Genomic DNA, 72,089 nt, shown 5'->3' with positions numbered 1-72,089 from the left:
TGTATGATCATGGCTGCTTCTGAGCCCAGAACGCTAGACTGGGTAGGCACCCCCCATCTCCTGGATGATATTATATAGTACTGTACTGTGCACCTCTGATGTCACCTATATGTACATGTAGATACATGTAATTTAACAGATATTTATGATGAATGTTTGTAGATACATATGTATTTTACATCAGAAAGGAATATTGTTAATAAGACTACCGTTATTAATGTTTGCATTAATGTTTGTCAATCACTAAGAATGATTAAAACAATGTGCAGGAAAGTGTTGACTGATGTTACACACACACAAACAAACAAACTATAATGTAACACTTTATCATTGTCGGTTTTTGTTGCAGTAGCGTTGTTTTTATCCTGTTACACTGAAAATAGCTTGATCTGCATGTAAAATGGTCATACTGTATTTACAAGTCATTATTTTGTTTTTAATCCCTGTTTAGACAAGGTACTGTCTGTGTTGATACCACATGAATTGGGTTGGGTTGTCAGGCACAAATAATTCACAATTATCTTGAAAAATACCACTGCCTGGCTGAATATAACTGAGGGAGGAACTGCTATTCAGAACATTTCTAAAGCAATCTAGATTAAAGCTACAAAGCATCATTTTTCTCCAAATGTAGAGCTCCACTAGTGTTCTACGTGTTGAAGCTGTTCTCAGCAGCTGTAATATATATACAAAACAAAATACTGACAGTTGTATTTCTGCACATGCTTCATTATATCCTGAAAATATTTGAATATCAAAGTATGTCTTGAAATTGCTGTGCTGTGCCAGTCTGGGTATACATCTTAGTTAAGATGATTAATATCACTGCTGATAATAATGCTTTCATTATGTATACTTATGGATTGAAAAATCCGGTGTCTACACCTATGCTCTGAATCCCCTCCCCCCTCGAGTTTTGTTTTAGGCATTAATTACATCCTCTTTATCACTTTATTAACATTCTGTTGATTCTACATTGTTCAATTCACTGTAACACGCTTGATAACTTGTTAGATGGTGGCCTTCAGTAGAACATGCATTTGACAGAAAGCAATGTGTGGATTTCTTTTGTAAGGCTTGACTCTTGACTGTAAATGAATGTGGTGCATTTGCTTGACATTGCAAATGAATATTTACTTTGCTTAAAGCATGTTATTTATATTCAGGTATTTTAAATATTGATTATGCTTATGAAAAACTGACAATGGTTATAATAAACTGACATTTAATTATTTGAATTGTAATATTGTGTTTAAAGAATAAAATGCTAGTACTATTATTTTTTGGTTGAGAAAATACACCTTCCTTCTGGCATACATATTTATGGTATAATTAACACATTTGTTGAAGAATATACATTAATATTCTATACCGCCTAATGTATTTCATACCTTTAAACGAACACAAAAATGCAATAAAGAGAAGAAAGAAAGAGCAACCTTCATATTTGAACAGTAACATATTGGTAATGACAAGCTTGAGCATTGAGCTGCTAAAAGCTTCTATTGCACTTGAACATAAATTATACAGAATGTCTCCTAATGCATCTAGCTACACAGCACCGAAACGAGCATGTTAAATGTCCATTGATAGAGCCTGAAAATCTAAGGTTGATCTTTTACATCATATTTCCCCCTGCTAGATGTTACCCAATTTTCTATTTTGTGATGTTTATAACCCATGTATAATAAACACAAAATGAAGACTGACCCGTCTCTTTGCATTTGTATTCTAGAGTAAACCATGTGTAGCGTGGTTCATTCTGCGTTGTGTACTTTTAATTAGGACGCTGCCACAACTGACGGTCTGCTAGTTGAATTATTTTTATTTGCCCTGCACACGAAGAGACAACACACATTATGTTAACCCTTGGCACAGTCCTAGCTCTCAGGCACCTTGCTAGCCGAAGGTCAGGCAAAAGAGAACAATAAGGGTGTACGGGAATACAGATAACCCACGATGGGCCAAACCAAAATATACAAAACCTTTACAATCACATGTATGTACAATATTGATATGAAAAAGTGTTTGTACACCAAAGAAAAGCATTAGCTATGCAGCTGTAATTAAATAAAAAAATACACTGAATTATTATTATCAAATTATTAACATCCCCTCTTGACCTGGCCTATTTGAATTGGTCCTTGTGTGCAATTTGGTGCATAATCTAGGGGAACAACATCACACTGCTACATTCACCCCCACTGTTTTACACTAGATTATAGGCACAAAACAAAACACATTACCTCGAAGGTAACTGTTACGGCAGATTTCCTCCTCTTCGTCAGACGAGGAGGTGTAGGGATCGGACCAAAACGCAGAGTGGAAAGTGTCCATGTTTTATTCACAATAAACTGAACACTACACGAAACAAAATAACAAAAGATAATCTAACCGAACAACAGTCCCGTGTGGCACGAACACTGACACGAAATACAAACACCCACAAACAACACGTGAAACCCCGGCTGCCTAAGTATGATTCTCAATCAGGGACAACGATTGACAGCTGCCTCTGATTGAGAATCAGACCAGGCCGAACACAAAAAAACCAACATAGAAAACACACATAGACAACCCACCCCAACTCACGCCCTGACCAAACTAACTAAATACAAAATAAGGGAAAATAAGGTCAGGAACGTGACATAACCCCCCCCCTTAAGGTGCGAACTCCGGGCGCACCACCTAAAACTCTAGGGGAAGGTCTGGGTGGGCGTCTGTCCGCGGTGGCGGCTCTGGCGCGGGACGTGGACCCCACTTCAAAAATGTTTTTGTCCGCCTCCTTAATCGCCCCCGTGGCCTTTTATGAGCGGCGATCCTCGCCGCCAACCTTGGCCTGGGGACCCTAGCCATGGGTCCCGAATGCACGGGGAATTCCGGCAGCGCCGGACAGGCGGAAACTCCGGCAGCGCTGGAGTGAAGGACGCCTCCGGCAGCTCCAGAGTGAAGAGCGATTTAGGCATCGCCTGGCTGACTGCAGGCTCTGGCGGATCCTGGCTGGCTGGCTCTGGCAGCTCCTGGCTGGCTGGCTCTGGCAGCTCCTGGCTGGCTGGCTCTGGCGGATCCTGGCTGGCTGGCTCTGGCGGATCCTGGCTGGCTGGCTCTGGCAGATCCTGGCTGGCTGGCGGCTCTGGCTGGCTGGCGGCTCTGGCGGCTCCTGGCTGGCTGGCGGCTCAGGCGGCTCCTGGCTGGCTGGCGGCTCAGGCGGCTCCTGGCTGGCTGGCGGCTCTGGCGGCTCCTGGCTGGCTGGCGGCTCTGGCGGCTCCTGGCTGGCTGGCGGCTCTGGCGGCTCCTGGCTGGCCATCCATTTGGCTGGACTCTGCAGACATCTCAGAGATCACGTCACCACTCGATAGAGATCCGTGACCCTCAGGTTCCTCCCACGAAGGCAAAGGCAGAAAGTTGACTGGCATAATCAGGTTCCTATGCACAGTTTTGATGCGTCCAGTGGTAGGGTGTTGGACACGATATGTGTTCAGTGAGCTGTTCTTCGCAACCACTATGTACACCACACTCTCCCAGCAATCAGACAGTTTCTTCTTGCCCCTCTCCCCCTTGTTAGCAAGTAGAACTCTGTCTCCCTTCTGCACAGAGTGACCCTTAGACCGTCTGTTGTAGACCTCGGCTTGTCTCTTTTGTTGCTTACTGGCATGCTGCTGGGTCAATGTCATTGACTCTCTCAGATCCTCACCCAGAGACTGGACATACTTATCTACATCTACTGTGTCCCCATCCAACAGCACACTTTCAAACATAACATCTACCGGCAACCTAGGGGTGCGTCCGAACATCAAGAAGAAAGGTGGAAACCCAGTAGTCTCATGAACAGTGCAGTTATAGGAGAATGTCAATGTGTTCAACATCTGAGGCCATTTAGCCTTGCTGTGCGTTTTGTTGCTGTGCGTTTTGTTGCCAACTTTACTTTGCTAGCTGACAACTTTACGTTTTTTTTTTTTTTCTTTTTAATTACCGTTTATATTTTTAGTTTTTCCATCGCAACTTTTTTCCCTCATTCAACTTTTTCACTCCGGACGCTTTATCTGGACATGGTTCGTCAGCACCTTCAACAGCCGAAGCTAAGTAGTAACATTAACATGATGTCTTCTAATTGCAGTCGCTGTACTCATAATATACAGGAGAACGATCGCCTTATGGCGAGGATAGCTGTGCTACAAGCCCAGCTTCAGACGCAATCGTTAGGCAAGGGTAATTTCAGTGTAGGAAAGGAAGAAACAGCGTCTGTGCCACCAGTAAGTACAGATACTAACGTTAGTATAAACCCCCCCGCACAGTCCCCGCAGCCGGACAACTTTCTCATGGCTTCTGGAGGGAAATGCTGTTGGAATGCTCAACTGGTGTCGCTCATTCAGCCGACAGAAACTTTCAACCGGTTTTCCCCATTATGTAGCGAGTCGGAGTCTGAGGCTGAGTCTTCTCTTGTCTCTACTCCTCCCGCTACGGGGTCTGAGACGCCGAAGGCTCCAACCATTAGCTCTGACAAATTGAAAACCCTAGTCATTGGCGACTCCATTACCCGCAGTATTAGACTTAAAACGAATCACCCAGCGATCATACACTGTTTACCAGGGGGCAAGGCTACCGACGTTAAGGCTAATCTAAAGATGGTGCTGGCTAAAGCTAAATCTGGCGAGTGTAGAGAGTATAGAGATATTGTTATCCACGTCGGCACCAACGATGTTAGGATGAAACAGTCAGAGGTCACCAAGTGCAACATAGCTTCAGCGTGTAAATCAGCTAGAAAGATGTGTCGGCATCGAGTAATTGTCTCTGGCCCCCTCCCAGTTAGGGGGAGTGATGAGCTCTACAGCAGTCTCACAACTCAATCGCTGGTTGAAAACTGTTTTCTGCCCCTCCCAAAAGATAGAATTTGTAGATAATTGGCCCTCTTTCTGGGACTCACCCACAAACAGGACCAAGCCTGACCTGCTGAGGAGTGACGGACTCCATCCTAGCTGGAGGGGTGCTCTCATCTTATCTACTAACATAGATAGGGCTCTAACTCCTCTAGCTCCACAATGAAATAGGGTGCAGGCCAGGCAGCAGGCTGTTAGCCAACCTGCCAGCTTAGTGGAGTCTGCCAATAGCACAGTCAGTGTAGTCAGCTCAGCCATCCCCATTGAGACTGTGTCTGTGCCTCGACCTAGGTTGGGCAAAACTAAACATGGCGGTGTTCGCCTTAGCAATCTCATTAGGATAAAGACCTCCTCCATTCCTGCCATTATTGAAAGAGATCGTGATACCTCACATCTCAAAATAGGGTTACTTAATGTTAGATCCCTCACTTCAAAGGCAGTCATAGTCAATGAACTAATCACTGATCATAATCTTGATGTGATTGGCCTGACTGAAACATGGCTTAAGCCTGATGAATTTACTGTGTTAAATGAGGCCTCACCTCCTGGTTACACTAGTGACCATATCCCCCGTGCATCCCGCAAAGGCGGAGGTGTTACTAACATTTACGATAGCAAATTTCAATTTACAAAAAAAAAAATGACGTTTTCGTCTTTTGAGCTTCTAGTCATGAAATCTATGCAGCCTACTCAATCACTTTTTATAGCTACTGTTTACAGGCCTCCTGGGCCATATACAGCGTTCCTCTCTGAGTTCCCTGAATTCCTATCAGACCTTGTAGTCATAGCAGATCATATTCTAATTTTTGGTGATTTTAATATTCATATGGAGAAGTCCACAGACCCACTCCAAAAGTCTTTCGGAGCCATCATCGACTCAGTGGGTTTTGTCCAACATGTCTCTGGACCTACTCACTGCCACAGTCATACCCTAGTTTTGTCCCATGGAATAAATGTTGTAGATCTTAATGTTTTTCCACATAATCCTGGACTATCGGACCACCATTTTATTACGTTTGCAATCGCAACAAATAATCTGCTCAGACCCCAACCAAGGAGCATCAAAAGTTGTGCTATGGGGGGATCACGTGACCCCTGAACGAGATGGCCGCATGAACTAGGAGCTCCGCACAAGTAGTTTCCAATTCCTAATCTTACCTCCACTTCAAGTTTAAACTCATTTAGCTTTAGTCAAAAAGTCATGGCGGCTACAAAAGGCGACACTACAGGTGACATTTTTACCCGGACTCGAGCACTAGCGACGGAAAAAGCCTCCAAGAAGCAGCTAGCTTCAGAAAAAGCTAGCGCCATTAGCCAGGAGAAAGAGGACCCGTTCCCCCCCGAGGCCCAACGAATGCTAACCTCGCACTCTGTCGAAGACATCTTTTCTGAGCTGAGATCCCAACGTACAGAACTCAACACTAAACTAGATGCCATTAACGCTCAGCTCAGTGCGATAGGGGGCAAGGTGACAATCCTGGAAAATGCTTTGCCTGACATAAACAACAAGATAACCATAAACGCGGGGCGCCTGGACGAGGCAGAGGGGCGAATCCTATCCACGGAAAACTTATTGACAGACGCCATGGAAACAATAGCATATGCTAAAAAAAAAATAGAGCAGCTGGAAGAGAAAACAGAGGACCTGGAAAACAGGGGGCGAATGAATAATTGTGTTTTATTAAATCAGTGCGAAAAAGAAGAGGGAAACATGCCACTGATCCGCTACCTGCAAGACAAACTTCCCGAGTGGCTCCACCTGTCCACCGACAGACCCATAGAACTCGAGAGAGCTCACCGAGCACTGAGGCCCCCACCAGCAGCCAGACAACCACCGCGCCCAATCACCATACGTTTCCTGAGATTCACCGACAAAAACGAGTCCTACAGGCGGCGAAAACCAACACCATCACAGTGGGAAACGCCAAACTCACCTTACTCCAGGACCTGTCAGCTGGAATACGCCGAAAGCGCCGAGAGTTTGACGAGGTGAAGAAATGCTCCATTGACCGAGGCATCTTTAGGGGATTCAAATACCCAAACGAGCTCAGGATTCTTCACCAAGGAGCCCTGCGACACTTCAAAACTCCCGAAGAGGCAAAATGTTTTTTGAAAGACAACCCCGGTCAATGAGAAATGGACCATTGACTAAATGCGATTACTGTTATTACTAAAGGAGGTAAGACAACATATAGCCGATATCCAAAGACTCACCCGCCCTGCTAAATGTCATTATAGCCGTCCAATCTATATTTATGTTCCTTTAGCTGAGAGGGATAGGCCCCATATTATAACCTAGGCCTACTATATGTAGGCTGGGCTATTGATTTTATTTTCTCCCTTTTTTAATGTGGTCTGGACGGGGGCTACGTTGTCATTTACTCAATGCGGGGCGGAGAGGATGAGGCATTTCTTTGGTGGGGAGAGGGAGACGTTGTGCGTTGCTAACTGTTCCCGTTTTTTTTTGTTGGAACACAGAATTGTGACTGAGCGGGGAGGTAATAGATCCAACGGGATATGTCGAGTTGTTTGGGAACTCGGCTGGGGTGTTCAGAGATTGTTATTTTATGTAAACCATTTATTTTCCTTTTATGTGAACGCAGCTGTAACTACTATCCACCTTTACCCAGAGATGACTTGCACTAAAGTTCGATTACTGTTCGATGACGATGACTAGTACCTTAAATCTATTGACATGGAACTGCCACGGTCTAGGCCATGCAATAAAACGGAAAAAGATACTATGTGCTCTAAAAAAGGAAAAAGCAGACATCGCGCTATTGCAAGAGACACACCTCTGTGATGCTGAACATGCCAAACTCCGCAGAGCTTGGGTGGGACAGGTGTATTTCTCATCTTTCAAATCCAACAGTAGAGGTACAGCAATACTTATCCATAAGAATGTTCCATTCATAATTGACAAAAACATATCTGATCCGGAGGGGAGATTTATTTTGATAACTGGGTCACTGTATGGGCAACCAATTACTATCTTAAACATATACGCCCCTAACACAGATACTCCTGCTTTTATGTCGAAAATGATAACCCTGTTCAATGAGCATTGTGTTTCCTTTGGAGTGTTGGCCGGAGATTTTAATTGTACCCTGAACCCAACCCTAGACAAATCATCTCAAGTCCCCACCACAAATCCTAGATCTGCAAAGATGTTGAACTCTCTTACTAAAGAGATGGGACTGATAGATATCTGGAGAGAGACTAATAGCTAATCTATGGACTATACATACTACTCTAATGTCCATAACACCTACTCCCGTATAGATTACATTTTTATCCCAAAGAGTTTCATAAATTCAGCCACGTGTACAATCGGACCCATAGCGCTTTCGGATCACGCCTTTGTCCACCTCCGCTTTGACCTCTGCAAAAACATCCCGAGGTCAAAGAGCTGGAAATTCAACACCTCCATGCTATCAAACGAAGCATTCCATACATTGGTAACTACATGGATAGACAACTACACACAAGACAACAAAGATTCTCCTGTTTCTCCGGCCACAATGTGGGACGCTGCTAAAGCCACACTAAGAGGTCATCTAATTGCATATGCTTCCTCTAAGAAAAAAGCAATGGAAGCACACAGGCTAGATCTGGAGAGGGAGCTGGAACGCTGTGACAAAGTACATAAACAATCCCCAGACAGCACCTCCTGGAGTCAACTTAAAGCAGCCAAAGCCAAACTGAATTTGGACTATACTCGGGAGATTAAAAAAAAAGTTTTCTTTACTAAACAGAAATACCATGAGTATAGCAATAGGCCTAGTAGATTGCTTGCTTATCAATTAAAAAAAGAGCAGTCAGAGCGTACAATTATGGCTATCCGAACAGCAGAGGATGAGGTCACATATGACCCAAAAAAGATCAATTTAACTTTTCATGATTTTTACTGCAAACTATATACCTCTGAGAGAAAACACACGGAGGCAGAACTCCACTCCTTCCTAGAGGGAATCTCGCTACCTAAACTATCAGAGACCGACCAAGAAGATCTCAACTCCCCCTTCACTCCTGAGGAGATCCTGGAGGCAATTACCTCCATGCCACCTAACAAGTCCCCAGGCCCAGATGGATTCCCCAGAGAGTTCTACAAAGCTTTTTGGCCCCAGCTTAGCCCTATTTTCATGCCAATGCTGGAAGATTTTTGCAAAAACGGAGTTCTCCCAGACTCAATGCACACAGCTCGCATTACAGTGTTGCTCTTCCGGCCCATAAGCTTGTTGGATTTCGACTACAAAATAATTACCAAATTGCTCGCCAAAAGACTAAACACTCTTCTTCCCAAAATAATAAAAGCGGACCAAACTGGATTTATTAGAGACAGATACTCTTCTGATAACATTCGCCGTCTTTTTGATATTATTGATCAAGTAAACGCACAGAAGACCCCTGTCCTGCTGGCTTCACTGGATGCTGAGAAGGCGTTCGACAGGATGGAGTGGAGCTTTCTGTTCTCAGTCTTAGAAAAGTTCAATATGGGCCCAAACTTTATTAAATGGATCAAATCACTATACTCTCATCCAAATGCCATGGTGACTACTAACGGACTGAACTCTGACAGATTCCCTTTGGGACGGGGCACAAGACAAGGGTGCTCGCTGTCCCCCCTGCTCTACTTGTTGGGGGCGGAGCCTCTGGCAGAGTTGATAAGGAGCAATCCAAGTATTATGGGTGTTCCTGCAGGCGGCCTGCAGCACAAGATTTCGCTTTACGCGGATGATGTCTTGCTCTACATATCCAACCCTGAGAAATCCCTTCCTCCCATTTTAGACACTATTGCTCAGTATGGCACGTTTTCAGGTTATAAGATTAATTTTAACAAATCCACTGTCTGCCCTCTCAATATTACACTCACCAGTTCTATGAAGACACTATGCCCATTCCAATGGAAGACACAGGGGTTTCAATACCTTGGGATATTCATAACACCAGATCTGAATAGGCTTTTCAAGGAGAATTATCTTCCACTCCTGGATCGAATCAAGAACAACCTCCAAACCTGGATCTCCCTCCCAATTAGCTTAGTAGGAAGAATTAATGTAATCCGTATGAACATCCTCCCTAGACTGAACTATTTATTTCAGATGCTCCCATGCTATCTCCCAGCTTCCTTTTTCAAAACAATTAACCAAAGCATAACCAAATTTATATGGGGCAATAAAAAACCTAGGATCAAGCTCTCCACTCTATCGAAACCTGAATCTAAGGGTGGTCTTGCCCTTCCCTCCCTTCAATTGTACTACTGGTCTGCCCAAATCCGCAACATGCTAACATGGATCACAAACAGACAAGAGTCAACGTGGATCCAGATAGAAGCCCAATCCTGTGGTTCATTGCCACTAAGCTCAACTATATTCATTAATAACTTTAGTGAAGTGGGCAACATAGCCAAAACATTTGTGATTTACAGCACCCTACTAGCATGGAGGGACTGTAAGAAATACCTGGGCATCTCCTCCCAAATATGTTCTCACTCGCCTATAGTAGGCAACCCAGACTTGCCAAAAGCCCTGAGGGATGCCAACTTTAATCTTTGGCATACTCTAGGAATCAGGACCTTTTCAGACCTATTTCATCAGAAGACCACTACACTGAAATCCTTTCAAGAGCTCTGCAATGAATTCAATGTGCCAAGATCCCATTTTTTAAAAATATCTTCAAATTAGACATGTCATCTCCTCATTTACTTCCAAGAGGAGGTTTAGAACTCAGTTGAATGAAGTTGAAACCCTTCTTGTCACAGCACAATCCGTTAAAGGCAAAATATCCTATATCTATAGACTCCTTTCTGAGAAAGGAGGATCCTCCTTTACTCCTTTGAAAATAATATGGGAAAAGGACCTTGGTCTGACTATCAGTGATGAGTTATGGGCGGAGGTTTGTGACAGGGTATACTGCTCCTCTACTAATGTAAAAATGAAAGAATCTAATTACAAATTTTTGTACAAATTTTATTACACTCCCTTGAGACTCCATAAAATGAAAACAGACATTTCTCCTAACTGTAAAAGATGTACCTCTGAAAGTGGAACCTATATGCATGTATTTTGGAGCTGTAGAGAGATTGCCAGATTTTGGCAATCTATACATACTGCTGCACAGAAAATACTAGAGGTACAGTTTGATATGACCCCGTGTCTCTATCTTCTTAATGCAAAGCAGGACTTTGTTCTTGATCCTGACAGAGAAAATTTGCTCATGACCATTACATACTTTGCTAAGAAATGTATTCTCCTATTGTGGGCCTCTAATACTTCTCCTACATTTAAAATGTGGATTGACCAGATTGTTGACTTTCTCCCTCTTGAAAAGCTCACTTATGACCTCCACAAGAGACAGCCCAAGTTTGATAGACTCTGGTCTCCACTACTCAACTATATTTCAAATTGGACAGAGTGAATGGGGGAATCAGGGAGATGAGCAGATGCGTGTTGTGTAAGGTGCTGTAAAATCTAAAAACGAATTATTGGCTCGTCATCTCAGCTAAGGCTGGAAATAGCTAATAAGAACCTTGATAGTGCTGCTGCAAGTTCTATAATTTAAATTTTGTTATAATTATTATTTGTGTGTGTGTGTATGTATGTATGTATATGTATATATGTATGTATGTGTATGTATGTGTATATATATATATATATATATAAAATAATTTTGTATTATTATTATTATTATTATTATTATTATTTAAGTCACATCTGTGAATGTGGAATGTGTTTGGTTGGTTGATTGAAAACTTAATAAAACTTTAAATTGAAAAAAATAAAATAAATAAATAAATAAATAAAAGTTGTGCTATAAATTCTCAGACAACACAAAAATTCCTTGATGCCCTTCCAGACTCCTTCTGCCTACCCAAGGACGCCAGAGGACAAAAATCAGTTAACCACCTAACTGAGGAACTCAATTTAACCTTGCGCAATTCCCTAGATGCAGTTGCACCCCTAAAAACGAAAAACATTTGTCATAAGAAACTAGCTCCCTGGTATACAGAAAATACCCGAGCTTTGAAGCAAGCTTCCAGAAAATTGGAACGGAAATGGGCCACACCAAACTGGAAGTCTTCCGACTAGCTTGGAAAGACAGTACCGTGCAGTACCGAAGAGCCCTCACTGCTGCTCGATCATCCTACTTTTCCAACTTAATTGAGGAAAATAAGAACAATACAAAATTTCTTTTTGATACTGTTGCAAAGCTAACTAAAAAGCAGCATTCCCCAAGAGAGGATGGCTTTCACTTCAGCAGTAATAAATTCATGAACTTCTTTGAGGAAAAGATCATGACCATTAGAAAGCAAATTACGGACTCCTCTTTGAATCTGCGTATTCCTCCAGGGCTTAGCTGTCCTGGATCTGCACAGCTCTGCCAGGGCCTGGGATCGGGAGAGACACTTAAGTGTTTTAGTACTATATCTCTTGACACAATGATGAAAATAATCATGGCCTCTAAACCTTCAAGCTGCATACTGGATCCTATTCCTACTAAACTACTGAAAGAGCTGCTTCCTGTGCTTGGCCCTCCTATGTTGAACATAATAAACAGCTCTCTATCCACCGGATGTGTACCAAACTCACTAAAAGTGGCAGTAATAAAGCCTCTCTTGAAAAAGCCAAACCTTGACCCGGAAAATATAAAAAACTATCGGCCTATATCGAATCTTCCATTCCTCTCAAAAATTTTAGAAAAAGTTGCGCAGCAACACTGCCTTCCTGAAGACAAACAATGTATACGAAATGCTTCAGTCTGGTTTTAGACCCCATCATAGCACTGAGACTGCACTTGTGAAGGTGGTAAATTACCTTTTAATGGCGTCAGACCGAGGCTCTGCATCTGTCCTCGTGCTACTAGACCTTAGTGCTGCCTTTGACACCATCGATCACCACATTCTTTTGGAGAGACTGGAAACCCAAATTGGTCTACACGGACAAGTTCTGGCCTGGTTTAGATCTTACCTGTCGGAAAGATATCAGTTTGTCTCTGTGAATGGTTTGTCCTCTGACAAATCAACTGTACATTTCGGTGTTCCTCAAGGTTCCGTTTTAGGACCACTATTGTTTTCACTATATATTTTACCTCTTGGGGATGTTATTCGAAAACATAATGTTAACTTTCACTGCTATGCGGATGACACACAGCTGTACATTTCAATGAAACATGGTGAAGCCCCAAAATTGCCCTCGCTAGAAGCCTGTGTTTCAGACATAAGGAAGTGGATGGCTGAAAACTTTCTACTTTTAAACTCGGACAAAACAGAGATGCTTGTTCTAGGTCCCAAGAAACAAAAAGATCTTCTGTTAAATCTGACAATTAATCTTGATGGTTGTAAAGTCGTCTCAAATAAAACTGTGAAGGACCTCGGCGTTACTCTTGACCCTGATCTCTCTTTTGACGAACATATCAAGACTGTTTCAAGGACAGCTTTTTTCCATCTACGTAACATTGCAAAAATCAGAAATTTTCTGTCCAAAAATGATGCAGAAAAATTAATCCATGCATTTGTTACTTCTAGGTTAGACTACTGCAATGCTCTACTTTCCGGCTACCCGGATAAAGCACTAAATAAACTTCAGTTAGTGCTAAATACGGCTGCTAGAATCCTGACTAGAACCAAGAAATTTGATCATATTACTCCAGTGCTAGCTTCCCTACACTGGCTTCCTGTTAAGGCAAGGGCTGATTTCAAGGTTTTACTGTTAACCTATAAAGCGTTACATGGGCTTGCTCCTACCTATCTTTCCGAGTTGGTCCTGCCGTACATACCTATACGTACGCTACGGTCACAAGACGCAGGCCTCCTAATTGTCCCTAGAATTTCTAAGCAAACAGCGGGAGGCAGGGCTTTCTCCTATAGATCTCCATTTTTATGGAACGGTCTGCCTACCCATGTGAGAGACGCAGACTCGGTCTCAACCTTTAAGTCTTTACTGAAGACTTATCTCTTCAGTAGGTCATATGATTGAGTGTAGTCTGGCCCAGGAGTGTGAAGGTGAACGGAAAGGCTCTGGAGCAACGAACCGCCCTTGCTGTCTCTGCCTGGCCGGTTCCCCTCTCTCCACTGGGATTCTCTGCCTCTAACCCTATTACAGGGGCTGAGTCACTGGCTTACTGGTGCTCTTTCATGCCGTCCCTAGGAGGGGTGCGTCACTTGAGTGGGTTGAGTTACTGACGTGATCTTCCTGTCTGGGTTGGCGCCCCCCCTTGGTTTGTGCTGTGGTGGAGATCTTTGTGGGCTATACTCGGCCTTGTCTCAGGATTGTAAGTTGGTGGTTGAAGATATCCCTCTAGTGGTGCGGGGGCTGTGCTTTGGCAAAGTGGGTGGGGTTATATCCTTCCTGTTTGGCCCTGTCCGGGGGTATCTTCGGATGGGGCCACAGTGTCTCCTGACCGCTCCTGTCTCAGCCTCCAGTATTTATGCTGCAGTAGTTTATGTGTCGGGGGGCTAAGGTCAGTTGGTTATACCTGGAGTACTTCTCCTGTCTTATCCAGTGTCCTGTGTGAATTTAAGTATGCTCTCTCTAATTCTCTCGTTCTCTCTTTCTTTCTCTCTCTCTGAGAACCTGAGCCCTAGGACCATACGTCACGGCAAACCGGGCATGATGACTCCTTGCTGTCCCCAGTCCACCTGGCCTTGCTGCTGTTCCAGTTTCAACTGCTCTGCCTGCGGTTATGGAACCCCTACCTGTCCCAGACCTGCTGCTTTCAACTCTTAATGATCGGCTATGAAAAGCCAACTGACTTTTATTCCTGATTATTATTTGACCATGCTTGTCATTTATGAACATTTTGAAAATCTTGGCTCTCTCTAATTCTCTCCTTCTCTCTTTCTTTCTCTCTCTCGGAGGACCTGAGCCCTAGGACCATACGTCAGGACTACCGGGCATGATGACTCCTTGCTGTCCCCAGTCCACCTGGCCTTGCTGCTATTCCAGTTTCAACTGTTCTGCCTGCGGTTATGGAACCGCCACCTGTCCCAGACCTGCTGTTTTCAACTCTTAATGATCGGCTATGAAAAGCCAACTGAAAATTATTCATGATTATTATTTGACCATGCTTGTCACTTATGAACATTTTGAACATCTTGGCATAGTTCTGTTATAATCTCCACCCGGCACAGCCAGAAGAGGACTGGCCACCCCTCATAGCCTGGTTCCTCTCTAGGTTTCTTCCTAGGTTTGGCCTTTCTAGGGAGTTTTTCCTAGCCACCGTGCTTCTACACCTGCATTGCTTGCTGTTTGGGGTTTTAGGCTGGGTTTCTGTACAGCACTTCGAGATATTAGCTGATGTACGAAGGGCTATATAAAATAAACTTGATTGATTGATTGATTGATTGACTTAGCTGGCAGAGCTCTAATCATCCCACCCAGTGTGCGATTCAGACGTTCTGCTTGACCGTTACCCATGGGATGATAAGGTGTGGTGTGGGACTTTTCAACACCAGATAACTGAAGTAATTCTGCAATAAGTAAACTCTCAAAGTTAGCACCCCTGTCAGAATGGATGCAATCAGCGAACCCATAAATGCAGAAGAAATTATTCCAGAGAACACGTGCAACAGTCTTAGCAGACTGGTTTGGACATGGATATGCACAGGCCAGCTTAGTAAAGTGATCAGTCACTACTAACACATCAATAGACTTGTTGTTTGAATCTTCTGCAGTCCAGAAATCAATACACACAAGTTCTAAAGGTGCCGTTGTCACAATGGAGACAAGTGGAGCTCTTGCTTCAGGCTCAGGTGCTTTACTCAACACACATCTCTTACAGTGGGCCACATATTCCTTGACATCCTTCTCCATAGATTCCCAGTAAAACCGCTGTCTCGTGAGCCACAATGTGCGCTGCTGACCCTGATGACCAGCATCATCATGAACTCCCTTCAACACAAGGCCTCTCAAAGACACAGGTACGACATACTGGAATATTTTCTTCTTACTCACTGGGTGTTTTGAGACACGATACAGAATCTCTAACCGCGTGGTGAGTTTTCCCCACGGTCTTAGAGTATAAACTGTTTCTTTAGCTTCAAGGACTCGCTCTCTCCTAGATGGGCGGCCTGGCCTCTATCTACAAAGAACATGACTCTGCTGATGACAGGATCCAGTGACTGGTTATCATACAGCTCCTTGTGTGTAAGGACAGGTAATGGGCTCTGACCCATGGACATCAACTTCTCAAGGTGCTGCACATGTGAAACTGCCCTCACTGTGGCACCATCATCACATCGGCGATGTGCTTGGAGGCCAGCAGACACCTCTTCACAGGAAACCAACCCACTGACATCGTCTCCAGCTTTACTCAACTCACTCCCAGGAGCCATAGACGTTCTACAGCCAGCCTTGGGCTGCTCACAGGAGAGACGGAACATGTGTTGTACATCATCCACTCGAAGACCTCTGGCTTCCTCCAGCAGGACATCATATGGAATTCTTGTCAGTCGGTGCAGAACTTTGGAGCGGACAAATGGCTCTCTGCTCAAAGCATCAGCAACGACATTATTGGGCCCTGGTATGTGCTGGATATCAAAATCAAAGGGTGCCAGCTTTGCAACCCATCTCTGCTCGCATGCATCAAGTCTTGGCTTTGTAAAAATATATTTGAGTGGATTGTTGTCGGTCCACACAGTAAACTTATGCCCTCGCAGCCAATGGCTGAACTTATCATGAATGGCCCATTGCATGGCTAGAAATTCCAGCCGGTGAACAGGATACTTGGATTGTGCATGATTAAGAGACTTACTAGCAAAGGCTATTGGCCTGGCTATGGCCTTCCCATCTTGCACTTGGGATAGTACAGCTCCCAAACCACTAGTAGACGCATCAACAGAAAGTAAAAATGGCAGAGAAAAATCTGGATGAGCCAGCAGTGCCTGGTCAACTAGTGCTGCTTTCAAAGCTTCAAAAGCGAGTTGACATTTGGCAGTCCAGTCTGCAGCAGTGAGCCTGCGAGAGGGACCAGGCCTCTTTCTGCCCTTGCCTCTCCTAGGCTTCTTCTGACCTGTAGTCAGATGAAACAATGGCCTAGCAACCATGGAACAATTCTCAATGTAGTGTTGATAGTATACTACCATACCAAGGAAAGAACGGATTTTGCTAGGAGACGGAGTGACACCATCAGCTTCCATCATCTCACTCTCAGTCACATTTAAAATGGTTTGAACCTTAGCAGGGTCAGTGGCTACACCCTCCTGAGAAATGATGTGGCCCAAAAACTTAACAGACCTCCTCAAAAACTTGCACTTAGACGGAGACAGTTTAAGATTGTGCTCCTGCAACCGCTGAAAAACCATCTCAAGTGTCTGCAATCTCTCTTCCTCCATCTTAGCAAAAACCATCAGATCATCCAAATAGCAAAGGAGACTTAGAAAGTTTTGGTCCCCAAAGATGGTCAGCATCATTCTCATAAAAGTAGCTGGGCTGTTGCAAAGGCCTTGAGGTAAACGATTGTACTCGTGCAGACCTAAAGGAGAGAAAAGGCAGTGTATTTCTTATCCTCTTCATGCAGTGGCACATTGTAGTACCCTGATGTCAAGTCCATTGTGCTGAAGAAGGCATTACCTCCCAGCACAGCCAGTACATCAGCCTGATGAGGCAGGGGATGAGCATCCTTTACTGTGCGGGCGTTTAACCACCTAAAGTCAGTACATAGACACAAGTCCACATTCTTTTTCCATACCAGCACCAATGGTGAGGCATACTCGCGGCTGGATTTTCTGACGATTTCCTTTTCCTCCATATCATCCAGTGTTTCCCTGAGTTTTTGGTAATGAGCTGGAGAAAGCCTACGATAAGGTAATCGAAATGGGCGGTCATCAGTCAGCCGTATGCGATGGCAGAACTCTTTTGCCTCTCCACAATCCAGGCTATGTCTAGAGAACACGGTGTCATACTTCTCAATTAAACCGACAAGTTTGTCTTTCCAGAACTGTGAAACTGGACACTCCTCAACAGACAGGCCTTGAAGTCCAAGATTGCTCAGTGTACTGTTGCCATTAACTACACTGCCACCAACTGAACTCTTAGCTGTAAGACTGCCATGTGAGCTGTCACATTGTACTTTTGCCACGTTCTGGTAAGCTGCTTGCCATCATCAAAATCCTCCAATGCAATGCAAGGGTACACATCTGCCACTTTAGCATTTCGTCTCAGGGTAACTGGCGAAATTGTTGGATTCACAATCTTCACAGGGAGCCATCCATCCCCCCACAGAGGCATAACTACTCTCCCTACTAGTATGTGTCGATTCACACAACGAGACATGCTGGGCTCGACAACAACAGTACTGTCCACAGAGAGTTTGGTCTTTGTGGGTAGGCGACCCCACACCAGATGCTCACTCATGGGTTGGAGCGTTACTGCTCTCTTCAACTTAATGGTGCCCACTTTATCTGGGATGGAGTCTCCTCTCCATCTCTCCAGATTTGATAGGAGACGCAGGAACTGGCTGTCATCACACTGGCCAGAAGGACCTGGCGTACCCACCACCCGCCAGTAGCTGTAATTTGATGTGAACTGTCTAATCAAAGACTTCAACACGTTACTGCCCACAATGAGTTCATCAACCTGCCCATCTACAATAAGCACTGGGACTACATAACTGAAGCCATAAAACTGTAGTTGTCAACTGCTCTGCCTGCGGTTATGGAACCCCTACCTGTCCCAGACCTGCTGCTTTCAACTCTTAATGATCGGCTATGAAAAGCCAACTGACTTTTATTCCTGATTATTATTTGACCATGCTTGTCATTTATGAACATTTTGAAAATCTTGGCTCTCTCTAATTCTCTCCTTCTCTCTTTCTTTCTCTCTCTCGGAGGACCTGAGCCCTAGGACCATACGTTAGGACTACCGGGCATGATGACTCCTTGCTGTCCCCAGTCCGCCTGGCCTTGCTGCTATTCCAGTTTCAACTGTTCTGCCTGCGGTTACGGAACCCCTACCTGTCCCAGACCTGCTGTTTTCAACTCTTAATGATCGGCTATGAAAAGCCAACTGACATTTATTCCTGATTATTATTTCACCATGCTTGTCATTTATGAACATTTTGAAAATCTTGGCTCTCTCTAATTTTCTCCTTCTCTCTTTCTTTCTCTCTCTCGGAGGACCTGAGCCCTAGGACCATACGTCAGGACTACCGGGCATGATGACTCCTTGCTGTCCCCAGTCCACCTGGCCTTGCTGCTATTCCAGTTTCAACTGTTCTGCCTGCGGTTATGGAACCGCCACCTGTCCCAGACCTGCTGTTTTCAACTCTTAATGATCGGCTATGAAAAGCCAACTGAAAATTATTCATGATTATTATTTGACCATGCTTGTCACTTATGAACATTTTGAACATCTTGGCATAGTTCTGTTATAATCTCCACCCGGCACAGCCAGAAGAGGACTGGCCACCCCTCATAGCCTGGTTCCTCTCTAGGTTTCTTCCTAGGGAGTTTTTCCTAGCCACCGTGCTTCTACACCTGCATTGCTTGCTGTTTGGGGTTTTAGGCTGGGTTTCTGTACAGCACTTCGAGATATTAGCTGATGTACGAAGGGCTATATAAAATAAACTTGATTGATTGATTGATTGATTGACTTAGCTGGCAGAGCTCTAATCATCCCACCCAGTGTGCGATTCAGACGTTCTGCTTGACCGTTACCCATGGGATGATAAGGTGTGGTGTGGGACTTTTCAACACCAGATAACTGAAGTAATTCTGCAATAAGTAAACTCTCAAAGTTAGCACCCCTGTCAGAATGGATGCAATCAGCGAACCCATAAATGCAGAAGAAATTATTCCAGAGAACACGTGCAACAGTCTTAGCAGACTGGTTTGGACATGGATATGCACAGGCCAGCTTAGTAAAGTGATCAGTCACTACTAACACATCAATAGACTTGTTGTTTGAATCTTCTGCAGTCCAGAAATCAATACACACAAGTTCTAAAGGTGCCGTTGTCACAATGGAGACAAGTGGAGCTCTTGCTTCAGGCTCAGGTGCTTTACTCAACACACATCTCTTACAGTGGGCCACGTATTTCTTGACATCCTTCTCCATAGATTCCCAGTAAAACCGCTGTCTCGTGAGCCACAATGTGCGCTGCTGACCCTGATGACCAGCATCATCATGAACTCCCTTCAACACAAGGCCTCTCAAAGACACAGGTACGACATACTGGAATATTTTCTTCTTACTCACTGGGTGTTTTGAGACACGATACAGAATCTCTAACCGCGTGGTGAGTTTTCCCCACGGTCTTAGAGTATAAACTGTTTCTTTAGCTTCAAGGACTCGCTCTCTCCTAGATGGGCGGCCTGGCCTCTATCTACAAAGAACATGACTCTGCTGATGACAGGATCCAGTGACTGGTTATCATACAGCTCCTTGTGTGTAAGGACAGGTAATGGGCTCTGACCCATGGACATCAACTTCTCAAGGTGCTGCACATGTGAAACTGCCCTCACTGTGGCACCATCATCACATCGGCGATGGGCTTGGAGGCCAGCAGACACCTCTTCACAGGAAACCAACCCACTGACATCGTCTCCAGCTTTACTCAACTCACTCCCAGGAGCCATAGACGTTCTACAGCCAGCCTTGGGCTGCTCACAGGAGAGACGGAACATGTGTTGTACATCATCCACTCGAAGACCTCTGGCTTCCTCCAGCAGGACATCATATGGAATTCTTGTCAGTCGGTGCAGAACTTTGGAGCGGACAAATGGCTCTCTGCTCAAAGCATCAGCAACGACATTATTGGGCCCTGGTATGTGCTGGATATCAAAATCAAAGGGTGCCAGCTTTGCAACCCATCTCTGCTCGCATGCATCAAGTCTTGGCTTTGTAAAAATATATTTGAGTTGATTGTTGTCGGTCCACACAGTAAACTTATGCCCTCGCAGCCAATGGCTGAACTTATCATGAATGGCCCATTGCATGGCTAGAAATTCCAGCCGGTGAACAGGATACTTGGATTGTGCATGATTAAGAGACTTACTAGCAAAGGCTATTGGCCTGGCTATGGCCTTCCCATCTTGCACTTGGGATAGTACAGCTCCCAAACCACTAGTAGATGCATCAACAGAAAGTAAAAATGGCAGAGAAAAATCTGGATGAGCCAGCAGTGCCTGGTCAACTAGTGCTGCTTTCAAAGCTTCAAAAGCGAGTTGACATTTGGCAGTCCAGTCTGCAGCAGTGAGCCTGCGAGAGGGACCAGGCCTCTTTCTGCCCTTGCCTCTCCTAGGCTTCTTCTGACCTGTAGTCAGATGAAACAATGGCCTAGCAACCATGGAACAATTCTCAATGTAGTGTTGATAGTATACTACCATACCAAGGAAAGAACGGATTTTGCTAGGAGACGGAGTGACACCATCAGCTTCCATCATCTCACTCTCAGTCACATTTAAAATGGTTTGAACCTTAGCAGGGTCAGTGGCTACACCCTCCTGAGAAATGATGTGGCCCAAAAACTTAACAGACCTCCTCAAAAACTTGCACTTAGACGGAGACAGTTTAAGATTGTGCTCCTGCAACCGCTGAAAAACCATCTCAAGTGTCTGCAATCTCTCTTCCTCCATCTTAGCAAAAACCATCAGATCATCCAAATAGCAAAGGAGACTTAGAAAGTTTTGGTCCCCAAAGATGGTCAGCATCATTCTCATAAAAGTAGCTGGGCTGTTGCAAAGGCCTTGAGGTAAACGATTGTACTCGTGCAGACCTAAAGGAGAGAAAAGGCAGTGTATTTCTTATCCTCTTCATGCAGTGGCACATTGTAGTACCCTGATGTCAAGTCCATTGTGCTGAAGAAGGCATTACCTCCCAGCACAGCCAGTACATCAGCCTGATGAGGCAGGGGATGAGCATCCTTTACTGTGCGGGCGTTTAACCACCTAAAGTCAGTACATAGACACAAGTCCACATTCTTTTTCCATACCAGCACCAATGGTGAGGCATACTCGCGGCTGGATTTTCTGACGATTTCCTTTTCCTCCATATCATCCAGTGTTTCCCTGAGTTTTTGGTAATGAGCTGGAGAAAGCCTACGATAAGGTAATCGAAATGGGCGGTCATCAGTCAGCCGTATGCGATGGCAGAACTCTTTTGCCTCTCCACAATCCAGGCTATGTCTAGAGAACACGGTGTCATACTTCTCAATTAAACCGACAAGTTTGTCTTTCCAGAACTGTGAAACTGGACACTCCTCAACAGACAGGCCTTGAAGTCCAAGATTGCTCAGTGTACTGTTGCCATTAACTACACTGCCACCAACTGAACTCTTAGCTGTAAGACTGCCATGTGAGCTGTCACATTGTACTTTTGCCACGTTCTGGTAAGCTGCTTGCCATCATCAAAATCCTCCAATGCAATGCAAGGGTACACATCTGCCACTTTAGCATTTCGTCTCAGGGTAACTGGCGAAGTTGTTGGATTCACAATCTTCACAGGGAGCCATCCATCCCCCCACAGAGGCATAACTACTCTCCCTACTAGTATGTGTCGATTCACACAACGAGACATGCTGGGCTCGACAACAACAGTACTGTCCACAGAGAGTTTGGTCTTTGTGGGTAGGCGACCCCACACCAGATGCTCACTCATGGGTTGGAGCGTTACTGCTCTCTTCAACTTAATGGTGCCCACTTTATCTGGGATGGAGTCTCCTCTCCATCTCTCCAGATTTGATAGGAGACGCAGGAACTGGCTGTCATCACACTGGCCAGAAGGACCTGGCGTACCCACCACCCGCCAGTAGCTGTAATTTGATGTGAACTGTCTAATCAAAGACTTCAACACGTTACTGCCCACAATGAGTTCATCAACCTGCCCATCTACAATAAGCACTGGGACTACATAACTGAAGCCATAAAACTGTAGTTGTCAACTGCTCTGCCTGCGGTTATGGAACCCCTACCTGTCCCAGACCTGCTGCTTTCAACTCTTAATGATCGGCTATGAAAAGCCAACTGACTTTTATTCCTGATTATTATTTGACCATGCTTGTCATTTATGAACATTTTGAAAATCTTGGCTCTCTCTAATTCTCTCCTTCTCTCTTTCTTTCTCTCTCTCGGAGGACCTGAGCCCTAGGACCATACGTTAGGACTACCGGGCATGATGACTCCTTGCTGTCCCCAGTCCGCCTGGCCTTGCTGCTATTCCAGTTTCAACTGTTCTGCCTGCGGTTACGGAACCCCTACCTGTCCCAGACCTGCTGTTTTCAACTCTTAATGATCGGCTATGAAAAGCCAACTGAAAATTATTCATGATTATTATTTGACCATGCTTGTCACTTATGAACATTTTGAACAGTTCATCAACCTGCCCATCTACAATAAGCACTGGGACTACATAACTGAAGCCATAAAACTGTAGTTGTAAGTGACACATACCCACTGGGATAGTTTGCGTCCCACCACAACCCACCAGGATGATGTCTGAAGGACCTAGAAGTTCCCCTCTACCACTCCTGCCTCCCTCAACCGAGGTACAATATCTGCGCGCAGAGTGGTAGCCATGGACCCACTATCTAACATCCCCTTCAGCTCAACTTTATCCTGTACCAGCACGGTGGTGTAAAACAAACTGTCATTCTGAGTAATTCTCATTGTGTTCTGAAAAATTACTGTGTTGTTCTTGGGTACTGACTCACAAAAATAAGAATAAACAGATTGGATATCATCATCAGTGGAGGAAAAATTAGACTGCCCCACATTGCCTTCCTCAGAATGGAGGCTTTCTAGTTTTCCAGACCTGCCAGTCTGTCCACATCCAGGGCTCTTTCGCTTCCCAGTCTCACTACAGTCAAAGCTCATGTGGCCAGGAGAGAAGCACTTGAAACACAGCTGGTGCATCTGAGTGAGCTTTGGTCCAGTGATTAGTGCTTCCACAGACAGCGCACTCACGCTCACGTTTGGGGAACTGTTTACGGGGCCCTCTGTTCACAGACTGAGTATTGCTGAGAAGAGCCTTCTCTAACATACTCAAAACATTCTCTAATGTCCCACCCTCAGATACAGATGGGGCCTGTTCTGGTTCACGGCCACATCGAGAAAAAGATGACACATTAGGTCTGCTCACAGGATCCATTTCCTCCTGGGGGGAGTCAAAGACAGCAGCCACCTGCTGTGAAAGTTGTGTTCTACATGGTTTACGCTCCCTTAACAGTTCATCCAAACAATCCTGTACCTCACTGGCTGTCCAGTCACGAAGGGATTTGCATTTGAACACTTGGGCCAACTCTTTATCAGGACAGTTGCGTACAAACATGACTGCCAACTCTGAGCACTGATTGGGCAAGGTTCTACCCTCACTTACAAGGTACTGTTCAGCTGCCTCTGCAGCTTTGTTAAGCCTAATCCAGAAATTTAGTGGACCCTCATTAGCATATGAGTTCATTGAATAGAAATCAGCTAATAGCATACCTGAGCAGACAGTATCCCCAAAGTGTTGCTTGAGAACACTGAACACTGCCTTAACATCTGTGACAACAGGGTTGTTACGCATCCAGACTTTGGTCACATCCCGTGCCCTCCCCATGAGCCTAGACATCACCTCCCCAACATTCTCAGACCCAGTGTAACCCCTTTTCTCTAGGTAGACTCCCATTAGCTCCTCCCACTCCAGGACAGAGTACTCATCTGAGCCATCACCCCTAAAGAAAGGTGGAGCACTAACATCTGACTTCACGACCAGATTCAGCTTGGACGCATCAATAAAAGTTGACTCACATTGCTCAGGCAGGGGAAACTGCTGGGGTTGGTGAGGGGAATGAGCAGGAGAAAGACTTGGAAGCCCCAGGCTACAGTAAACTTGCTCTGATAGATTCTCCTATCTCTGAACCAATCTGCTTAATAAGATCACTAAGCTGACTCGGAGGTGTCCCATTATTACTGAGGACTGGGGATGATGGTACATCAAGAGACATAGGTGGGATAGCCTGGTCAGGTGGAGTAAACAGCCTACCCCTCCCAGTGCTTGTAAACTCAGGACTAGCAAACACTCTACTCCCAGGAGCTGACTGTACAAATGGTGTAAATGCAAGGACATCCCTCCCTCTACCCACACTAAAATCCCCAGCATAAGTCATCTTATGGACGTGAGAGTCTTCCATGGCTGGAACAGCACACCATACAATACAATACAAGTAAAATGATACAGAACATAATTCGGACAAAATAAAAGACATACCTGCACACGAAGAGACAACACACATTATGTTAACCCTTGGCGCAGTCCTAGCTCTCAGGCACCTGCGCAAGCACATGGACACTCACTCAAACACTGTCCCAAGTACTCACAAGTTACAATAGATACCCTAGTTAGCGAGCTTTGTGAAACTTGTTAACATAAATCTTTATATTATCCACATTGTAACAAACTTATGGTAGCATAACAGTACATTGTGTAACATTATGACGGTTTTATATTAAACAATTTCGGAGCCAAGGACAACATACCTTGCTAGCTGAAGGTCAGGCAAAAGAGAACAATAAGGGTGTACGGAAATACAGATAACCCACGATGGGCCAAACCAAAATATACAAAACTTTTACAATCACATGTATGTACAATATTGATATGAAAAAGTGTTTGTAAACCAAAGAAAAGCATTAGCTATGCAGCTGTAATTAAATAACAAAATACACTGAATTCTTATTATTATTATCAAATTATTAACATCCCCTCTTGACCTGGCCTATTTGAATTGGTCCTTGTGTGCAATTTGGTGCATAATCTAGGGGAACAACATCACACTGCTACACATGCAGAGCCCTGTATTCAGCTATTTCAAGTCTCTTAAGTAAACCATACAGAACACTAAAACAATGATCATACAATGTGATCAATTGACAAAAGTATTTAGTCTTTCCCCTTTTTGTTGGTCTTACAAGCTACGTCAGTGTCTTTTGTTGATGGTCTCCATGTGTTGTTCCATTTTGACCAATTTATGCACAAGTAGATGGGAAGCCTGTAGTTATTCACACTTCTATCAGATAGCCCTGAAGGACATTCAGATGATTCCAAGATTGATGAGCAACTGGCACATCCTTTTCTAACTAATGCATAGACAGACTGTAAATCAAATTAGCCATGGCACATCCTCTGCACTGGAAACTAGATATCCGGAAGGACTACAGCCCATTATACAGACATAGACAATACAGATAGTCATTTAAATGGTTAATCAATATTCAATTGCCATTTTGATAGTGCCTCGTAAATTGCCAACAGACACTATCCCATCACGATAGCAAACCACCCTGCAATATGCAGGTAAATGTGAGAAACCAGCACTACTTCTGCTGGTCTTAAAACAGACATCTCAATATTCTTATGTAAGACAGTTTTCATCTTTGTTTTTCTTTACAAATGGAGATGGATGGCGAGAAAAACCTGGAGACAAGTCATTTTGAAGAGTGTATAAATTCATGGAACTTGATTGCCACCTATTGATGAACTTTAGACATTGCTAGTGGCAAATCAGGAATGTCAAATATTATAATATGTATTTCATATTATTCGAAAACCTAGTTTGTAGTTTATAGCATACAAATCTGACCTGCATTTGTAAAAATAGTATGTTTTCTTTGTTCAGGTAGTCTGCCTAGTTTGAACAGTAGGGATGCCTCCTACACATTTACAGTGAGAAAAAGAAAGAAAGGTGGGCTTGTCATGGACAAAGATTTTCTAGATTTTGCATCCACAGCAAGAAAAGGTCAAGGACTCACTGCCTTGAGTCTCTGTTAGCATCATATGCACAGTTCATATATCCTCCTGACCCAGCAAAAAAAATATATATTGCAGGGTGGTGCGCTATAGTGATGGGATAGTGTCTGTTGGCAATTTATGACCTGGTCTCCACAATCACCAGACCTCAACCCAATTGAGATGGTTTGGTATGAGTTGGATCGCAGAGTGAAGGAAAATCAGCCAACAAGTGCTCAGCACATGTTGGAATTCCTTCAAGACTGTTGGAAAAGCATTCCAGGTGAAGCTGGTTGAGAGAATGCCAAGAGTGTGAAAAGCTGTCATCAAGGCAAAGGGTGGCCACTTTGAAGAATCTCAAATATAAAATATATTTTGATTTGTTTAACACTTTTTTGGTTACTACATGATTCCATATGTGTTATTTCATAGTATGTCTTCACCATTATTCTACAATGTAGAAAATAGTAAAAATAAAGAAAACACATTGAATGAGTAGGTGTGTCCAAAGTTTTGACTGGTACTGTATATATGTTTTACATAAGGGGGAATCGGTTATTAGTAAATGTGATATATATTTTTTTAACTTTACCGTAAATGTGTACAGTAAGTAAGAAAACATAGTTTACCATCCCGAAGTCCACTACAGACGACATTTATAAACAAGCTCTTACTTAGCTCTTATTAAATGTAAAAACAGAAAACTCACCAAACTATTCGAGGTTGAGATATTTACTAAAATCTCTGTGACCCAGCGCGCATGCGGGTAGAGCGCGCCTACTCGTGATGACAGCAGATGACAGCTGACTGAGCTAGCGCTCTGACGAAAAGGGGAGATCAGGAACGGTCTGGAATAGACATATCTAGCGATTTAACTGGTCAGACACTGACATTATTTCACGGTTATAGGGATTCCATAAAGAACTGGTATACTATCAACAACTTGTTTGGTAAGTCATTGAATTTGTGTTATAGCTAACGCGTTAGCTAGTTCTGTTTTCATCGCTGGCCTTCTTCTGCTAACGTTAGCTAGCTACTTCTTGGATGTCGTTCGTGATTGAACGCTATTTTCTTCCACAACTGGCCAGCCTGGCCTACCCGGGCAACATTGACATATCCCTATAAAGGTATCCCACCGTAGCTCGATGTTTGGCTAGTAACAGTGCTGCAACATTTCAAGTTGGCTAGGTCACTAGCTAACGTTACTTAACCAACGAGCTAGTAAGCTAGTTAACGGTTACCGTTGTTGATAGCTAGCTAAGTACAGTAATGTTAGCTATGCTCTCTGTGATAACTAGTTAACTATTTTGATTGTAAACTAGTACCTAGGCACCTAGCTAACTACGCTATAGCGACCTGTTAGTGTTAACGTTAGTTAGATAATTAGGTAGTTCGCTAGATAGCTAACCAATTTGCCTCTAATAGCAAGCTTTCTAACTAGCTAGATTACTAGCATTTCACTGTTAACGTATGCCAGTATGATGAAAGGAAGCCAGCTAACTATTTATAACAGAGGCCGACGGTGACACATTAGCTAGTATTAGTAACTAACGTTAGTTAGCTAACTAGCTAGTTAAACTAAAAATTACGCAAGATGTCGACTGTGTTGCAAAAGTGAACAAGACAAGGCTGGGGCCCTAAAAATTACTAGATGGGCAAGTTGTCTTGGTTGCTTGAATAATTAACTAGCTAGCGAACGGCGGTCGCCTCTCCTTACCCACCTGATCCCCTACATTAGGTGTAGAATTGAGCCCCACCCAGTGCAGGGGCCGTGACTATCCATGACTAGTGTAGTATGATGAACCATAAAGAACTTCAGACGTGTTTGTGTATCAAGCAGGGCTCAAAGGTTTTCAAAACAGAATGGTCACAATAATTTATGTTGATTTAAGGAATGCACTTGACCTTTTGATTAGGCTAATTGTTAGAGCCAAAACATGAATACATCTCAATCACACGAATGAAGAGTGTGCTCCTAGCTTTTTATTAATTTTTTTATTCTTGAGTTATAGTGAATCTCAACTGACTTTGCGCCTGGAGTACTAGTAGTGTTGTTCCGAGGCAAGGTAGAAGTCTTTGTTTTGGCAAGGTCAGGAGTAAGGATGTTGAACGCTCCAGAGCAGAGGATCAGGATGTCTCATTCAGTGTAGGAGTGCACTGTCAGGCTTTGTCTTCCTGACAGGCAACATTTGGCCTACATTTAGCAAAATAAGATTTTGAGCATACATCTCAGTGAAGGTGTTGATTTTAGGCATACAGAATTTCTCCTTTCCTTATATTTGGAAGCTACCCATTTGCTCCCACCTCTGAACTTAAAGCCTTTGTAGATATTGCATGCTAGCACTGCTTTGACCTACAGAATGCCCTCCTTTTGGGTATGGTTGTGTAAGAGGAAGCGTTTACTCATTTGTAATCCCTGGGATCTGATAGCCTAACCCAAGGTTGTAGGCATTGATGATATCACTAGGGTTATTTTTCCGGTATTTTACAAATGTTTCAACCCTGAGAATAAATCCTTTTTCTCCCGAGTAACACAGTATTTCCCGCCAAAACCAGAAGTGTCATTCAAGAGCATTATAAAGCATATAAATATGCCTATGTCTGGATTTAAATAGAGCTTTGATTGAACATTCAAGCTTGATGCTACCTGAGCCTGATGAGCCATACATTAAACACATTTTATGAGCCCTTACATTAGACATTTAATGATCCCAAGCCCCCAAAAGTCAAAATGATTGTGCCGTTATCCAATACATATGTGATATAGGCTACTGTACATTACGCATGACAGAAAAACATACAAGTCCATAGATGTCGACAAACCATATCTGTATGGACCTCACTTTCTGCACGGGGGCATTGTCATACTGAAACAGGAAAGGGCCTTCCCCAAATTGTTGCCACAAAGTTGGAAGCACAGACTCGTCTAGAATGTTCTATTCTGTAGCGTTTAGATTTCCTTTCACTGGAAGTAAGGGGTCTAGCCCGAACCATGAAAAACAACCCCAGACCATTATTCCTCCTCCACCAAATTTTACAGTTGGCACTATGCATTGGGGCAGGTAGCGTTTTCCTGGCATCCGCCAAAACCAGATTCGTCCGTCGGACTGCCAGATGGTGAAACGTGATTCATCACTACAGAGAATTAGTTTCCATTGCCCCAGAGTCCAATAGCGACAAGCTTTACACCACTCCAGCCGATGCTTGGCATTGCACATGGTGATCTTAGGCTTGTGTGGCTGCTCGGCAAAGGAAACCCATTTCATGAACCTCCCGACGAACAGTTATTTTGCTGACGTTGCTTCCAGATCCAGTTTGGAACTCTGTAGTGAGTGTTGCAACCAAGACAGACCATTTTTACGTGCTACGCGCTTCAGCACATGGCAGTCCCGTTCTGTGAGCTTGTGTGGCCTACCACTTTGCGGCTGAGCTGTTGTTGCTCCTAGACGTTTCCACTTCACAATAACAACACTTAGTTGACCGGGGCAGCTCTAACAGGGCAGAAATTTGATGAACTAACTTGTTGGAATGGTGGAATCCTATGATGGTGCCACGTTGAAAGTCACTGCGCTCTTCAGTAAGGCCATTTTTCTAGAGGTCGACCGATTTAGGATTTTTCAACAACGATACCGATTTATTGAATGACCAAAAAAAGCCGATACCGATTAATCTGCAAATTTGTATCTATATATATATATATATTTGTAATAATGACAATTACAACAATACTGAATAAACACTTTTAACTTAATATAATACATAACATCGTTTTAGTCTCAAATAAATAATGAAACATGTTCAATTTGGGTTAAATAATGCAAAAACAGTGTTGGAGAAGAAAGTAAAAGTGCAATTTATGCCATGTAAAAAAGCTAACGTTTAAAATTCCTTGTTCAGAACATGAGAACATATGAAATCTGGTGGTTCCTTTTAACATGAGTCTTCAATATTCCCAGTTAAGAAGTTTTAGGTTGTAGTTATTATAGGAATTTATAAGACTATTTCTCTCTCTACCATTTGTATTTTATATACCTTTTGACTTTTGGATGTTCTTATAGGCACAATAGTATTGCCAGCCTAATCTCAGGAGTTGATAGGCTTGAAGTCATAAACAGCGCTGTGCTTCAAGCATTGCCAAGTGCTGCTGGCAAATGCAGGAAAGTGCTGTTTGAATGAATGCTAACGAGCCTGCTGCTGCCTACCACCGCTCAGACAGACTGCTCTATCAAATCATAGACTTAATTATAATAAACACACAGAAATACGAGCCTTAGGTCATTAATATGGTCAAATCCGGAAACTATCATTTCGAAAACAAAACATTTATTCTTTCAGTGAACGGGTGGCAAACCTAAGTAAAAAAAAAAAAAAAAAATGCTGTTACATTGCACAACCTTCAATGTTATGTCATGATTATGTACAATTCTGGCAAATTAGTTTGCAACGAGCCAGGCGGCCCAAACTGCTACATATACCCTGACTCTGCGTGCAATGAACGCAAGAGAAGTGACACAATTTCCCCCTAGTTAATATTGCCTGCTAACATTAATTTATTTTAGCTAAATATGCAGGTTTAAAAATATATACTTCTGTGTATTGATTTTAAGAAAGGCATTGATGTTTATGGTCAGGTACATTCATGCAACGATTGTGCTTTTGCTAAATCATCACCCGTTTGGCGAAGTAGGCTGTGATTCGATGATAAATTAATAGGCACTGCATTGATTATATGCAATGCAGGACAAGCTAGTTAACCTAGTAATATCATCAACCATGTGTAGTTAACTAGTGATTATGTGAAGATTGATTGTTTTTTATAAGATAAGTTTAACGCTATCTAGCAACTTACCTTGGCTCCTTGCTGCACTCGCGTAACAGGTGGTCAGCCTGCCACGCAGTTTCCTCGGGGAATGCAATGTAATCGGCTATAATCGGCGTCCAAAAATGCAGATTATCGATTATGAAAACTTGGAATCGGCCCTAATTAATCGGACATGCCCGATTAATCAGTCAACCTCTACACTCTACTGACAATGTTTGTCTCTGGAGATTGAATGGCTGTGTGCTCGATTGAATACACCTGTCAGCAACTTGTTTGGCTGAAATAGCCAAATCCACTTATTTGAAGGAGTGTCCACATACTTTTGTATATGCGTTATACAGTGTAGTGTATGTGGGAGGTCTTTAAAAAAACACAAAATAACTTGTTACTACACAGTAGTTGTAGGACAGGCTTAGGGTAGGCCTACTAGATGTGACAAACAATGTCTGTGGGGAACTCACGCATGAAAGAGACAAGGGTCTCTTATTCACATTTTTATTGTGCTGTCCAACACTCACTATTCCTGAGCTTCGGTGATGTAGCCTAGTGAATCATTTCTCAGATCCTCGTTCTGACTGAAGTACTTTAGGCTGTTTATTACCACCACCACTACCTCACTTTCAGCTACCCTGCTTACCCTGGTTTCAGTTTCATATTTGTATTTTCCTAATGATCTAAGACCAAATATCTGACAATCTTATGTTGTCAATTGGATGTGGTGGGGCTGGATTGCTGGAATAGGTTGGGTATAGTTTTGCCATGTCTCTTTGTGGTGTGTGAGCTCCTTCTGAGAGGTGATTGTTGGGAGGTGCAGCGTGCACCCCATACCATTGCACACAGGAGCTGGTAAAATGTCTGCAGTCCAACGGAAGAAGGCCTGATGAATTTCAAAGGGACACAGCCCTTGAAGCTGCTGTTGGGCTAGGCAACTGGAGTCGTTAACCTGCTCATGCAAACAGTCTTATTTGATCTCATGTTGAGGGGAAGTGAAAAGGGGACTTTGTGTTCGAGTTTCGAGTGCCTTTAGAAAGTGATTCCTTTCTGTGTGTCTATAAAAAGCACTTTGTTCTGTTGGCTTGTATTGCATGTTCAACTGAGGGAATGTTTGGGCTGTGTTCCAAACACCTCCATAAATGTGCTGTGTGGTGAGCTGCATCATTGGTTGAGGTGCTTTTCAGTTTTCTTTTCCAGATGGTTTGCTTCACAATGATTCCTTGTTCTGAGCCTAAGCATCATGTATGTAATGTTGGGAGGGATGGCTTTGGACTGAATTCTATTTCTAGCCTACCTACCGCTAACTACCGTCATTCTCTCGCACACCCCCGCCTGTGCCTTTTCACACCACCTACAGTGGTTTTTCTTCTGCTTTTGAGTTCCCCGTCCTTTTCCATTACTTACTCATTAGGTAGGTCTACTCAACAAATCTTCAACTCGGAAACTGCTTTACCCGTACCAGGCCACAGGTCCTACAGTACCACCTGTGTGTTGGCCCTAGGCCTACACCCTTTACTTCCACACAGGACTGTGACAAATGTAGTCTACTCTTTCAAGAGCCTACAGCACATGCGTATTCTCATGGACTGGTACACTGTTGGTCATTAATCTATTGATTAGCCTTAAGTAAGTGTTTGACAGATTTTTATTTATTTACCCGAGATCCCCCAGTGTTTTCATGGTTCCAGAACTTCACAGTGGCCAGTCCATCATTGGATTTAGCCTACTAAAGGAACACAGAGACTTTGTGTATAACCCATGATTAACCTTTCTTATCTGGCATGACATGGTTAAGAAAACGCTTCTAAGCCTCATCAAAATATTTATGCCTCAAACCACATACGTTTAATAGTATCAAGCCTTTGTAGTTGTGTGCACGCTCTGAGGCAGGGTTCTCTGGGCTGTTTTTTTTACAGGCCTCCCAGCCTCACAATCTTGTCTGTTTTCCTTGGTAGCAGCCATCCACAAAGAACCTTGTGTCAAAGAATGCTCTAGGAAATCAATTAAATTTCATGCATTCTGTCTGGTTTGTGTGTGAAGGAAAGGGAGACTAATATGATTTGCATATACTCTCGTGCTGTGAATAATGCTACCAGATGCTTGTGTGAGCGAGAGTAGGGGCTTGCTATTGTTTAAAAGCCCCCCCCCCCACACTGTCAATCTTAGCCAATAGAACTAGTGTTTCTGCCTTCTCTTGACTACTGACAGTCTACTTCCTCTGTCAGTGTGTGAGCTAGGATTCTGCCAACATGGCCTTTCCTGCTCTTCCTCAGGATTGCACTCTGAGAAATAAAAATTATCCATTGTCCTCACTTGTAAATCTACTCCAAACTGCCCTGCATGTACAGTTGAAGTCGGAAGTTTACATACATCTTAGCCCAATACATTTAAACTCAGTTTTTCACAGTTCCTGACATTTAATCCTAGTAAAAATTCCCTGTTTTAGGTCAGTTAGGATTACCACTTTATTTTAAGAATGTGAAATGTCAGAATAATAGTAGAGTGATTTATTTCAGCTTTTATTTCTTTCATCACATTCCAAGTGGGTCAGAAGTTTACATACACTCAATTAGTATTTGGTAGCATTGCCTTTAAATTGTTTAACTTGGGTCAAAAGTTTCAGGTAGCCTTCCACAAGCTTCCCACAATAAGTTGGGTAAATTTTGGCCCATTCCTCCTGACAGAGCTGGTATAACTGAGTCAGGTTTCTAGGCCTCCTTGCTCACACACACTTTTTCAGTTCTGCCCACAAATGTTCTAGGCTTTGTGATGGCCATTCCAATACCCTGACTTTGTTGTCCTTAAGCCATTTTGCCATAACTTTGCTTGGGGTCATTGTCCATTTGCAAAACCCATTTGCGACCAAGCTTTAACTTCCTGACTGATGTCTTAAGATGTTGTTTCAATATATCCACATAATTTTCCTACCTCATGAAGCCATCTATTTTGTGAAGTGCACCAGTCCCTCCTGCAGCAAAGCACCCCCACAACATGATGCTGCCACCCCCGCGAATCACGGTTGGATGGTGTACTTCGGCTTGCAAGCCTCCCCATTTTCCCTCCAAACATAACGATGGTCATTATGGCCGAACAGTTCTGTTTTTGTTTCATCAGACCAGAGGACATTTCTCCAAAAAGTACAATCTTTGTCCCAATGTGCAGTTGCAAACTAGTCTGGCTTTTTTATGGCGGTTTTGGAGCAGTGGCTTCTTCCTTGCTGTGCGGCCTTTCAGGTTATGTCCATATAGGACTCGTTTTACTGTGGATATAGGTAATTTTGTACCTGTTTCCTCCAGCATCTTCGCAAGGTCCTTTGCTGTTGTTCTTGGATTGATTTGCACTTTTTTGCACGAGTACGTTCATCTCTAGGAGACAGAGCGCCTCTCCTTCTTGAGCGGTATGAAGTCTGCGTGGTCCCATGGTCTTTATACTAGAGGTCGGCATGGCCGATTTTTTTAAAAATACATAAATAAAAAATAATAAAATTAGGGCCGATTTCGTTTCCATAACAATCGGTAATCTTGCATTTTTGGACGCTGATTACGGCTGGTTACATTGCACTCCACGAGGAGACTACGTGGCAGGCTGACCTCCTGTTATGCGAGTGCAGCAAGGAGCCAAGGTAAGTTGCTAGCTAGCATTAAACTTATCTTATACAAAACAGTCAATCTTAACATAATCACTAGTTCTACCGCTTCTCTCCCGGATCCGGGATCCTCCTCATCAAAAAAGCTGACTAGCATAGCCTAGCCTAACGCGACAGGGATATCATATAATATAATTTCATGAAATCACAAGTCCAATACAGCAAATGAAAGATAAACATCTTGTGAATCCAGCCATCATTTCCGATTTTTAAAATGTTTTACAGCGAAAACACAATATACACTGCTCAAAAAAATAAAGGGAACACTAAAATAACACATCCTAGATCTGAATGAATGAAATATTCTTATTAAATACTTTTTTCTTTACATAGTTGAATGTGCTGACAACAATCACACACAAATTATCAATGGAAATCAAATTTATCAACCCATGGAGGTCTGGATTTGGAGTCACACTCAAAATTAAAGTGGAAAACCACACTACAGTCTGATCCAACTTTGATGTAATGTCCTTAAAACAAGTCAAAATGAGTCTCAGTAGTGTGTGTGGCCTCCACGTGCCTGTATGACCTCCCTACAACGCCTGGGCATGCTCCTGATGAGGTGGCGGATGGTCTCCTGAGGGATCTCCTCCCAGACCTGGACTAAAGCATCCGCCAACTCCTGGACAGTCTGTGGTGCAACGTGGCGTTGGTGGATGGAGCGAGACATGATGTCCCAGATGTGCTCAATTGGTTTCAGGTCTGGGGAACGGGCGGGCCAGTCCATAGCATCAATGCCTTCCTCTTGCAGGAACTGCTGACACACTCCAGCCACATGAGGTCTAGCATTGTCTTGCATTAGGAGGAACCCAGGGCCAACCGCACCAGCATATGGTCTCAAGGGGTCTGAGGATCTCATCTCGGTACCTAATGGCAGTCAGGCTACCTCTGGCGAGCACATGGAGGGCTGTGCGGCCCCCCAAAGAAATGCCACCCCACACCATGACTGACCCACCGCCAAACCGGTCATGCTGGAGGATGTTGCAGGCAGCAGAACGTTCTCCACAGCGTCTCCAGACTCTGTCACGTCTGTCACATGTGCTCAGTGTGAACCTGCTTTCATCTGTGAAGAGCACAGGGCGCCAGTGGCGAATTTGCCAATCTTGGTGTTCTCTGGCAAATGCCAAACGTCCTGCACGGTGTTGGGCTGTAAGCACAACCCCCACCTGTGGACGTTGGGCCCTCATACCACCCTCATGGAGTCTGTTTCTGACCGTTTGAGCAGACACATGCACATTTGTGGCCTGCTGGAGGTCATTTTGCAGGGCTCTGGCAGTGCTCCACCTGCTCCTCCTTGCACAAAGGCGGAGGTAGCGGTCCTGCTGCTGGGTTGTTGCCCTCCTACGGCCTCCTCCACGTCTCCTGATGTACTGGCCTGTCTCCTGGTAGCGCCTCCATGCTCTGGACACTACGCTGACAGACACAGCAAACCTTCTTGCCACAGCTCGCATTGATGTGCCATCCTGGATGAGCTGCACTACCTGAGCCACTTGTATGGGTTGTAGACTCCGTCTCATGCTACCACAAGAGTGAAAGCACCGCCAGCATTCAAAAGTGACCAAAACATCAGCCAGGAAGCATAGGAACTGAGAAGTAGTCTGTGGTCACCACCTGCAGAACCACTCCTTTATTGGGGGTGTCTTGCTAATTGCCTATAATTTCCACCTGTTGTCTATTCCATTTGCACAACAGCATGTGAAATTTATTGTCAATCAGTGTTGCTTCCTAAGTGGACAGTTTGATTTCACAGAAGTGTGATTGACTTGGAGTTACATTGTGTTGTTTAAGTGTTCCCTTTATTTTTTTGAGCAGTGTATATTTATATTAGCTCACCACAATAGCCTAACACACAACGCCATGTTTTCACCATGTTTCCACCGCAAAGGTAGCTTTCACAAAACCCACAAATGGAGATAAAATTAATCACTAACCTTGAAAAACTTCATCAGATGACAGTCTTATAACATCATGTTATACATTTGTTTTGTTCGAAAATGTGCATATTTAGAGGTACAAATCCTGGTTTTACATTGTGAATACGTAGCCATGATGCACCAAATTGTCCGGAGATATTTTGGACAGTCACGTAATCTAACCAAAGAACTCATCATAAACTTTACTAAAAAATACATGTTGTACAGCAAATGAAAGATACACTGGTTCTTAATGCAACCGCTGTGTTAGATTTAAAAAAATAACTTTAGTACAACATACAGCATGCAATATTGTGAGACAGCGCTCACCAATTCTCCGCCTTGTTGGAGCCAACAAAAATACGAAATAACATCATAAATATTCTCTTACTTTTGATGATCTTCCATCAGAATGTTGTGCAAGGAGTTCTAGTTCCAGAATAAATCGTTGTTTTGTTTTAGAATGTCCATTTCTTCTGTCGAATTAGCAACTTTGGCTAGCCATGTGGAGGGCACATGTCCAAGAAATCTTTGCGCCTGGAACTAAAAATTCCAATAGTCCCAATAAACGTCGAATAAACTGGTCAAACTCGGTTGAAAATCCTACTTTATGATGTTTTTCTCATGTATCCAATAAAATCAGAGCCGGAGCATTTCGTCGTGTATACCTAACGCTTTTCAGAAGACAATGTGAGGTTCCCTGGTGCGCAGTTGAATACTGACAAAAGAGCGGACCTGTCACTCCAAAAGCTCTCATTCGGTCTCACATCAAGCTAGACACCCCATTCAACATTCTACTGCCTGTTGACATCTAGTGGAAGGCGTATGAAGTGCATACAGATCCATAAATATAAGCCAGTTGAATAGGCAGGCCCTGACACAGAGACCCATTTTCAGAATTTGGAAGTTTGCTGCCAAATGAGTTCTGTTTTACTCACAGATATAATTCAAACAGTTTTAGAAACTTCAGAGTGTTTTCTATCCAATAGTAATAATAATATGCATATTGTATGATCTAGAACAGAGTACGAGGCCGTTTAATTTGGGAACGATTTTTTCCCAAAGTGAAAATAGCGCCCCCTATTAAGAAGATAACTACACATGGTTGATGATATTACTAGTTTAACTAGCTTGTCCTGCGTTACAAATAATCAATGCGGTAATTTATCATCGAATCACAGCCTACTTCGCCAAACGGGTGATGATTTAGCAAAAGCACAATCGTTGCATGAATGTACCTGACCATAAACATCAATGCCTTTCTTAAAATCTATACATAAGTATATATTTTTTTAAACCTGCATATTTAGTTAAAATAAATGAATGTTAGCAGGCAATATTAACAAATTGTGTCACTTCTCTTGCGTTCTGTGCAAGCAGAGTCAGGGTATATGCAGCAGTTTGGGCTGCCTGGCTCGTTGTGAACTGTGTGAAGACCATTTCTTCCTAATAAAGACCGTAATTAATTTGCCAGAATTTTAAATAATTATGACATTGAAGTTTGTGCAATGTAACAGCAATATTTAGACTTGTGGATGCCACCCATTCGATAAAATACGTAACGGTTCCGTATTTCACTGAAAGAATAAATGTTTTATTTTTCAAAATGATTGTTTCCGGATTTGACCATTTTAATGCTCGTATTTCTGTGTGTTTATTATAATTAAGTCTATGATTTGATAGAGCAGTCTGTCTGAGCGGTGGTAGGCAGCAGCAGGCTCGTTAGCATTCATTCAAACAGCACTTTCCTGCGTTTGCCAGCAGCACTTGGCAATGCTTGAAGCACAGCGCTGTTTATGACTTCAAGCCTATCAACTCCCGAGATTAGGCTGGCAATACTATTGTGCCGATAAGAACATCCAAAAGCAAAGATATGAAATACAAATTGTATAGAGAGAAATAGTCTTATAAATTCCAATAACTACAACCTAAAACTTCTTAACTGGGAATATTGAAGACTCATGTTAAAAGGAACCACCAGCTTTCATATGTTCTGAGCAAGGAACTTAAACGTTAGCTTTTTTACATGGCATATGTTGCACTTTTACTTTCTTCTCCAACACTGTGTTTTTGCTTTATTTAAATCAAATCGAACATGTTTCATTATTTATTTGAGACTAAATAGATTTTTATTTATGTATTATATTAAGTGTTCATTCAGTATTGCTGTAATTGTCATTATATATATATATATATATATATATATATATATATATATATATATATATATATATATATATATATATATATATATATATATATATATATTTTTTTATTTTTTTAAATCGTCCGATTTAATCGGTATCGGCGTTAGTCATAATCCTCTAGTTTATACTTGCGTACTATTTTTTGTACAGTTGAATGTGGTACCTTCAGGCGTTTGGAAGTTGCTCCCAAGGATGAACCAGTGTGGAGGTCTAAAAAAAAAAAAAATTATTCTGAAGTCTTGGCTGATTTCTTTTGATTTTCCCATAATGTCAAGCAGAGGCACTGAGTTTGAAAGTAGGCCTTGAAATGTATCCACAGGTACACCTCCAATTGACTCAAATGATGTCAATTAGCCTATCAGAAGCTTCTAAAGCCATGACATCATTTTCTAAGCTGTTTAAAGGCACAGTCAACTTAGTGTATGTAAACTTCTGACCCACTGGAATTGTGATACAGTGAAATAATCTCTAAACAGTTGTTGGATAAATTACTTGTCATGCACAAAGTAGATGTCCTAACTGACTTGCCAAAACTATAGTTTGTTAACAAGAAATTTGTGGAGTGGTTGAAAAACTAGTTTTAATGACTCCAACCTACGTGTATATAAACTTCCGACTTCAACTGTAGCTCTGTCCTGACTGCCCAGTACTCATTCTCTCGACAACGATGTCATTACCATCCTCATTACCATTTATCCCCCAGTGTCACTGATCTCCCTCTTCTCTCCCTCTTCTGCAGTCTTTATCCTCTGAGTGAGCTGGTAAAGATGGTGAAGCCAGACATCCACACTCTGGCCCACCACCTGAAGCAGGAGCGGCTGTATGTGGCTTCAGAGAAGCAGCTGATCCAGCGGCTCAACGGGGACGTGCTGAAGACTGCTGAGAGACTGTACCGTGCTGCCTGGATCACCAAACAGCAGAGGATCAATCTCGACAGGCTCATTCTCACCAGGTCAGCATGGGGCCCCCAGAGCTGTTGTTACCAGGGCATTTCAACGAGATCGATCCATTTGGAGAATAGAAACAGTTCTAATAGGAACTCACCATTATAAAAATACATTTTGAGTTGTCCTCTTGTTTGAATTCGGCAGTGTGACCTTTAGTGAACTAGTAACTTAATAGTCCTAAAGTAGGATCCCACCGTATTAAACTGTCTTATCTTCCTGATGTGATCATGTTGTTTGTTGTAAATCCTGCCAAACACGGTGCATGTCAGAGCCAGCCGAGCACTATTTAGATTAGCAGCCCAAAAGGGAAATTGCAAGGAATCAGAGGAGTCCTGTGATCAGCAAGCATGTCATACAATTACATGTCACTCCAATCAGTAATCAACAGCTCTCTGTGGCTCACTGTTGCCCATTTCCAGCCACTGGTTTGTGGAGCCTTCTGCTCTCGTAGTAATTAAAGCTCCCTGTCCTACAGTGCTGAGGCCTCCCCGGCCGAATGCTGCCAGCATGCCAAAGTGCTGGAGGACACACAGTTCCTGGACGGCTACAAGACTCTGGGCTTTCAGGAGAGCATCTATGGGGAGTTCCTGGGTCGGGTGCGCGAGAACCCTCGGCTGTTGGCCTCCTGCCTGGTGGCTGGGGAGAGGCTGAACCAGGAGCACACACAGGGGGTCATTTACACGGTCTTCACCTCACTCTACGGCAACTGTATCATGCAGGAGGATGAGCGCTACCTGCTGCAGGTGAGCAGCCCGGACATCTTCTGATCTAAGATCTATACACTTATACTATAAACACACCGCCAATAGCCACATGCACTCACCAAATGCACAGCAGCCACCTCTTATTTAACACTATTACCTGTCCTCATAGGTAGTGTGATGAGGCCATTTCTAACCTCTGTACTGCTAAATCTGGTAAGGGTGCTGCTGTTTCTATCAATTCCAGGTCCTCCGCTACTTGGTGGAGTTTGAGCTGAAGGAGAGCGACAACCCTCGGCGGCTGCTGCGGCGGGGCACGTGCGCCTTCAGCATCCTCTTCAAGCTCTTCTCCGAGGGGCTGTACTCGGCCAAGCTTTTCCTCACCGCCACCCTCCACGAGCCCATCATGCAGCTGCTGGTGGAGGACGAGGACCACCTGGAGACGGACCCCTCCAAGGTGACGGAGCGCTTCACGCCGGCCCAGCAGGAGCGCCTGTTTGGGGAGAAGGGCTCGGAGGGCTACAGACAGAAGGTGGCAGCCGCCGTGGAAGCCAACGAGGCCAAGCTGGTGACCCTGGTCAACAAGTTCATCGGCTACCTGAAGCAGAACACCTACTGCTTCCCCCACAACCTGCGCTGGATAGTGTCTCAGATGTACAAGACACTGTCGTGCGTGGAACGTCTGGAGGTGGGCGAGGTGCGGACCATGTGCACGGACCTGCTGCTCACCTGCTTCATCTGCCCAGCCATAGTCAACCCTGAGCAGTATGGCATCATCTCAGACGCCCCTATCAATGAGGTGGCTCGCTTCAACCTCATGCAGGTCAGTGGACGACCCAACAGACTCATACATCCACACTATTCTTATCCATGCCTGGACATTGACCGCTTACGAATCCTATTTGAAATGTTAGATAAAATATCAAATATTGTTACCTTTCCCCTTTATGCATTCTAATCATTATCTTTGTCCTGTAGGTAGGGCAGCTTCTTCAACAGTTGGCAATGGCTGACGATGATGGAGACCCCCGGAGGAAAAAGAGTTTGGCCAAGTTCGATAAGGTAAGATCCTCAAACACACATCTTAATATATAACCGGTTTGTCCATGGGGTAGCTTTTATTACATTCTGAATACATGTTTTGCTTCTTGCCTTATTATTGAAGTTGACTGTCTGGTTGTGTCACCTCAGAGCTGTGTAGCTGCCTTCTTGGATGTGGTAATCGGAGGGAGAGCTGTGGAGACACCGCCCATGTCCTCCATGAACCTACTAGAAGGACTCAGCAGGACTGTGGCGTACATGACACACAGTCAGCTCCTCTGCCTGGTACGCTGCTGATCTGACTGTTTCAGTCTGAATCTTGTGTGGCTTATATTGTAGTTAGCCTAGTCTGGAACAGTATGTACACATGTTTTAGACAGGCAACAGTAAACGTTCCTATGTTACAGGAAGTGAACTTGACATGCCCAGGCTTGTCAGACCAGAAAGGGAGGAGACATTTCACACAGGTTGTTGAGAGTGCTGTTATGTCTCAAGGACTGGGAGTTACCATAGCGTACTCAAGAAATAAAGTATTACCACATCCTCCTGGAACTGCGGTGCTATGGCTCCTCCCTTAGTTACCTTTCTTTATAACATTAGTGCGGTAATAAATAATTACCCTTGCTGTATTCTATTGGCATGTCTCAAGCCCCACTTTTAGTTTCATTGTGAAAAGAGCCCTGCACTTATCACCCGTGTCATAAGTTCTCCACCAGCTTAGCTATTGAAGCCTTAGTAAAAAGTTAATTGGATTCCTCATAGAAACTAGGATGTGAGAGTATTAAATGAAGTAATTAACTCCTATGGTGTTCAGGTGGACTTTGTACGGAGTGTGATGGCAGGGGACCACCTCCGGGAGGAGGAGCACATGCTCCTGGAGACCATGCTGGCCAACGTGCCCCAGTCCCGCACGGTGAAGAGCAACAGTCTGGAGCTCACCCCCTCCAACACCCCCCAGCTCTCCCCAGCCACCACCCCCGCCAACAAAAAAAACAGGAACATAGGTACCTACCGACTTCCTCGGCTGTTGTTACTGTAGACCTGCAGCCACTGGCTTTCTGACAGAGAAATACATACTGCATAATGAAATACGTGGTTAATCTCCAGTACTTGTTATTCCTGTTATAGCATTGCAGCATTGCAGTTGGAGAGTTCAGTTTGAAATTACAATGAAACCAGCCTTTTTATGTACTAACTATAGGTTGTTTCATTCATGGTAATAAATAACTAGAAGAAGTAGCTAAAGTTGTAATGGCTGCAGGAAGCCTCTGTTATGTAGGAAGCTAATGAGGTTCTGGGCCTGTTTTACAGGTAATTAGCAGCCTCTAGATTGGAGATCCATTACGCAAATGAAAGCCAATTAAATTACAAAATATAAATGAACCCTTTCTTAATTGGTATGGATGGAGAAATATATACCTTCCATCATTAGGAATAAATCAATTAAATGTGATGGTGACAACATCCTCCTCCATTTAAAATAAGCCACTTTAAGCTGCCCTACTGAAATGTGAACCTTTTCGATTTGAAGCTGTTTTATAGTTGCTTGCTACTCGCTCTGTATTCTCTCTCTGTTGCCCTCAACCTTCTTCCTCCTTTCCTCCTTTGCTGCCTGTGATCGACCCAGGACAACAGTTAGCAACTTCCTGGGACTCCACAACCACCACCCTGTCTGCTCACATTCCATTAGTTACCCCTTTTGGTGGGTAGCCTGGCAGCCCTGTGAAGCTGACTAGAACTAAAGCGTGTTTGTGCCACCTAGTCATGTGCCACTATCAGTCACATACACCCAGTACCAGCCATGCTCATACCATGGTTCCTGCTGCAGTCCCACTGCTTCACCACCAGATAGAGCTAGCTACTAGATGTGCTCTTGTCACCATGCCTTTCACCATGCCTGCTTTGCCCTGTGCTCTAGTCTTGTAGACCTGGTTTATACCTGGTTCTCTGCTGCTTGTTTTCACTCACGTGATAAATTATATTGTGTTTAATGATACGTGCTTTTGGCTAAAGAGAAGATTGAAGTCAGACACTTTTTTGGGGTGTTTGTTTTCCTGATGTTGGGATCTTAGATCCTTCTGCATAAAGCAATGCATCATAATTACCATCCAGAGCACAATCAGGTCAGTCATTAGAATGGTATGCATGCCACGTGCTGATTGGGATGTGGAGTGTGGCTGCTTCACCGCGTCCGACATGCACTTGTGATTTGTGAACCTTATTGGATGCACTCATTGACCTGTATTACACTGGACGGGTTACACAGCACAGGTTGTCTAAGCAGTGCCGAGCAAAATATCCAGTCTCTATTAGGAAAGATTGATTGATTTAATGATTGAATCCAATTGAGTCAAATTTCTGTTCACTGCAATACCTCTTTCACAATGCAAAACTGAAAGGTTGGGAGCAGCTAACGGGTTGGGAGCAACTAACAGGTAATCTAAGAAGCAATGCAGTCCGTGTGTAGTTGTGTATAGGTACGTGAGTTTTTGTGTTTATAGTTAGTATAGCCTACCTTTTTGCTTTTATTATTATTATAGTTGAAGCCGATCCCTGTCTTTTGCGCCCCCTGAATCTCAGTGAGTATTACATAGTAACACCTCGTCCCCTGCTCCCACTGAGTCTCTGTTAGTTAGTAACACCTCGTCCCCTGCTCCCACTGAGTCTGTTAGTTAGTAACATCTCGTCCCCTGCTCCCACTGAGTCTCTGTTAGTTAGTAACACCTCGTCCCCTGCTCCCACTGAGTCTCTGTTAGTTAGTAACATCTCGTCCCCTGCTCCCACCGAGTCTCTGTTAGTACCATCTCGTCCCCTGCTCCCACTGAGTCTCTGTTAGTAACATCTCGGCCCCTGAGTCTATGTTAGCTCGTAACATCTCCGCCCCTGCTCCCCCTGAGTCTCAGTTAGTAACACCTCGTCCCCTGCTCCCACTGAGTCTCTGTTAGTTAGTAACACCTCGTCCCCTGCTCCCACTGAATCTCTGTTAGTAACATCTCGTCCCCTGCTCCCACTGAGTCTCTGTTAGTTAGTAACATCTCGGCCCCTGAGTCTCTGTTAGTAACATCTCGTCCCCTGCTCCCACTGAGTCTCTGTTAGTTAGTAACATCTCGGCCCCTACTCCCCCTGAATCTCAGTGAATGAGTAAAGCCTTATACCCTGTCTCTCTCCCTGCTCCCCCAGCAGCCTCCCGCAGTCGTAGCCGTTCCGAGCTGGCCCAGCAGGGGGAGGCAGAGGCTAGCTCTCTGGAGTCCCTGCAGGAGGTTATGCCAGAGGAGGTGCTGGTGATCTCACTAGGAAGCAGCCCGCAGACCATCCCTGGGATGATGTCAGAGAATGAGGTAACTAACGAGCCTGGAACATGCACATTGTTATGGAGAGTATATGGTGTAATATACACTTGCACACAACATTGGAAATGAAGGATCAATGCATTTTTTTTATATTTGTCATTATCGGAAGCCCACATTAAGAGCCAGGATGGCAATAACCAGTGATGTTCCCTCTCAGGTGTTGACCATGCAGCTGACTGATGGGTCACAAGGGGACATTCCTGCAGATGACACCAAGCACCATGGCAAGCCAGACAAAACCCTGCGCTTCTCCCTCTGCAGTGACAACCTGGAGGGCATCTCAGAGGGTCAGCGTTCTAACAGCCCACATGCCCTGCTGACTTACTAGTTACTACAGCAACACAACATAATGTTTTTAATGTATCACCATGGAATGAGGTGTTAATGGCTGTTAAACTACTGTAATAAGTGTATCTGTTCTAATGTAAACAGTAACTGTTCATGTACCACAAAAAGAGGACCTTGTGTAATCTGATGCGTTGGAGATGTCTAAATGTAATTGTTTTCTTTGCACAGGTCCATCTAACCGGTCTAACTCTGTGTCGTCTCTGGACCTGGAGGGAGAGTCTGTGTCTGAGCTGGGAGCTGGGCCTTCAGGGAGCAATGGGGTGGAGGCTCTACAACTGCTGGAGCATGAACATGGTGTGTTGTGGGAAATCAATGTCAGGGATCATTACATTGAGCCATGATAACATTGTCATTATCCCTGTCCCACCCCCAGCCACCACTCAGGACAACCTGGATGACAAACTGCGTAAGTTTGAGATCCGCGACATGATGGGCCTGACAGATGACCGGGACATCTCTGAGACAGTGAGTGAGACCTGGAGCACAGACGTGCTGGGCAGCGACTTTGACCCCAACATGGATGAGGATCGACTGCAGGAAATAGCTGGTAAGTCATAGGGAGAATCTCAATGGCGTACTCTTCGTGTCCTCTCCTCGCCTCCTTCTCAAAATCCATTGGATTTAAAAGCCCTCTGACCTTCTCTAACAATTGGTTTTGAGAAGGGGGCAAGGAGAGAGGATGCGAGGAGTATGCAATTGAGATTCTCCCAAAGACATAGAGGTCCTTACTACGTCAGAAAATGTAGCACAATACTGCCACCTTGGGGTTTATGGTTAAAACGGCATGTTAAGCCTTCATCAAATCAAATTGTATTTTAATTGTCACATGTTTCGTAAACAACAGATGTAGACTAACAGTGAAAAGCTTAATTACGGGTCGTTTCCAACAATGCAGAGTTAAATATAAAAAATACACAAATAAATAGAAAGTGACAAAAGGAATAAAATACACGGTGAATAACAATAACGAGTAAAAATAACATGGCTATATACAGGAAGTAGAAAATAACATGGCTATATACAGGAAGTAGAAAATAACATGGCTATATACAGGAAGTAGAAAATAACATGGCTATATACAGGAAGTAGAAAATAACATGGCTATATACAGGAAGTAGAAAATAACATGGCTATATACAGGGAGTAGAAAATAACATGGCTATATACAGGAAGTAGAAAATAACATGGCTATGCACAGGGAGTAGAAAATAACATGGCTATGCACAGGGAGTAGAAAATAACATGGCTATATACAGGGAGTAGAAAATAACAACGTGGCTATGCACAGGGAGTAGAAAATAACAACGTGGCTATGAACAGGAAGTAGTAGAAAATAACAACGTGGCTATGCACAGGGAGTAGAAAATAACAACGTGGCTATGCACAGGGAGTAGTAGAAAATAACAACGTGGCTATGAACAGGAAGTAGTAGAAAATAACAACGTGGCTATGCACAGGGAGTAGTAGAAAATAACAACGTGGCTATGCACAGGGAGTAGTAGAAAATAACAACGTGGCTATGCACAGGGAGTAGTAGAAAATAACAACGTGGCTATGCACAGGGAGTAGCAGAAAATAACAACGTGGCTATGCACAGGGAGTAGTAGAAAATAACAACGTGGCTATGCACAGGGAGTAGTAGAAAATAACAACGTGGCTATGCACAGGGAGTAGCAGAAAATAACAACGTGGCTATGCACAGGGAGTAGTAGAAAATAACAACGTGGCTATGCACAGGGAGTAGTAGAAAATAACAACGTGGCTATGCACAGGGAGTAGTAGAAAATAACAACGTGGCTATGCACAGGGAGTAGCAGAAAATAACAACGTGGCTATGCACAGGGAGTAGTAGAAAATAACAACGTGGCTATGCACAGGGAGTAGTAGAAAATAACAACGTGGCTATGCACAGGGAGTAGCAGAAAATAACAACGTGGCTATGCACAGGGAGTAGCAGAAAATAACAACGTGGCTATGCACAGGGAGTAGCAGAAAATAACAACGTGGCTATGCACAGGGAGTAGTAGAAAATAACAACGTGGCTATGCACAGGGAGTAGCAGAAAATAACAACGTGGCTATGCACAGGGAGTAGTAGAAAATAACAACGTGGCTATGCACAGGGAGTAGTAGAAAATAACAACGTGGCTATGCACAGGGAGTAGCAGAAAATAACAACGTGGCTATGCACAGGGAGTAGCAGAAAATAACAACGTGGCTATGCACAGGGAGTAGTAGAAAATAACAACGTGGCTATGCACAGGGAGTAGTAGAAAATAACAACGTGGCTATGCACAGGGAGTAGCAGAAAATAACAACGTGGCTATGCACAGGGAGTAGCAGAAAATAACAACGTGGCTATGCACAGGGAGTAGCAGAAAATAACAACGTGGCTATGCACAGGGAGTAGTAGAAAATAACAACGTGGCTATGCACAGGGAGTAGCAGAAAATAACAACGTGGCTATGCACAGGGAGTAGTAGAAAATAACAACGTGGCTATGCACAGGGAGTAGCAGAAAATAACAACGTGGCTATGCACAGGGAGTAGTAGAAAATAACAACGTGGCTATGCACAGGGAGTAGCAGAAAATAACAACGTGGCTATGCACAGGGAGTAGTAGAAAATAACAACGTGGCTATGCACAGGGAGTAGTAGAAAATAACAACGTGGCTATGCACAGGGAGTAGCAGAAAATAACAACGTGGCTATGCACAGGGAGTAGCAGAAAATAACAACGTGGCTATGCACAGGGAGTAGCAGAAAATAACAACGTGGCTATGCACAGGGAGTAGCAGAAAATAACAACGTGGCTATGCACAGGGAGTAGTAGAAAATAACAACGTGGCTATGCACAGGGAGTAGTAGAAAATAACAACGTGGCTATGCACAGGGAGTAGCAGAAAATAACAACGTGGCTATGCACAGGGAGTAGCAGAAAATAACAACGTGGCTATGCACAGGGAGTAGCAGAAAATAACAACGTGGCTATGCACAGGGAGTAGCAGAAAATAACAACGTGGCTATGCACAGGGAGTAGCAGAAAATAACAACGTGGCTATGCACAGGGAGTAGCAGAAAATAACAACGTGGCTATGCACAGGGAGTAGCAGAAAATAACAACGTGGCTATGCACAGGGAGTAGCAGAAAATAACAACGTGGCTATGCACAGGGAGTAGCAGAAAATAACAACGTGGCTATGCACAGGGAGTAGTAGAAAATAACAACGTGGCTATGCACAGGGAGTACCGAGTCCATGTGCAAGGGTATGAGGTAGAGGTAGCTATGTACTTATAGGTAGGGGTAAAGTGACTATACAACAGGATAAATGATAGACAGTAGCAGCAGCGTATGTGGTGAGTGTGTTTTGGCGTCAGTATGCATGTTATTTGTGTGTGTGTGGGTGTATCTAGTGTGTGGGTTGGGGTGTCAGTCTAGGTTGTGTGTGTGTGTATAGAGTCTGTGCAAAAAAAGTGTCAATGCAGGTCGTCCAGGTAGCTATTTGATTAGCTATTTAGCAGTCTTATGGCTTGGGATTAGAAACTGTTCAGGGTCCTGTTGGGTCCAGATTTGGTGCACTGGTACCGCTTGCCATGCGGTAGCAGAGAGAACAGTATGGCTTGGGTGGCTGGTGTCTTTGAAAAATGTTTGGGCCTTCCTCTGACACTGCCTGGTATAGAGGTCCTGGGTGGCAGGGAGTTCTGCCCCAGTGACGTACTGGGCCGTACTCACCCCCCTCTGTAGCGCCTTGCGGTCGGGTGCCTTACAGTTGCCGTACCAAGCGGTGATGCAGCCAGTCAAGATGCTCTCAGTGGTGGAGCTTTTTGAGGATCTGAGGGTCATAGCCAAATATTTTCAGCCTCCTGAGTAGGAAGAGGCACTGACTTGCCCTCTTTACAACTGTGTGTGTGGACCATGTTAATTCCTTTGTGATGTGGACACTGAGGAACTTGAAGCTCCACTACAGCCCTATCAATGTGGATGGGGGCGTGCTCGCACCTCCGTTTCCTGTAGTCCACAATCAGCTCATTGTCTTTCTGAAGTTGAGGGAGAGCTTGTTGTCCTAGCACCACACTGCCAGGTCTCTGACCTCCTCCCTATAGGCTGCCTCGTCGTCTGTGATGAGTCCTACCACAGTTGTGTCGTTAGCAAACTTGATGATGGTGTTAGAGACGTGGCGGTCGAGGCAGTCGTGGGTGTACAGGAGGGAACTTGAGCGGCCACCGTGTTGAGGGTTGGCGTAGCAGGAAGTCCAGGATCCAGTTGCAGGAGGGGTTCAGTCCCAGGATCCTTAGCTTATGTGATGAGCTTGGAGGTCACTATGGTGTTGATCGTTGAGCTGTAGTCACTGAACAGCATTGTCATGTAGTTCCTTTTGTCCAGGTGGGAAAGGGCAGTGTGGAGTGCAAGAGATTGCGTCGTTCTGTGGATCTGTTGGGGCGGTATGCGAATTGGAGTGGGTCCATGGTGTCTGGGATGATGGTGTTCATGTGAGCCATGACCAGCCTTTCAAAGCATTTCACGGCTACAGATGTGAGCGCTACGGGGCGATATTCTGGAGCATTCCATCTATTTTTTTCAATTGTTAAATAAGGACAACCTTCAATGTTCTCTAAGACATAATTATCAGAATGTTCATTTTATTCCACGCAAACCTTTCTTCCTCTTCTCTCCTTTCTTCCCTCACTTGGTTCTCTCTCGCTCTCTCGCTCTGACATTCACTCAGTCCCTGCAGTCTTATTGACCTTGGTTCCTTCTCATTTGCATCCACCATTTTTCATTGCTTGGAATATGGCGTTGGGGGACTTTTCCATCATTAAGTGAATTTACAGCGATTTCCTTATGTGTTTTCTCCAAGGGATTGGGTTATGAGATGCACATTAAATATCCATTAATACCTCATTATCCCACTGATAAGATTACCATGATAATGAGGCAGAAATTCTAATTGTTTCACTTCTTGTTGTGCCACTCATTTAATCATCCACCTGAAAGACAAGTGCTCTGCGCCCCTACCTTGAAGACTGTAAACATGGACAGCAGGGTAGAGCTCTCCTGCCGCTAGAAAGGGCCCTGCCCCCGCCCAGCCCCGCAGACTTGCCTGGGCGCTGGCACGCACGTGCGCCCATGGTGTGTGTGCTGTGAAGTGGAAACATGGCGTACCTGTGGGTGCGGGTACCACGGGTCGACTCCTGATCCGCTCCCCGGCCACCATACTCCCACTCACACCTGCTAGATCTTTTCCCTCCTCCGCATTCTTCCGCCTTGTTAACCTGCCGCATCCCAAATGGAAATGGAGGGACGTCGTGTGGAGGACTTTGTGGGTGTGGGGTAATTTAGTTGTGAGTAATGCCCAGCTTAATCAACATCTCAAAGTCATGGCTCAGGAGGCAGGGTTGGGGTGAGATATTACCATTAACCTTTGCACTTTGGCACAGTAGTGTGTGCCTGTGGGCCCAGTGTGAAATGCCTGTGACCTCAGGCTCTCTTTCTGTCTGTCTGTGCTAAGGGGCGACTGTAGAGAACATGCTGGGCAGCCTGCTGTGCCTACCAGGCTCCAGCTCAGTGCTGCTAGACCCTTATGGATCCACCATCTCAGAGACCACCAGCGAGGCCTGGAGTGTGGAGGTCCTGCCCAGCGACTCAGGTGGGTTCAATGTTGAAAAGGGGTTCTAGGAGCTGAATGGAGTCTCCTCTTGTCTGTTTCGTAACTCTACAAACATTTTTCATGAGTTTCTACGTAGAAGTATTTTTCTTGTCTTCCTCCGTGCACTGCATCGGCAGGTGTGTGTGGCTGGACACGCCAGGTGTGCTTCCCCCCCCCGCCCCCCCCCCCCCCCCCCCACCCCAGTTCCATATCAAGGAAGTGGGTGCAATCTGTCATGTTTGTGTACACTACCCTGTCTATCAGGGTAGATCTGCCTTTGCCAGTAAAATACAGCTCTGGGTTTCCCCAAAGGAACCTCCAGGTGTGTTTGCACCTGTAGTGGAGGAACAGCCATGAGGAAATGTTCAAGGACAGCAGCTGTTTGCAGTCTATTGACATGGTGTCAACCTTTTTGCTGGCAACATCCTCTCACAAATCTGTAGGCATTGCAACACAATCCTCAGACAGTGGGGGGGTTATGTATGGACATGTTGTGCTGAGCAGTTCCAGCACAGTGTGAATATGGTCCCATTGCAGCAATTACAAACCAAACGTTATTATGAACAGTAGGAGTCAAATCAATCTTAAAATATGTCTATTCTTTGGTTAATAAAATGTCCTAAAACCATATGTTAGATTACGTGGTTAAACCCCTTTGCAAGTCAGCGTTTCATGAATATCAATAGATTACTTTAGTAACATCAGTACAAGTGTTTCTTGGGAAAGCCCGGACTCTCTCTGTTAATTGAAGTGCACCATTGCAATATGTGCAGTGTTAAATTGACATGCATGAGTGTCTTGATTGCTTTTTGTTTCCGTTTGCTGCCCCTGTTCTGCTCTGTAATAGGGCTATCTGATGCGCGCCTGGAGTTGAGAGTTTATTTCATGGCTAGGCAGCAGAAAACTACACTCTGAAGAGCACTTCACTAGCACATTATTACTAACGAGCATGCAAATGAGTACTGCGGTTACTTTGGGGCCTCTGGGTTAAGCTGAACAGCTCCATTGGGCAGCCACAAAACGGCCTGGACTCGAGTTTACGCTTTTCCCTTTGTCAATTGTAGATGGTTTGTTTGCTTTCGTGCATATTAGTTTTCTTAGCTATTACTTTATCCTGCCAGAAAGGGGAGACTAAACATACAGTAAGGTATATGCCTACACTTGCATTCTTACATACACTATGTGCCTATGAACAACTTACATTGTTGACTATAACTGGATGTGACTGTGCTCTCTCTGTGTGTGTTGCTCCTCCCTCTCCAGAAGCCCCAGACCTGAAGCAGGAAGAGCGTCTACAGGAGTTGGAGAGCTGCTCAGGGCTGGGCAGCACCTCCGATGACACAGAGGTCAGAGAGGTCAGCTCCCGGCCCAGCACCCCAGGGCTCAGCGTCATCTCAGGTACCCTGCACCTCTTTCACTCATAGAAGCTTTACAGTATACCCAACACATCAGTTTCTATACAAACGTACAGATTGAAATATAACAAGTCTAACCAGTCAAAGAATTATAATGAATGTATTTCAGAGCCATATTGGGTTTTGTCTGTGTTGGCTGGAGAACAGTCAGATAGTGCTAGATAAGCCAGTACAACCAGGTCGGTGTGAGAGTTTGGCTAGGACATGGAGGTTAACACTGGCACTGTACTGGTAGCTCAGGTGAACAGGGTGCGTTGACATGCTTGACATAGCATCTCAGATTAAGATGACTAGGCCTGTGCCCACGGCTGAGCTCCTGTAGGAACCTGTCCCACAAGGGCCGTGCCGATGATAAATCAGACAGAGCCTATCCAATCTTACTACTGCATCTCCCTTCCCACCCTGGGAGCTCCCGCTACCATATTTAGAGGTCCCAGTGGGTCCCTGGCTGAGAGGGACCGTTCAGCATATCCTCTTAATACGCTTTGTATGCTCTGACTGCTAACTGTCACACATTCCCCGTCACTCAGAATAGGAGCTAGTCAGCCAAATCCAAACCAAGTCTTCCACAAAATGTTACCAACTCCTGGATGGCACAGATTGTAACAGATCTTTTTTTCCTGTTTTTTCCTGCAGCGACATCAGAAGATAGAGGCAAGACGGAGGACCTGCGGTCGGAGTGCAGCTCGGACTTTGGGGGGAAGGACTCTGTGACCAGTCCAGATGGGGAGGAGTCGTCCCACGGTAGGAGAGAGGGGAGAGTGTCACCTCCCGTGTGGCCTGGCCGTGGCATCACTACACTGTCAGCAGCTAGACCTATCAATCCCTGTCAGATGAGCTGCCATAACCTTTCCACTACACTAGAATGCTGCTGACCCTGTTGGAAACGTTCTGCTTTGTTTTCAAATGAATGTTTAGACCAGATGGCTCATACAAAGCATAGGTACATGATGGCCAATACAAAGAATAGCCCATGCGTTTTTTTTAATGGCATGAACAATTATATCAGAAAGTGTCTCTCTGTTTGTTTAACGTATGAATAACATTCTTGTTTCAGGAGCACACCACAGTTTGGCTTCTCCGGCCTCGCAGGCAGACTCCTTACTGGCCATGTTCGATCCCCTATCCTCCGGGGAAGGTAATTTCTGCTCCCCCAATCAGACCAGGAAATTAGCATAATTAAGTTGTTTCTAGTGGCATTGGCTCAGAACAGCTTGATCTCTGAGAAAATGAACCAAAAGAGTCTTGCCCCAATTACTGGACAAAACTTTAGTGCAAAAAAAATGTCTACTGAGTGGGAATATCATTTCAATTAGCTAATTTGAGTGAGGTGAGCTGTGTGGCAAGGTGAGGGGATGACAGACCTCACCCCAGGCACTTTGGCACAGTCCCTTGTGCCACTGTGCTCATGGCACCAGGCTGCCATTGGAAGCTTTTCAGGAGAGAGAATCTACCCTTGGAACAGGTGGCCTACCCACACCTAGGGCTTGTCTCCCACCAACCAGCCTCACTTTCCTCCACTTCCTCATTGTTTTGCTGTGGTTCCTTTGTTTCTGGACACACTCGATAATTGTGAAAGTGTTTCTGAGGAATGAGGAGGTAGTTGTTGTTCAGATACACCCCTATGTGCTAAGCTGTATAACCAAACTAAGCCTTTTTTCCCCCCACAGGTTTCTCTACTGGTACCATCGTGAGGCCCAAAGTGCACTACGCCAGGCCCCTTCATCCTCCCCCTGACCCTCCCATCCCAGAGGCCTGTGCCCTGGGCCAGGAGCCCCGCTACTCCCTGTTCACGCCCCACTGCCTGGCCCAAGCTGAGCTGGAGCACACCAAGCAACGCCACTCCTACCCAGACAGGCTGGTACGCAGCCGCAGCTCTGACATTGTTTGCCAAGGCCGCCGGCCTACCAGCGACCCGGGACTCAACCGCAGAGCGGCAGCCGAGGAGCGGGACCCTGCCGGGCACTTCTCCATGGGGCCGTCCTCGTCCCCCAGCAAGGATTCCCTAAAAGGAGAGGTGAGAGCTGCTGTTCATCACTGTCACATCAGTCCTGCATGCTGCTCTGCTCTCCAAGCCCAGTTTTATACCAACTGCATTCTGTAACAACAGTCTTAGTCATTTCACTAAAGATTACATTTATAAAAGGTGAAGTGAGATAAGGAAGTAGAATGTCACTTTGTCAGTACATTAAGCCTTTCTTTCCTGTGCTACTGTACAGCGTCAGTATGCATTCAAAAACATACTTGAATATTTATTTTCCAAAGGTTGAGGAGAGAAAGGACAGTGATGAGGAAAAGTCTGATCGCAACAGACCATGGTGGAAGAAACGTTTTCAGTCAGCCATTCCCAAAGGTAAGAAATAACTTCTAAACCTGCTCTTTCCCCATCCATCTCTGTGTCAGTTTGGCACGCCCTCTTTTCTATGTTGCAACAAATGCTTTTAGTGGGTTAAGCATTTTGACAATTTCTTTGAAAATTGCATGAAATTGTTACTATGTTTCGTTCATTATTTTCACTCTTTCACGATGTTCTCTTAATCACATCTATTGCAGAAAATGTACACTTTTTTTTTTTTTTTTAAAGACCTGTACTTTAACAATTTGTAATGTGAGAAGAATGATGCACGATCGCTCCACTCCACCGTCGATGTTCTGCTTTGAAAAATACCGTTTCTTGTTGTTGAATGTTACACCAGACAAATGGACAAGTGTTTTCTTACATTTCACTTGCACTAGATTTTCTTTTTTAGTTTCTAAAAACGAATCAGTCATTTGAGGGGCTTGAGCGGGTGTAGAGTGTGCGGTGGTACCCCTCCCAGCGGTCCTGTCATCCCCAGCCTAATGGTCATTACATAGACCTCTCTGTCATCACCGCTGAGTGATTACACATCTCTTGTTGCGGTTAAACTCCAAAACCATCTCTCATAGAAGTGTCAGGGAAATAATGAGCTGTGCCTACAAGAGATGACTGCTTATTACTCTTTTAGATAATGATGTTCCTTTAGTAAACATTAAACATTGTATTAATAAAGCCTGCTCTGCACAGTGAAGTGTAAACCCGGTAAGTTTGAGTTTGACAGAAAGAACAGCAGAGCACCGTTTAGTGTACATGGAATAGCCTATTAATATTTTAGTCTTTGAGGAAAAAAATGTCCTTGTCCATCCATTCAATATCAACCCCTCTGTCAAACTGTAGAAAACCAGAGTCCACAAAAAGGCCTTTCTGTTGGCCTGGTCCTGCTGCTACTGCTGCTGTGCTGTGAAATATCATGGTGATGTGTAGCCTAGCCCCTCAGTGTCAGCCAGGTAGACTTGAGTGTGTGAAAGGCCAACCCTGTCTGTTGTGTTCCTCACACAGTGCTGTATTGGACGGCTGAGAGTGAAGTCCCAGGTAACACTTCCAACACTAGCTGTCATCATCGAGCTAGCTGCACTGACGGCAGTGCTAGTGGCTGAGTGCTGTAAGCCATGACGCTTGTAGACGTGGCCCTTTGTGATAGAGAGAGCTGTGATGTGACATGGTGCTGCCTGAGTTGATGTCCCGGCTCCTCATTCATGCATTTCTTTTGGATGCCCCCATTTTTCTGTACTGTAATGTTTGCAATGCATCATTAGGGCGCACAGAATGGCAACGCATTTATACATTGCTATACCTCTCCACGTTCTCTGGCTGTAAATACCGACCTGTAAGATTATTCTGTCATCTGGATCTAGACCCCCTGTTTGTCCTGTTGACACTCGTGTGTTAATAGCCTCACCTGCTTATTTGCATATCTCTATCTCTATATATATATATATTATGTATACATATATATATATACATACATACACTCACTGTATATATTTATCTTTTAATATGTGTACACAAAACATTAGGAACACTTTCCTAATATTGAGTTGCACCCTGTTTTGCACTCTGTCTTGAACAGCCTCAATTCGTCAGGGTATGGACTACAAAAGCGTTCCACAGGGATGCTGGCCCATGTCGAATCCAATGCTTCCCACAGTTGTCAAGTTGCCTGGATGTCCTTTGGGGGGTGGATCATTCTTGATACGCACAGAACTGTTGAGCGTGAAAAACCCAGCAGCGTTGCAATTCTTGACACAATTCCTGGCACATGCTACCATACCCCGTTCAAAGGCACTTCAATATTTTGTCTTGCCCATTCACCCTCTGAATGGTACACATACATAATCCATGTCTGAATTGTCTCAAGGCTTAAAAATCCTTATTTAACCTCTCTCCTCCCCTTCATCTACACTGATTTGAAGTGGTTTTAACAAGTGAGATCAATAAGGGATCATAGCTTTCACCTGGATTCACCTGGTCAGCCTGTCATTGGAAATGTTCCTAATGTTTTCTACACTCGGGGTGTATCTGACATGTTTTGTCCATTATGGTCTAGCAGTCGTATTATTTCAGCCATTTTGCTTTTATTTACCTCTCCAGCATTCCTGTGCTATTGTCGTGCATTCAGAATAGGGATACATCTTAATTTTGTTCAGTTTATATGCTGCTATGCTACTGTGTGCATCTCTCATCTACAATGTTAGTCAATGGTAAAAACCACCGTAAATGTGTGCAACAACACTTCTTGTTCTGCTGTCATGATGAGACTGTGGTCCAGAGAGAGCGAGAGCAGAGCATCACTTCTCCTAGCCCACTCATTATGTTCTCTCCACAGCTCCGATAGCCTTCCGGAAAAGGGACAGGCAGGAGAAAGACGATGTGGGCCATGAACGCGTCCCACAAGGTCTGTCTTGATTTGTCATTGCACTCAGATATTGCTGAATCGGGGGGGGGGGGGGTATGTTTCCCATGGTAGGTTTAACCCAAATGCGTCCTGTGTGTTTGTCAGACGACACTCTGTCCAGGAACTCCCAGGCCCAGGCAGCAGAAGACATCCTGGACAAATACAGGAACATCAAGAGGACCAGCCCTAGTGAAGGAGCCACCGCTGCAGCCTATGACACCACAGGAGGTCAGTGTCTTTCTCTCTCTCACACACACACACACACACACACACACACACACACACACACACACACACACACACACATTCAGTTAATTAATTTGAGTGTGTGAATGTGTTGTGTACAGAGCTGTGTGGAGAGGAGGGTTTACACGACGAAGCTCTGCAGAACATGTCCACAGACGACCTGCCAGACTCAGCCAGCCAGACAGCCCAGCAACACGACTCCAACAAGTTCTCATTCAGGTCAGTAAACCCTTACCAGCTCACAGAAGTCACACAGCTATGATGACAGTAATAATACAAAATGTGTTAATACCTCCGCTTTCATGCAATGCTTTATTAACAAGAAGTGCTTCAGAGGCATGAAAAAAGACAAAAGTGATAAGAACCAAACCAAATCTCCATTTTCCTTTTTTCTGCTCATATGTTGCAGTGATGCAAAGAAGAAGTTGAGACTGGCCTTGTGTTCAGCAGACTCTGTGGCTTTCCCCCTCATGGCTCCTGCCACCACACGCAATGGGCTGCCTGACCACACGGACTCTGAAGGTACCATTCTATTATTGCTGGCCATGTTATATCTGGCCACATTCATTCCTGTAAGTAAGCCTGCCCGCTGCACGTTTACCAGCAGGACACGACTACACAATAGAAAGTGACATCCTTTGAAATGGTTACATTTGAAATCCATAAGACACTCTCTCGGTAGTCATCAGTCACATCCACATGTCAGGGGGGAGCATGGCAGGCTGATCTGATTACAGCAGTAGTCCTCCTCCCAGCGAGGGGCCAGTGTGTCTGAGCGTCTCACCCACCGCTGTCTGTCTCCCGTCTCCTTCCCAGACAATGAGATCGTGTGCTTCCTGAAGGTCCAGCTGGCGGAGGCCATCAACCTGCAGGATAAGAACCAGATGGCCCAGATCCAGGAGACCACTCGCTGCGTCAGCCGCTTCGACGCACGTACCTGCAGGAAGCTGCTGGCAGCCATCGCCGAGGATTACAGGTAACTGTGGAGGAAGAGAGACGCTGCAAAAGGAGCAGCACTGCACATTCACTGCTGTTACTGCAAGGACATAGTTCAGTGGTACAGTTGATTTGTTTTGTTTGAAATATGTACAGTTGAAGTCGAAAGTTTATATACACTTAGGTTGGAGTCTTAAAACTCGTTTTTCAACCACTTCCCAAATTTATTGTTAACAAACTATAGTTTTGGCAAGTCAGTTAGGACATCTACTTTGTGCATGACACAAGTAATTTTTCCAACAATTGTTTACAGACAGATTATTTCACTTATAATTCACTGTATCACAATTCCAGCGGGTCAGAAGTTTACATAGACTAAGTTGACTGTGCCTTTAAACGGTTTGGGGAAATTATGTTTAGAAGCTTCTGATAGGCTAATAGACATCTTTTGAGTCAATTGGAGGTGTACCTGTGGATGTATTTCAAGGCCTACCTTCAAACTCAGTGCCTCTTTGCTTGACGTCATGGGAAAATCAAAGGAAATCAGCCAAGACCTCAGAAAAAAATTGTAGACCTCCACAAGTCTGGTTCATCCTTGGGAGCAATTTCCAAACGCCTGAAGGTACCACGTTCTTCTGAACAAACAATAGTACCAAGTATAAACACCATGGGACCACGCAGCCGTCATACGGCTCAGGAAGGAGACGCATTCTGTCTCTTAGAGATGAACTTACTTTGGTGCAAAAAGTGCAAATCAATCCCAGAACAACAGCAAAGGACCTTGTGAAGATGCTAGAGGAAACATGCACAAAGTGTCTATAACCACAGTAAAACGAGTCCTATATCGACATAACCTGAAAGGCCGCTCAGCAAGGAAGAAGCCACAGCTCCAAAAACGCCATAAAACAGCTAAACTACGGTTTGCAACTGCACATGGGGACAAAGATTGTACTTTTTGGAGAAATGTCCTCTGGTCTGATGAAACAAAAATAGAACTATTTGGCCATAATGACCATCGTTATGTTTGGAGGAAAAATGGGGAGACTTACAAGCCGAAGAACACCATCCCAACTGTGAAGCACGGGGGTGGCAGAGTCATGTTGTGGGGATGCTTTGCTGCAGGAGGGACTGGTGCACTTCACAAAATAGATGGCATCATGAAGAAAGAAAGTTGTGGATATATTGAAGCAACATCTCAAGACAGTCAGGAAGTTAAAGCTTGGTCGCAAATGGGTCTTCCAAATGGACAATGACCCCAAGCATACTTACAAAATGGCTTAAGGACAACAAAGTCAAGGCATTGGAGTGGCCATAACAAAGACCTGACCTCAATCCCATAGAAAATGTGTGGGCAGAACTGAAAAAGCATGTGCGAGCAAGGAGGCCTACAAACCTTCTCTGTCAGGAGGAATGGGCCAAAATTCACCCAACTTATTGTGGGAAGCTTGTGGAAGGCTACCAAAAAACGTTTACCCAAGTTAAACAATTTAAAGGCAATGCTACCAAATACTAATTGAGTGTATGTAAACTTCTGACCCACTGGGAGTGTGATGAAAGAAATAAAAGCTGAAATAAATTATTCTCTCTACTATTATTCTGACATTTCACATTCTTAAAATTAAGTGGTGATCCTAACTGACCTAAGACAGGGTATTTTTACTAGGATTAAATGTCAGGAATTGTGTGAAACTGAGTTTATGTACACCTTAGCCAAATATATTTAAACTTCCGACTTCAACTGTAGCTCTATTTGGAAGGCTAAAATAAACATTTAGATAGACATCACTCACAATATTCATTGATAGGCTGATTTCAGTAGTACTATTTCAGTAGTTCAGTGAACGCAACCGTTCAGAAGCATAATCCGTAATGCCCGCATGTCCCCCCCGTTAGGAAGCGGGCGCCCTACATAGCGTATCTGACGCGGTGTCGGCAAGGCCTGCAGACGTCCCAGGCCCACCTGGAGCGGCTGCTGCAGCGGGTGCTGAGGGACAAAGAGGTGGCTAACCGCTACTTCACCACAGTCTGTGTTCGCCTCCTACTGGAACACATGGAGGCGAAGTCCCTGGACTTCATCAAAGGTCTCTGCTCCTTATTACTGATGTACTCACTGGGACTTTGGAACCATGAATCGACTGATGGTGTCTCTGCTAGTTGATTGACCTCTGAAGGGCCATAGTATGGAATTCAAAATACAGACACTGAAATTCAACCTAACTACCTGCATCACATTGCAGTGTGTCATTTACAATCTGGAACCTCTAAAATACTCTAATTGCTCAGTGTGTCTGTACCTCAGGTTCTTCCCCCAACCTTCCAGGGGTGAACAGTACTCAGTGTGTCTATCAGTGTTCAGTCTCTGTTCCAGTGCTCAGTGTGTCTATCTCTGATTCCCCCCAGCCTTCCAGGGGTGCACAGCGTCAGATGACAAGACGGCGGCAGTGGAGGACTTCCTGCGCTACCTGTACGGGGCCATGGCCCATGATGCCATCTGGCAGTATGCCAGCGAGGACCAGCTGCAGGATGCCCAGATGGCCATAGAGCGCAGCGTCATGAACCGCATCTTCAAGCTGGCCTTCTACCCCAACCAGGACGGGGACATCCTGAGAGACCAGTGAGGAACTGTGGCTGCAGCCACCTCACCTTGGTCACATGGCCTCAGCATTCGTGTGGCTGCTGCCACTCACGCTTAGAAATTACCCAGCTTCCTGTCCTCCTCGGATGCTAGTTTACCGTCATTATCCTTTACAGATTTGAATGAAGATTACACTGTATATCTATAGTAATAGGTTTCAAGCTTAGATTAAGTGAACAATCAATACACTATGTTCCCCCCTCTAGGCTTCTTCAGGAACACATAGCGCGTCTCTCAAAAGTGGTGACGGCAAATCACAAAGCTCTTCAAATCCCAGAGGTAACTCCCCACAGATTTGTATCCCCTCAATTGTCCATCAGTCTGTTTTTCATTTTGTGTTGCTGTTTGGAGCTCTACAGAGTTGACATGCTGAATGCTTTTTTCTGTCTGGCTCCAGGTGTATGCGAGGGAGGCTCCCTGGCCGTCTGCCCAGTCGGAGATCCGGACCATCAGTGCCTACAAGACTCCTCGGGACAAAGTGCAGTGTATACTGCGCATGTGTTCCACCATCATGAACCTCCTGAGTCTGGCCAACGAGGACTCTGTCCCTGGAGCTGACGACTTCGTCCCTGTGCTTGTCTTTGTCCTGATAAAGGTGAGCATCCATCGCACATTGATATCAAGTTACTCTGAGATGGTTACGTCAACATCAAATTCACTTTAGATAACACTAATTATACCTCATAAAATGTTCAAACTGCTGTTACTGTGAGCATAAGGCCTTGCTAGAAGTATGAACCCAGTCTCCTTAATGCACAGAGGGAGAAACTGAATCATCAGCACACATTCTGACAATCCTTTCTCACATTGACAGCTGTATAGTAAATGTGTAGTAGCATGAAGATCTTGCTGTATGATAACCTGTATAGACATATTTACAAATGGCATGTATTATACATGGCCTGGCGTATGGCTCTCTGTGGTTAATGTGAGCCCCCCTACCCCCCAGGCAAACCCGCCCTGCCTGCTGTCCACTATTCAGTACATCAATAATTTCTACGCCAGCCGGCTGAGTGGGGAGGAGTGCTATTGGTGGATGCAGTTCACCGCGGCAGTGGAATTCATTAAGACCATCGATGATCGCAAGTGAAGCAGAACCGCCACCTGTATGGGGAAGGAGACGGGAGACTGGGAGACTTCCCAACCAACTGCTCCCTCTCCCTCTGCTCCCCAGGACCCAGACCCACACCCTGTCTGTCTGCGCTCTGTTTGTATAGCTGTACATAGTCAGAGACTTTGAGAGATTTAAAAAGTATATATGATTATTATGTGGACAAAATCCAGGTTTTATCATGGAGAAAAAGGCCTTGGAAAAAATGGCAAATGTTAACTTTGAACTTAAACTAATTAGCATTTTTCATTTAATCTCTTGTCTCTAGTGATGTTGAGGTGTGGGGGTCTATGTCTTGAATGTTTTATCTAAAGTTATGATTCTGACGTTAAATTGACTGATGAAAGCGTCTAATCAGATGAAAAGGGACCATGTTTCCTAGAGATGATCTCAGATATATGTTGTGGAAGGGGGACTACCTGAAGGTGAGCAAGAGAGAAAGGTTGTTAAATTGTGCAATCTTTCCCCTGAAATACTCTTCATCCTAATGCTCTTCAAGATGCATCGTATCCTGGGGAATCACATAACTCAATAGATACTGACTGAGTATTGGTGACTCAAGTAAATTTATAAGATCAACCCAAAATAATCATGCTAATATATATATATATTTTTTTACATTAGCACATCAATAATAGGACAGCTTTTTTCATAAAATGTAAACCAGATGTATTCATTATTCGGTTCATCCTTCCCTAAGTACTTTCCGTGGCAATTTGGACAGAAGGGCCCACATATTTATATATAAAATGTATTTATTTCTTTCATTCTATTTAATGGAATTGTATTTTATTTCTATAAATGAAATCATACACCATGCCTATTTAGGAGATTTAAGGCAGCTGTAAGGGTTGAGATATTTTAATAGTGTTAGGAGGGCAAGCACAGCATTGTCCTCAGACTGAGAAGCCCCCAGGATAAGATGTTGGCTGTTTGCTACAGCTTATAGACAGGGTCACCACTGATCAGCTCCTGCACAATATCAGTAGTGCTGGTATTTTTAGAAATACTGAAATGTGCCTTGAGGAGGGCCACTTTGTGTAAGTCTGTTTAAAAAAAAAAAAAAATGTTTTCTTGAATGAGGGTTCTGCTTTTGGTTTTCCATAAAGGATAGGATAGGCATTACTTCCCCATACCATTATTACAGGTGTAGGCAACATACGGCCCGGCCTGCGAGCCCTATTCAGTCTGGCCCGCGGGAGGTTTGAGTAAAAAAAAAAGGGAAAAAAAAGAGGTTATTTTGGGTAAATTATTATTGGGTTAAAAAATAATCCAGGCCACTCTTGAATGTCTAAAACAAGATTAAGTATGTAAAAATTCTAATGTTATAATGACCTATACGTTTTCAAATAACTGCCAGCGAATTACTTTTGACGAACAAATCGGTCCGGGAAAAAAATGATTTGCGCATCTCCACTGAATTTTGAAAAGCCTTCAAGCCTAAATTATTGCCCACCCCTGCATTATCACCATTGAACCCCACAGCCGGTCTCACTGAGAAACCTCTTTCCAACCTTAGTGCTGGGAGTGGAACACCACTGGTTGTTTCGGTTCATTCCCTTTGCACTCATCTCCTTTCCCATTGCCGTTTTCCCCTTCAATATTTAATATCCTACCTCAAAGTTAGAACCAATGAGCCTGACGTTTCTGTTTGTGCACAATACTCTTTAATATTGGTTGGATATGAAGAGTAATGGAACAGGTATTCACTGTTTAGCATCAGCTTCCTCTATTGACACTGATTAATGCTCTCTTGCAGTTACATGGTATAACAAGGAAGTAAAGCATTTCCAAATGAACAAGTTGACTATTTCTGTAGTTGAAGCTGTTATAATGCATGTATGTTTCAGCATAGAGCAGAAAGACTAGTGATTGGATTAGCTCTCTACCTCCTCACACGATCAAGAAAAGGACTCTTAAATGTGTATGCACTCTTGTATTATTTGATTTCTTCTTTCATTTTAGAGTGCAGGGATATTCCAGTTTCATGTTCTTTCATTTACAGGCATGTTTCTAATCACTTACAGCCAAAGGCACCAAAACATTTAAAATCATCTGTTTATGTTGCAGCTACAAAAAGCAGGAGCACTGCCACCTCTGTTTGTGCAACTTAGCATTGTGCCAAGTGTATGTCTTATTTTCTCTTTTAAATCACTGCTTTCAAACAGTATCCCATTAATAGACAGCACAACAAAAAGAGCAAATAATCAGAACACTATCTGATATGTTACTGACCATTGAAAAAGGCATTGTGGGATAATGTGGGCTGTGTTGCGTGAGAGGTTTGTACAGTGAATGTGTGATATGTTGGTTTGTTAAGAGTGTGTTTTTGAGAGGTCCACCCTCTTCCTCCTCTTTCACAATGTCAGGACGATCTCCTTACTGTAGCTACAGTACTACTCGATGAGCAGTAAATCCTTGTTGGTGAAAAACCTAAAATATTTCTAGAGTTAATTTTGAACTCAGACCAGTTCTGAAAGGGTTGTGAAGAATGAGGCTGGGTTTTCTTTTGTCTGTGTCACTGATGTAATTTCTTTTTCAATGTTCAGAGCTTAATTACTCTGGATTTTTTGTACAAGGTTAGCGAAGCTTGCTCCGTACATTTGACATGCAGAACTTCACATGTTTTCTACTCTGCTCTTTAGTAATGAGTCACACTCGTTTTAACTAAAGCCTCTGACATTACAAATGATACTGTAACGGAGATTTCTATGGGTAGTTTAGCTAAGTCTGACTGTTACACTTTATCCAATAACATCAGTCATAAGGACACATTTATAAGCAATCTCTAAAGTTGTGATATTAGTATTGTCTCCACATTTCCTGACTTATGTTCCTGTTTTTTGAGTAATGTGTGTACAGCATCTAATGGTTTTTAAATACACCTGTGCAAAATAGATGATACTGCTGTTTAACCTGTTTGAAAACACACCCATGTACTGATCGGACACAAAATGTAGATAGACTGTATCCAGAAGTGTTTATGTGATGTCACTTTAAAAGTATGTACAGTACAGACCAATGTGATCACAATCTGGACCTGGCTTGTGTATTAATGTTGCCTTCTACATATCAGTGAACAAAGATACTTTTCAATAGCTAGAAAACTACAACCAGCCTTCGTGTCTGACCTGATTCATACTGTTCACACAGTGACAGAATACCTCGCATTGTGAAGTTAAAGTACAAATACACATCCTAACTTTGAGAATAATTCTTTACTATAGCCTGAGTTTAGCATTGATTGTATGCAAACAAGTGGACAGTTGCCAGAATGGTGGACTAAAAGAGACTTGACTATGGAAATCTGGTCTTCAAAGCTCTGTACAGAGTAGGCAGAACAAGCAGAAAATAATCCATTTTACATTTGTAAGCTTGCACAATTATGACATGCGAAGGGGAAGGCGTTCTGTCTTTAAGGTGATTTCATGTATCATATAATTCTTTAAAACAATAAAATGCATTTTTCTGTACCTGTATCCTGTTATTTCTGTGCATGCAGGTATTAGTATGTGAGGGCTCTCTTGTGGATGGAGGGAAGGTGTATGCTGTAGTTTAGTCTTGTTCCATTTCGCTCCCGAGTGGCGGTGGTCTAAGGCACTGCATCTGTGCTAGAGGCGTCACTACAGACACCCTGGTTCGAATCCAGGCTGTATCACAACCGGCCGTGATTGGGAGTCCCATAGGGCGGCGCACAATTGGCCCAGCGTCGTCCGGGTTTGGCCGGTGTAGGCCATCACTGCAAATAAGAATCTGTTCTTAGCTGACGTGCCTAGTTAAATAAAGGTTAAATAAAATACATAAATATCATGCTATGGGAGAGAGCTCTGGAATTCAAATCAAAGTTTTTGTCACGTGCACCGAATACAACAGGTGTAGACTTTACAGTGAAATGCTTACTTACAGGCTCTAACCAATAGTGCAAAAAAAAGGTATTAGGTGAACAATGGGTAGGTAGAGAAATAAAAGCAACAGTAAAAAGACATGCTATATACAGTAGCGAGGCTACATACAGACACCGGTTAGTCAGGCTGATTGAGGTAATATGTACATGTAGATATGGTTAAAGTGACTATGCATATATGATGAACAGAGAGTAGCAGTAGCGTAAAAGGGGTTGGCGGGTTGTGGGTGGGACACAATGCAGATAGCCCGGTTAGCCAATGTGCGGGAGCAGTGGTTGGTCGGCACAATTGAGGTAGTATGTACATGAGTCTATAGTTATAGTGACTATGCATGTATGATAAACAGAGAGTAGCAGCAGTGTAAAAAGAGGGGTTGTGGGGGTCACAATGCAAATAGTCCAGTTAGCCATTTGATTACCTGTTCAGGAGTCTTATGACTTGGGGGTAAAATCTGTTGAGAAGCCTTTTTGTCCCAGACTTGGCACTCCGGTACCACTTGCTATGCAGTAGTAGAGAGAACAGTCTATGACTGGGGTGGCTGGGGTTTTTGACAATTTTTAGGGCCTTCCTCTGACACCGCCTGGTCTAGAGGTCCTGGATGGCAGGCAGCTTAGCCCCAGTGATGTACTGGGCCGTACGCACTATCCTTTGTAGTGCCTTGCGGTCAGAGGCCGAGCAGTTGCCGTACCAGGCAGTGATGCAACCAGTCAGGATGCTCTCGATGTTGCAGCTGTAGAACCTTTTGAGGATCTCAGGACCCATGCCAAATCTTTTTAGTTTCCTGAGGGGGAATAGGCTGTGTCGTGCCCTCTTCACAACTGTCTTGGTGTGTTTGGACCATTCTAGTTTGTTGTTGATGTGGACACCAAGGAACTTGAAGCTCTCAACCTGCTCCACTACAGCCCTGTCGATGAGAATGGGGGCGTGCTCGGTCCTCCTTTTCCTAATTCAGATTTAGGTTCTGAGAAATTCTGAGATTTAGGCTGCACAATAGGTGGTTCATGTTGACCACATTTTTTACATGGAACATACTGTAACTGTTGGAGAGGGCATTCGAGCAAGAACATATCTCGGCAGCGCCACAAATAGCAACCTCTCACCAAACATTGAATTACTGCTAACAAGTGTACAGCTGATTTGTAATTGAAGATTTCCCCCATATAAAAGCTCCCCTCATTTCACCAATAGCCTTCTGTAATAGTTATCTATCAAAAAAACTACTCGTGGGCTGCCTTGCATCTCCTGATATCTCCCGATTGTTCATTTAAATACAAAATGTTGTGAAGTTTATTAGATGGATTAATAAGCCAATGGCTAAACTGGCCTCGTTTGCAGATTGGCTCTTTTGTTTATTTGTTACTCTGTTGATTTCAGATACATGGAGGACGAGGTCTTTGTTTCCCCCTTCTCTGCTTGTACATGATCCCAATGTGGTCATATTAGACCGCTCTAATTTCCTCTGCTGTATGGACAACAGCATACATTTTGTTCTATGCTGATGTTTAAATTAGATACAAAAGATGCTTGCTGTTTTTATTTGTTGGGGGATGAAGTGTAGAAAATGTGGACTGGGCTTCTCTGATGCAACTCTTGTTTCATATTTTGTCAGATTGTTGCATGAGGATATAAACAGCCTTGGGCCTGGCCCAGATGGCTCTGGAATAACAGATGATCAGTCCAGCGGGGCTTGTGCATGACTTCACACACACTGGTCTGCACCAAACACTTCCATTGACTCTGGGGGAACCATGGAGAGTCATATCTCTCCTTGCTCCTCCACTAGTAGCCTACATTGAGAGGTTAAATTATATCTGTGTTACAGGTCTGTAGACAAAATAGAGTACTGTGGTCATCTATATTCTTCAATTATATTTTTTTTTACAGGGGACATACTGTAGTCCAGCCTCAGTGCTTTGAGTTCCTTGAATTAGGAGGGAATTGAATAGTGTTTGCAAATGTAATGTAAGTCTGACCTCAGTAAACTTAGAACAAACTCAATTATTGAGAGTTTGTTAAATCTTTGCTAATTTTTTTCACGATTTGGTAGATATTAATACTGTCCATTACAAAAATGTACCATGATAGTACAATGAAAAAATACCATGGTACTATAATGTTATTTTGGTCACAAATACCATGGTATTTTCGTGCCATGGTAGTGATGAACACCACATGTTAAGTGTTGGTTCCATGTTTCGTGAGCTAAAATAAAAGATCCCAGAAATGTTCCATACACACAAAAAGCTTATTTCTCTCAAATTTTGTGCACAAATTTGTTTACATCCCTATTAGTGAGCATTTCTCCTTTGCCAAGATAATCCATCCAGCTGACAGGTGTGGCATATCAAGAAGCTGATTAAATAGCATGATCATTACACAGGTACACCTTGTGCAGGGGACAATAAAAGGCCACTTTAAAATGTGTAGTTTTGTCACACAACACAATACCACAGATGTCTCAAGTTTTGAGGGAGTGTGCAATTGGCATGCTGACTGCAGGATTGTCCACCAGAGCTGTTGCCAGATAATTGAATATTATTTTCTCTACCATAAACTGCCTCCAACGTAATTTTAGAGAATTTGGCAGAACGTCCAACCGGTCTCAAAACCGCAGACCACGTGTATGGCGTCGTCTGGGCGAGCGGTTTGCTGATGTGAACATTGTGAACAGAGTGCCCCATGGTGACGGTGGGGTTATGGTAGGGGCAGACATAAGCTATGGACAACGAACACAATTGCATTTTATCAATGGCTATTTGAATGCATAGAGATACCGTGACGAGATCCTGAGGCCCATTGTCGTGCCATTCATCCGCCGTCATCACCTCATGTTTCAGCATGATTATGCACAGCCCCATGTCACAAGGATCTGTACACAATTCCTGGAAGCTGAAAATGTCCCAGTTCTTTCATGGCCTGCATAATCACCAGACATGTCATCCATTGAGCATGTTTGGGATGCTCTGGATCGACGTGTACGACAGTGTGTTCCAGTTCCCAACAATATCCAGCAACTTCGCACAGCCATTGAAGAAGAGTGGGACAACATTCCACAGGCCACAATCAACAGCCTGATCAACTCTATGCGAAGGAGATGTGTCACGCTGCATGAGGCAAATGGTGGTCACACCAGATACTGACTGGTTTTCTGATCCACACCCCTACTTTTTTCTTTAAGGTATCGGTGACCAATGGATGCATGTCTGTATTCTCAGTCATGTGAAATCCACAGATTAGGGCCTAATTTATTTATTTCAATTGACTGATTTCCTTACATGAACTGTAACTCAGTCAAATCTTTGACATTGTTGCATGTTGCATTGATATTTTTGTTCAGTATACTAGCTACCATGGTACAAAAATGAACCATGGTAGTACAATTAAAATGAATACCATGGTTTTGTACTAACAGCATGTAGTGAAACATGAAAGCATGGCAGTTGTTTACAATGTATTATGATGGTGTGTGTCCCACCAGTTTTGGGGTGAAGTGTCCCACCATTTTTGGGGTAAAGTGACCAAAAACATAGTAATTTATGGTAGGTACTCACATAATGCAACATTGACTACCCGCTCTGCAATGGCAAAGTCTCGGTGTAGTACCCTCTTAAACCCCTTAAGGTCATAGTGAATAACCACAACACACATGGTCCAGTAGAGTAGCGCATCCTCTTAAACCTGGGGACCTGGCTCCCGAGTGGCGCAGCAGTCTAAGGCACTGCATCTCAGTGCTAGAGGCGTCACTACAGACCCTGGTTTGATTCCAGGCTGTATTACAACCGGCTGTGATTGGGAGTACCATAGGGCGGCGCACAATTGGCCCAGCGTTATCCGGGTTAGGGTTTGGCCAGGGTAGGCCGTCATTGTAAATAAGCATGTGTTCTTAACTGACTTGCCTAGTTAAATAAAGCTTAAGTAAAAGTACAATAAAAACCTGGATAGGGTATGGTGAGAAGAATTGAGTCTGACACCTTGAAGATATAAAAAAGTTAGTTAATCTGGTGCTTCTCTCTTCATTACAGTTTTCAGTTGTCTCTCTCTCATTCAACTGACTTGGCTAGTCTTATACAATTCTAAATAGTCAACATACTAAAAAACTATTTGTAAAAATGTATAAATTATCATCATATCTTATAGATACATTTCCATCATGTAATTCTCAACATATCCCTAAAAACAGCAAGTTACAATGTTTCCCTTTGTTTACACTGTGTGAACTTTCGGGGGTCCTGCTGCCATGAATAGACAGGTTAGCTTGACTGGAGCTAACTAGGTTTTTTTTTTTAGAAATTCATTAAGCTATCAAACATCGTCAAAAAATAACAACAATCATATCATTACACTCCGTCTAACTTGGTTTCATATCATATGCTTTATAACTCACTCATCGTGATGATAACGTTTAAAATATTTCGTTTATCTGGTGCTTCACTCTTCAGTTTTCAGTTGGCTCTCATTCAACTGACTCACTGACTAGGCAGGCTAGCGCAACAAGCGGCTCCCTCTGCGGACCAAAACAAGAGTAACACCCCTTGACTATAAATACTGAAAATTATGCCCAAAATTACGTTACGAAATCTCACATGATCGACATTTCAGGTTGACAACACAGGGAACCCAAACATGAGCAAAAAACTATACTATTAATACAGAAGGTATTACTCCTTTTTCACAGCAACTATTTCCCTTTTTCTTTGATGTTTTAGACAAACTAGGATCACTAGTAGTCTGCCTCTGACTTTACCAGAAACTAGCCTATAATGGTATATAGATTAATCAATATAATGCCAACCAACCTCTTTTGAAATCAGGGGGTTATTGCATTATACTGCAATTGTACTATGGTAACTAACATATTAATAAAGATGGGACCATATGATCATTTTTGGTACCATTTATCATAATGGTGCGTTACTGTGGTAGAATGTAGGCTATAACACATTTTAAAACCATGATATTTCCATGATCCACATCTATGCCAGTACCATAGTAGTACTATGATATAAATTAAAGTACCATAGCAGTACCATGGTACATTTTTGTAAGTCTCACCAATCAATATTTGAAAGGTTAGCTTCAGAGAGGAATTTAGGCTACAAGTGTACAGTGGGCCTCCACTGTGTTCATTGACGTTTTCTAATGGAAAATAGGCCTATCCAAACCATGGGAACTGAGGGAAATGAAGGTTCCCTCTAACTGGACATGTTTAGTGGACTTTCCTTTTTAACGATATGTGGTAAATCAATAGTCTGAAAAGAAGAGGTGCAGCCGTGAGGACGTCTGAATGTGTGGACTGTGGCCAATGGAACGGTCATTTAATGTGGCGTGCGGTCGCTCTCCTGCAGATGGCAGACGCACCATTCCCGACGACGGTCTCCTGAGCTGAGTTTAGACAAAGAACAACAGGGACCTATGGAACATTACCAACTTAAAAGTCTATGGAGGTACGCATGTAATTGTAAACAATATCCATGATAGAGCGAACGAGGATTATAAAAAAAATGAGATCTAAATGCATGGACAAATAAAGCGTTAGAAAGTAAGTTATACACACATTTTATAAAGCCTATTCGCTTTATTATTATTGTCTCTATATCTTTAATTTATTACATCAATAAAACTTTACTTTTGTAGAGAAGCCTATGTTCTTTATTTGTTGTCTATATACATCTTAGTCATTAAGCAGACGCTCTTATCCAGAGCAACAGGGTTTAAGTGCATTGCCCAAGTAGGCCTAAACATCGACAGCTTTTTCACACGGTCGGCTCGGGTATTCGAACCAGAAATCTTTCGGTTACTGGCTCAACGCTTTTAACCGCTAGGCTATGTGGCGCCCTACTTAATAAAGATTCTATCAAAATCCCTAAGGATAGAAGTAAACTTATCATTA

The 72,089-nt window shown here is 43.8% G+C and overlaps 2 protein-coding genes across 3 annotated transcripts in view; both read left to right on the top strand.

The window, feature by feature from the left end:
- The window catches only part of LOC120062858 (apical junction component 1 homolog), a 3,153-nt gene extending 3,075 nt beyond the window's left edge, over positions 1-78 (top strand). Inside the window, exon 2 of the mRNA XM_039012927.1 lies at positions 1-78. This exon is cut by the window's left edge and continues 2,033 nt beyond it. Within this exon, the coding sequence (XP_038868855.1) occupies positions 1-78 (78 nt within the window).
- Positions 79-27,379: 27,301 nt separating this feature from the next.
- On the top strand, positions 27,380-65,773 carry LOC120063200 (GTPase-activating protein and VPS9 domain-containing protein 1-like). 2 transcript variants are annotated; one of them, XM_039013417.1, is made up of 27 exons: positions 27,380-27,528; positions 39,903-40,115; positions 40,586-40,853; positions 41,059-41,634; positions 41,790-41,873; positions 42,003-42,137; positions 42,667-42,856; positions 45,033-45,190; positions 45,360-45,489; positions 45,719-45,844; positions 45,924-46,097; positions 51,060-51,197; positions 52,461-52,595; positions 53,249-53,356; positions 53,670-53,750; positions 54,283-54,629; positions 54,878-54,965; positions 57,298-57,366; positions 57,472-57,594; positions 57,714-57,831; positions 58,022-58,134; positions 58,429-58,588; positions 60,442-60,629; positions 60,949-61,162; positions 61,390-61,462; positions 61,581-61,778; positions 62,133-65,773. In XM_039013417.1, the coding sequence occupies exons 2-27, from the start codon at positions 39,931-39,933 to the stop codon at positions 62,271-62,273; spliced, it is 4,320 nt and encodes a 1,439-aa protein (XP_038869345.1). In that variant the 5' UTR covers positions 27,380-27,528; positions 39,903-39,930; the 3' UTR covers positions 62,274-65,773. The 2 variants fall into 2 exon arrangements, with proteins under 2 accessions (XP_038869345.1, XP_038869346.1); XM_039013418.1 differs by lacking the exon at positions 51,060-51,197 and having other exon boundaries at positions 62,133-62,273.
- The last annotated feature ends 6,316 nt before the right edge of the window (positions 65,774-72,089 follow it).

The sequence above is a fragment of the Salvelinus namaycush genome, chromosome 18, assembly GCF_016432855.1.
Source record: "Salvelinus namaycush isolate Seneca chromosome 18, SaNama_1.0, whole genome shotgun sequence".
NCBI classification, from domain to species: Eukaryota; Metazoa; Chordata; class Actinopteri; order Salmoniformes; family Salmonidae; genus Salvelinus; species Salvelinus namaycush.
This window is presented reverse-complemented; position numbering and strand designations above follow the sequence as displayed.

Excerpts from the sequence above, each read along its gene's own strand:
- LOC120063200 (XM_039013417.1), top strand. The coding sequence starts at position 39,931 with ATGGTGAAGCCAGACATCCACACTCTGGCCCACCACCTGAAGCAGGAG. Across the intron at positions 42,138-42,666 it reads ACAGTCAGCTCCTCTGCCTG|GTGGACTTTGTACGGAGTGT; the intron begins GTACGCTGCTGA and ends TATGGTGTTCAG. Across the intron at positions 52,596-53,248 it reads AGGGCTCAGCGTCATCTCAG|CGACATCAGAAGATAGAGGC; the intron begins GTACCCTGCACC and ends TTTTTCCTGCAG.